The following is a 72089-nucleotide window of genomic DNA, read 5'->3' on the forward strand; positions in this document are numbered from 1 at the left end:
TAACCAAAGCAAAAGTACAAAAGGTGCAAAACGAAAATCAGCAAACCAATAACCAAAACTGCCATACACAATAAATCCAAAACCAATAAAGCAAACCAACTAAAATAAAGCAATGAGCAGAGCTGGACATGCAGCGGCGCGTAACACTAGATTCTATCCCACACATCAAAGTATAAGAGGCAGGGGAACAGCTTGGTTGTGGTGTCAGTTGCTGAGAACTGCAGTTAGTGGCTTCTTCTGTTTACTTGGAAACTTGTAAATTTCATAATGATACATGTCACATATTGACGTATGATGTAGTGCAGTGTCTCTGAACTCGATTCTCAGGGACCCCCAAACAGTCTTTGTTTTTGCCCCCTATCTGGCAGGGAGCTGAGAGGAACCAAAAACATGGACTGTCTACTGAGGGCACCCACAGGAAGCAGTGCATGAGCAAAGCTGTGAAAATAAAGGTTCTATCCGCCCCCCATCAATGATCGTCTGCTTATAGTGATCAGTTTTACCCAGACAGACGTGATCACTATAAGCAGTTTGTACTGTATCTCAAGGTACAGATGTACAGTGTATGTTTGTGTATGTAACATATAGAACTTGAGAACGTGTTACATAAGAGCTATGATTCTTCTCCAGCTTTCCAATGAAATTCTGTTGAACCTCTTAGGGTGTGGGCATAATAAAAAACAGTGAGCACAAATCTTCCCAGAGGGTAGTCAATTTTAAACAAATGTCACGCAACTTCCAGAGATCTAAAGACTGATCTGGAATAAGAGTTTCAACCCTCACTGTAGCAGGAAGCTAAATGGTTGAAGGCATAGGTAGACCACACTGTTGAAAAAGACACAAAAGAACCAGGCTGAACTTGCAGCAGCAAGCCCAGAGCTTCTGGGAAAAACATTCTGAGGACAGAAATGCAAATCAGTTCTTTGTTTACAAATGACAAAAAACCTTCACAGGAAAAAACATTCACTGTGTTGTGTTTAAATTCCACTCGCCTACCATATAGTGAACCAGCCATTTTGTAGTGCTGTTTTAATTCTCAACTGTAGACTCTGATCTGATGACAGTCCTGAGATGTGTACTGTGCTGTATTAGTTATTAAATGGAAGCGAAGGGGATAGTATGCCGAGTATTTCTGTTAGATGCTCATACTGGTTAAAATGCCATTTGTTGCATTCTGGCAAAACAAATTATTGTATTCCATCTACATTGAGGCCAGTTAATAAGTTTCAATGGACTGCACATAACTGAATGGGAGCTGAAGCATGCAATTATTAAGAGTTGGCAAATTTTTACGATGTTTCAGAGGCGGTCAGAAACTCTAACAGTCTGATGAGAAGAGAGTCAGGTATCTAAAGGCTGTGGTACGGTTCCGAAGTTAAGATGGAGCCTCTTTCATCTGGAAGCACCATGACACCCCCATTGGCTGCAATCCCCCCCCCCCCCCCCCCCCCCAGATGCTGCCAGTACCTTTGGATGGGCAGGGTGGGGCAGTAATGAGCTTCCTGTCAGTGAATAGTCAGGTTTGTTCATTTACCTCCACGTGGAAGAAATGGTTAAAAATTACACAGTTTTTTTTTTCTTTTTTTTTGAGGGACTATGAATGGGAGACTAAAAATAAATGGATGAAGTGGGTGGGATGTGTACATCTATGGCTCCATTTCGTAGAAAACAAGTGGGAAGTGGGAAGTGTATGGATTGGGGGGAACTCTGAGTGAGCACATCAATAAACACAGGCTACTCAAGTATATGGAGAAAACACCGATTACAAAATCATATCATTTGTTTGCAAGTATAGGCAGTTCTCTGACTTCTCTGAATGGTTGTAGATATCAGCAAAAAAGCAAGCAGCTTCACTGTCTGCAAACACCATGAACTAATACTAATTTAAATGATTCAGTGATTAACCCATTTAATTTAACATCCAGTTATCCTGATCACGATTGGGATGGGGGGAGGGGGGGTTAGCCTTGCACAGGATGCCAGTCCATCACACACTCACACATAATCAAACTCTGGGTATAATCGGGGCATTGGGGTAAACTATGGAGGGGGTGGGGATTGTAACCACCCTTATAATCAAAGCCAGCCAATATAACCCCCTGGACCTCCTTAAATGGCTGTAGACCACAATCCCCACCCCCACCCCCACCGCTGCCACCCCCAGTGCTGAACCCAAAGTCATGCTCTTAAATGTGTGTAATCTACATATGCTTAAAACTTGTCTTTTGCCTGTCAGCGAGAACCACGGCACCCACACAAACGAAACACAAGACAAGCATGTACAGCTGTAGGTGTGAGGCTTACCCACTGAGTCACTGCAGTGATGCAAGTGACAGTCCTCATCTCCAATAACAATGAGTCTATTATGGTGATAGATTGTGACTACATGTTTTTTAAAATGGCTTCAAGGTGAGAAAATCCTTTAAATTGTTACATTAGGTTCAAAATATAGCATGGATTATACATTTATCTAAAGTCATTTTAGTATACTAATAAAATAAGTGATTATTCATTGACTTTGAGGGGAAGCGCTGCAGACAAAGAGCGCCTTGCTGTCCGGCTTGGGCAGATTGGCGCACCGCCCGCAGTTCTGAGTCGGAAAATTCTGGTCTCGGCGCCCGGGACCTCTCCGGCCCTTCGCCTTGTGGTGCGTGTCTGGTAACGCTACTGAGGGTTTATGACAAAGTAATATTGAAGAATAAAGTTTTTTTTTTTAATAAAAGGAGACAAAAACTGCATTTTTATACGTATAAAGTATCAATGCCGAATGGTCCACCCGTGTTGAAGTAGAAACTGGATGAAGTAGAAACTTTAAAAAGGTTTCCTGACGGATATGGTATTGTTTGGAGAAACCGAGGGAATGTAGTTTCATAATGGCCGAAATGTTTCATATCCGACCTAAAAGGAAAGAAGAAAAACATTCGTCATTGACAGCACTTGGCTTGTTCTGCAGAATTTCTTAGTAAATGTGAGCATGTCGGTGCGCACATTTTCGCAGTGCGGTTCGGAAGTGACTCGGGGCTCCTGCGTGGGTGTCGCCGGCTTTAAAACAGGGCACGTATTATACCGGCTGACTCATTCCGATGGCAGCCTCCCCGGCGTGATTGCGATATTCACTTTGAGGGAATGCTTTCTCCACATAAAATGGCTCCAAACTTTATTTCTTATATTTTGATCGCGATCGTCATTGCGGCTGGAACAAACGCGCAAAAAAGTAAGACATATCCCGTGTTCTGTCCTCCATAGTGTTTCGTTCTTGTCTTTCACGTTTTAATACACTTCGCAAGTTACGTTAGATGTGCCGCTAAAGAAGTTAGTTAGCCAACTAGCGAGCACTTGTATACTGGCTACTTTAATAAAACAATTATTTTTCCTTTTTCAATGGGTAATAATCTGTTGAAAAAGAAAAGATTAATTATATATCTGGCTTTCGTTTGACCTGAAGTTACATCAGCCGGTTCCGCATTCCAGTGTCTTTACTTCATCCACATGAGTTAGTTCGAATAAAGCGGATTGTTTAACTATTGACAGATATTTGGGAAAGTCACAACGGAATTTACCTGCGTGCATAATAATTCATATGTATTTTAAGTTGTTAAAGATTTGTGTTTTATCACGAGATTTATTATGTTTGTCTCTTTGACACCTTTTTTTAATTAAAAATCAAAATCCTGAAACACCACTGATAGCTGAGGAACATCATGAAAAAGTTTTATACTGCCTTGTTTTAAGAAAGTGTCACTCAGGTTCCAAATATACAAAAAGCACCAGAATTCGTAAAGCAGCCATGGAGCAAGATAAAGATTACTGAAGTTGACAGGATTAGAGGACTGGCCATGGGGAGACTCTGATCTGATGACAGTCCTGAGATGTGTACTGTGCTGTATTAGTTATTGAATGGAAGCGAAGGGGATAGTATGCCGAGTATTGCTGTTAGATGCTCATACTGGTTAAAATGCCATTTGTTGCATTCTGGCAAAACAAATTATTGTATTGCATCTACATTGAGGCCAGTTAATAAGTTTCAATGGACTGCACATAACTGAATGGGAGCTGAAGCATGCAATTATTAAGAGTTGGCAAATTTTTACGATGTTTCAGAGGCGGTCAGAAACTCTAACAGTCTGATGAGAAGAGAGTCAGGTATCTAAAGGCGGTGGTACGGTTCCGAAGTTAAGATGGAGCCTCTGTCATCTGGAAGCACCATGACACCCCCATTGGCTGCAATCCCCCCCCCCCCCCAGATGCTGCCAGTACCTTTGGATGGGCAGGGTGGGGCAGTAATGAGCTTCCTGTCAGTGAATAGTCAGGTTTGTTCATTTACCTCCATGTGGAAGAAATGGTTAAAAATTACAGTTTTTTTTCTTCTTTTTTTTTGAGGGACAATGAATGGGAGACTAAAAATAAATGGATGAAGTGGGTGGGATGTGTACATCTATGGCTCCATTTCGTAGAAAACAAGTGGAAGTGGGAAGTGTATGGATTGGGGGGACTCTGAGTGAGCACAGGCCAGAGGTGGATAGTTCAGGTCCAGAAAGTACAAATCCAGGCTATGATTTTGGTTCAGCCAACCAGCTGAGTATATTAAGAGGTACAGTTACAGATTACTCAGCTGGTTGGTTCAATTAAAATCTTTCAGAACCGGAGCTACCCAGCTCCACATATGACCGCACTATGAGCGTTTTTCATTCAAATCACCACATTGGGGGAGTATATTGCCAACATAAAGTGATGGCGGTTTGTGAAAGTGCATCTTTATATAGCCATGATCAAAAGCTTTTTGGGATTTACCACCTGTTAAGCAGAGGTCATCGATAAACACAGGCTACTCAAGTTTATGACGAAAAGACCGATTACAAAATCATACAATTTGTTTGCAAGTATAAGCAGTTCTCTGACTTCTCTGAATGGTTGCAGATCTCAGCAAAAAAGAAGCAGCTTCACTGAAACGCCAGCAGTAACTTCCTGCTCTGCCATATACGTGTTGTACGCAACGCTGTCCCAGTTTCCTGCTCACTCATTTCTGAGCTCGCCTTTACATAAGAACTGTCCACAGGACATGACCTGCATGTTTCATTTTCAAAGTACTTCAGTTGTGTCCGTTATGAATCTCTTGAGTTCCCTCCAAAGCCACAGCGAGGAACCCATCGGCACGATGTGCTGCTCGGAAAACGAGGAGCAGTATGACGGCTTTGTGCATAGAAACTTCTCATTTATACTTTGTTTACTTTAAAATATGTTTAAATTTGGGGTGCTGTTGTGGATTTTCAGTCATTATTCGCATTTTATGTTTCTGAAAGTGAATGGAACTTTCACTACACTGCGTGGAGTCTACAGTACAGCTAAACACTCAGCCAGTAATAATTCACCGTACTTGGTTTCTAGCTTGTAGGCCCAGCAAAAACGTTAAGGTGTATTGTGGCGCATAATGCAGACCTCGGGATGCTTTAGAGCGATACATACTCCGCACTGCAGGCGTATTTTCACTTGCACCTTACGCAGGTTGAGAGACAGTCTGGGGAGCAAGTGTGCATTTCTCGCACTGTCAGCGTCTTAGGTTAGCGGAAATCCCCAACACACTTAAAGAACCAGAAACCCACACTGGGCTCCATAGATTGATTGTCCTATGTTATTTCCTTCCATTTCTCTGAATGTCTCGATACTGATGAAAACTTTCTATCCATTTTCCGTGCTTTTGTTCAGTACGGGGATGCAGTGGTGACTTTGTATTCCAGTCAAAAATGAATTGGCATACAAATTTGCATTTATTCAGTCTTATATTGGTTCAACATATTATTGCCCAATCAAAACTTAATGGAAAGTGAGGAGCCTGAACTGGTTAAATATAATTATATACGCCACATATTATGGAGTAATATGCTGAGTTAGTTTATTTCCAAAACGGCAGTAATATGCTGAGTTAGTTTGGTAAGTTGAATGTTAAAGGGCAGACAAAGTCTTCAGATTTAAGACCCATTTCCTAAGGAGGTCTAGGACAGAGTGTGATTGAAAGGTAGACCAAGAACTTTAACTAGGGCTGCACAGTATCAAACTGTCTTAAATGTCTTAAAGTAATATTGCCATATTAATAAAAGAAAAAAGTAGACAAACTTACCCAAACTAAACTATAGCCAAATAGACTTTGTTATTATCTATCAATAGAGTGTATCAAATAAGTTGGTAGTGTTGCTGTGTTGTGTTAGCAGAGACAGAGGATTACCGACAAATGCGATGTGATTATTGCGCATGCACACATCACAATGATGACATATCGTGCAATCTTACATCCTACAGATGCAAGGTGGGATAAAAAGTATTATGTGTATACATTTTATCATTGGTACATGTCACAGGTTTATACCAGGTGTGAACAGAGCTAATGTTTATATGACGACTTTGTCTAAATTCAGCTAAGCATGATGAAAGTGGATGTAAGGGTCTATAGAGTTGGAGAGCTATTTTACTGGATCATTTATCTTGTGACAGCTTTTCCAAGACTTCAAACTAATAAATCACCAATGAAGAGCTCCTCTATACCAACAGGCATGATTTTGAAATTACAAAGCCTATGATTGCTTTGCAGGGGGTGCAGCCTTGGGTCCGTGGACCCCTATCTGAATGGAACTGAGGACTCGCAATGTAGATTGTGTCAAAAAATACCTACAAATTAAGTAATGTTAAAGGTGATTACGTACAGGAAAGTTTGTGTATGTATTACAGAAAGGTGGTAGATAACTATATAAAATAGTGATACTTCCTTAATTCCTGGGGGGAAATGGGGGAACCCTCACGTATCCCATCCCCTCTCCATAACGCACAGATGCGTTTATGGGTGAGAGTACAAGGTCATCCGCCATCCAGTGCTCCTAGAGTACCTGGGGGGGAGACCTTGCTCTAGCCCTGCTGGGGGCATCACTTCCCCAGAATGACCTTCCGATTACAGGCACAGAGGCCTGAGCCGCAGAGCCACACACCAGCCCACACACAGAAGGTGTTCAAGGTTACTTTATTGTCATCAGCAGCTTCATACATGTACAAAGAGTGATGAAACAGTGTTTCTCCGTGGCCCCGGTGCAACACATAGTAACATATAGTGCACTTACCATCACAGTAACAGGGCGTGCAAGATGCAAACAGGCAGTAAATAAATAATGCAGAGATATATGTATATGGATGTCCTTCCACTTTACTTCGTATATAATTATATTATATATTTAAAACTATATAATAACCAGACTAATGAAAATCCGCACAGGCAATCCATTAATAAAATTCAGGTAAACTGTACTCAGTGATGTTTTTTATGGAGATCTTTGGCTTTCTGTACAATATGCAGTACCGTGAAGTTTTTTAAACAGTTTAAACAGTTTCTGTACCTTAGCATTTAATACATATGATTATTTTTTACTTAATCACTTTGACTAGTTTATCCATCACATTTAATCTAGGAAATAAATTCAAAGCATATGTGCACTAAAATTACTGATTATCAGCCATTATTTGCAAACATGGCATATTATTTCAGATTATCCGCAAACTCTCGCCCAGTTTTTCATAATGCTTATAAAAATGCGCTAGACGGTTCTAATGTTACACAGAAACAGACTTCTGTTTTGAGTAATGTAACATTTAATGGATTTGCGTTATACTTCTGAGACTTAAGGAGCATGTTTTATTGTATCTTTCTTTGCAGATCAGTGCCACAGAGGGTATTTCTGGAATGTGGATGTAGGAAAGTGTGTTTCCTGTTCCATGTGCGAAGAATTTCCTAAAACTCCGTCATGTGAGACATGTAAGTGACACTTGCCAAGACAATATTAGCATGAGAAATTTTGTCATAAAATGTATAATGCATGTGTATCCATTTTAGGAATGACTCCTGTGCCTTACTGTTACACTTACTGCGGAACATTCTTTTTATTTATTTATTTTTTACGTATTGTGTTTAACTGAATATTGGTTATGTATTATCATGATATACACCTACAACCATTGTAATACACAATTATATGTGTAATATAAATGTTTCTCTATTGTTATGTTCTCATTACAAATTTACAATATGCATTCCTTAGTCTCCTTATTGTAGTTGTACAATATATGCAATATGCAGAGTTGTATGGAACGCCATAATACTCAAAATGAAATTAATATATCTATAAATAAATAATAATAATAAACTACTACTACTACTACTACTACTACTACTACTACATTTTAATTATTTGTACACAAAGTTAGTTTTTGTTTGCATTTGTTAACATTTGGTAATTGTAATCTACAATACTTACATAACACTTTAAACATGCAAATAATTAGCATTTAAAAAAAAAAAAGAATGTAAATAGCTAAAACTCACCAAGCTAATTGTATTGTCAAACTAATTAAATGTAAAACTCACCACATTAATTGTATCTGTCTGTCACAAAAACATGGACTGTCTGGGGGTCCCCATGGACCAGATTGAGAAACACTGGTACAAGTTCACCTCTTTGCTTCAGTCAAGAAAGGAATTTATCAAAGGAAATAGAGTGCTATAGTTAGCATGAATCTATGTAAGTATTGACTGCAGTTTTCAGCAAATCAGTCATTTTACCGTTAATGTGATGAGTTACTCCTGTTTTTCCATTCACCTTGGTCAGATGATCCCTAACCCTACCATGAAACTTGATAGTGGCGGCGTCATCGCACAATTTTTTCAATATTATCAAAATAAAATACAAAGAGCGTGGAGCTCAGTACAAGGTCATTTTTAAGGGCATACCTGCTTTGGTCTGCAAGGAACCTGGACTCAAGGCTGGAGGAGAGATTTACGTTTCAGCAAGACAATGAGATAAAACTCACAGCTAAAGCAGATGCATTTTTTCTGACAGTGTGGAAAGTCAATGTCTTGTAGGGGACCAGCCAAAGCTTGGACCTGAATCTGTTTTAGAACCTAAGCAACTTGAAGATTGTCTATCCAAAGTGTAAAATAGGCTGTGTAGACCAGCATGGAGCAGCATATGGGTGCAATATATCAATTCTCCCCATATTGGTTAATTTAGATAACTATTCAGTAATAAAATGTGTTGTGATACTACACATTTTTAATTTTATCCTGTAACTTTTGTTTTAACTAGACCTCATTGTTCATAAGCTACGTCTTGAAGTTATCAAGTGATCAACAATATCGAATGTTTTGAACATCTCAAATGAGTAACATAATATTCTTCATGTGGATTGCCATCTTCTAACAGCTAGTTACCATTATGTTGTGGAACCATTATGGAACCTTTCATCCTGTAATCTGCTTTTGAAGTAATTTTCATTTTCATACTTTAGTCAACATTACTTCTTACTGCCATGATTGGGTGTTAATTTTTCACGAGGTGCACCCTGTTCATGCTTGCTGTTACAATAAATCATTTCAGAGTGGCATTTTGTTTGTGGTGATGTTTAAGGTGTTATTTGCTCTTTTAGAGCTGGTCATGAATTGGACACCTAGAAAGGAAATGTAAAAATTAAAAAGGCATTCATCACACTACCACACATTTTAAATGAGGTCACTGTACAATTACCCTGTACTATTCCAACACATGTTACAAAGTTCATCTAATATCAGATCACTGCATAGCCCCTAGTTTCTCGGATTCTCTTTCACTGTTTTTCATTTACAGGTGAGTCTCCGGATGACTCTTCTGATGTCTGGAAGCTGGCCGCCATTACCAGTGTCTCCACCCTGGCGGTCTTAATGGTCTCAGGGATATTGCTAGTAGGCGTGCTAGTCCACCGTTACAGGTCCAGGCGGAAAGGAACCTTACGTGGTAAGAGTGTATCTGCATGCAAGTTCAGGTTGTAGCTGTATTCTTTTGGCATAAGGACCCAATGATTAAAATATGTACTAATGCTTTATTTAAATTCAAGTGCCTTTATAAATAAAATTTATAGGTCAATTAGGTGGTGAGCTCAAAAAGTTGTGTTTGAGCAGGGAAATCTGTAAACTGTGTCCTGGCCCACAATGACTGGGACTGGGGAACCCTGTTCTAGATTATTATCTACAGTAGTCAATTCCAGTGTGTTTTTAATTATTCATTTAAGAAGTGAAACTTTTAGCATGTTTGGAATCTGTACCGGCACCCAAAAGGTTGCCAGATCAAATCGTGCTCATATCACGATTGGGCCCTTGAGCAAGGCCCTTGACACCAGATAAATAGACAACTCTGCACTCCGAGCCCCAGCTTTGCTCACTTGCATCTCATAGGCGGCTACAGGAATTCTGTGTATCTGTAGTCGTACTTGTACAAATTGCAAAATAAATAATCACAAATCAGAAAAAAAAAATTAGAATCACAAAATCTTGTCTACTCCGTGTGCTCTGTCATCCTGTATTTCATTTTTCTCTCTTGCAGGACCCATTGAAGAGACTGCCGGACCCCTTTATGAAGCATAAGCGGCTGCACAGGTATCTAAATGGAAGCCTTTCATCTGTCTGAACAAAACATGAAGGCGAAGATAGAGGGGGGGGGGGGCTTCAATTCACAGGCTGAAACCCAGGAGCCTCCGCTGCAAAATCACCTAAAATGGTGGGGGGGGGGGGGTTCTGATCATGTTAGTATGCCTTTGCTAATATCCTTAGGTTAGCTTGCAGAAGTATTTCAGGAGCACGTGCAGCAAATTCAGTTCCTGTCTGCGCATTGTTTCAGTATGAAAATTAGGCGCAGCTGAAACCTTTTGTGGAGCAGTACAATGTTGGCAAACGTCATAATCATAGTTATTTGGGTCAATATTGAGTTCATGATTATTTAACACAATTACTCATTGACTTTGGAAATGTATTTGTTTGAACTTAAAAAACATGCGTTTTTAACAGTAAATTCGCTTGAACCCTAAATATAGCTCAACTAATAAACAAATAAAAAGAGACTGGACAGGGGTGCCCCAGATTTATAATGCAGGGTTAAATGGAAACATTAATGATAACTGAAATGTTGCACAATCATTTCATCTTGATTACTATGTTTTGATAATCATTGGAAGCCGAAGATTGTAACTGAAATTAAAAATTTGATTAATGCCCAGCCCTAGTACAATGTCATGAACATACAGCAGTCATGCTCATGCAGTGCTGTAACCTGACCTCTCCCATGTCTCAGGTCTCCAGCACGAGTTAATGTGAATTAAATATTAATACCATTACTATGGCTGAGCCTCATCTATGGTCATTATCCCTCCTCATTTCCTGTGCCGTGGTGCTGAATGTCATTCAGGAGACTGCATTGCTTTTTAATTTTAAATAAAGTAATCGCTGAATATTTTCATGCTAAAATGGCTTGTTTTGAAGGGAACAAAGCTATGTGCAACACAACTCTGTTTAAGCATGAAATAATATTGTTTTGTTGTGGTATTCCATTATTATACACAAAGAATACTTATATGACAGAATGTGAATTTAAATATCTGTAGTCACTAGTTGACCTTTATAATATTATTCTGTTTTGTATTAAAGGAAGTTGAACCGAAGTGAAATATATAGATACATTATAGATGCACTATGCTGTAGTAAGGAAAAAATTTGACTGATTTTTGAAAGAGAATCTCTTTATGAAATACTCTTAAAATTCTTTTTTCTTTTTCTCTTTCAGTGTTTTCAGACCGGCTGGAACAAGACAAAAGACAAATGTACTAGAGTGCAGCACAGTTCCTGTTCCTAACATTGTTAGACTGTTACTGACCCTTAGGACAGCATTTAGAGGTGTTTCTGTAAGTCGGGAGAGTGTCTGATCGCCACCTAAAGCTGGTCGCTTTGCTGAGGCTAGGAAGTGGAGGTGAAAACCCACTGTAATTTGCCTACACTTTACTTTAATAGGGTTTTCCTTCCAGTGCATTGAAAGCAGATACAGTAAGTCCTCACATCAGCATATGCATTTATTTATCTGTATGAAAACAGTGAATTATTTAATAGTAGCTCGCACAGATATTCACAGCCTCCTTTTCACGGAAGTAGCCCATTTGTGAACCTGTTTTTGTCCGTTTGCCACAGATTTACTTGTTAAATTGCCCATAGGTGAAGGGTGGAGGATGTCAGGGGATTAGGCATTAAAACCTGTGTAAAAAAGGAGCTTCCAGCTTATTCTGATACTATATCGAGGTCAGGAAAAGTGAGTGTTTTTTTACAAAAAAATAAATTATATTATCTTAATTATTGAGATTTTTTTTCTATGTTGGTAAATAAAATTGCTTTATAAGTGTGTAAATATAAAGTTTTGGAAACACTTTCTGGTCAAATCGTATGCTACTTCTGACACATTGAATGAACTCTGTTCTGATAGTAAATGCTTTTGTATCATTCGGTTTTGGCAGGAAATGTTTTTATAATTATTTATGTAATTGATTAGCCCAATGAAAGGGGTAACAGAGCTTTCAGGCAAATGTACTGGCATTTTTAATAGTTAAACTTCAAAAAAATGGTGACAGCAAAATTATTATTATTATTATTATTATTATTATTATTTATGTTGTTTTTATCACTAAATATAGAATGATATTTTAGCAAAATGAAAACTCAAAGACACAACACTACTTTGGTAGTTTTTGTAAAGATAAATTGGTTCAATCCAGCTGCTGCTGTTTTTTCAGTTTGTGGAGATTACTGTAAGTGCATATTTAACAAACTGCACATTTAACAATTCCATTTTGATCTTTCAGTTTGTTGTTTTCATTCCAGATGAAGCTAAGAGTACCTTTTCAACTTTTCCTTGGGCTTTTGTACTGAATGTTGAAGCACACTGATATAATTTCCCCATGTTTCTTAATGTCCACAAAAATGTGTGTTTGATCTAATTTCGTTTTTGCTCAAAATTAGTTTTTGTTGTATCAAAAGAACTATCAGAATATGATTGTCTTGATGAAGTCATTACACACGTGAATAAAATACAACTTCTGTCATGGAGAGTGGTGTTGTGGCTTTGCTCCTCCAGGCCTGTGGGTTGACTTTGTGTGTGTAGTAGGCTGTGTGATAGTCTGTGGCTGTGTGAATGTGTTATGTGTCCTGCCATCCGGGATGAGCCCTGCCTGTGCTAACCCTAACCCTAACCCTAACCCTGCCTGTGCTAACACTAACCCTAACCCTGCCTGTGCTAACCCTAACCCTAACCCTAACCCTGCCTGTGCTAACACTAACCCTAACCCTGCCTGTGCTAACCCTAACCCTAACCCTAACCCTGCCTGTGCTAACACTAACCCTAACCCTGCCTGTGCTAACCCTAACCCTAACCCTGCCTGTGCTAACCCTAACCCTAACCCTGCCTGTGCTAACACTAACCCTAACCCTGCCTGTGCTAACCCTAACCCTAACCCTGCCTGTGCTAACCATAACCCTAACCCTAACCCTGCCTGTGCTAACCCTAACCCTAACCCTAACCCTGCCTGTGCTAACACTAACCCTAACCCTGCCTGTGCTAACCCTAACCCTAACCCTGCCTGTGCTAACACTAACCCTAACCCTGCCTGTGCTAACACTAACCCTAACCCTAACCCTGCCTGTGCTAACACTAACCCTAACCCTAACCCTGCCTGTGCTAACACTAACCCTAACCCTGCCTGTGCTAACCCTAACCCTAACCCTAACCCTGCCTGTGCTAACACTAACCCTAACCCTGCCTGTGCTAACACTAACCCTAACCCTAACCCTGCCTGTGCTAACACTAACCCTAACCCTAACCCTGCCTGTGCTAACACTAACCCTAACCCTGCCTGTGCTAACCCTAACCCTAACCCTGCCTGTGCTAACCATAACCCTAACCCTAACCCTGCCTGTGCTAACCCTAACCCTAACCCTGCCTGTGCTAACCCTAACCCTAACCCTGCCTGTGCTAACCCTAACCCTAACCCTGCCTGTGCTAACACTAACCCCCCCCCCCCATTTGGCAACAATGGTTACGAAATGATTACAAAAATACAGGACAGATTCATGCTAAATGGATTTAGAAAAATAACTCTCAGGGGGTGTCAATTGCCTGTGGGCTCCAGACTCACTGTGTGACATATTATAATACATCATAATTTAAACATCTTTAAAGGAAATGAAAAGCAAATACGGATCAAATTTGGAGTAGCTTCAGTGACTGTATTACAAGATCTTTCAGTTCAATTACTGTTCTCAAGTTCAGGAATGAGTTTTCAAACAGAACGGCTGATTCCTTTAACTATTTACAGGTCACATATAAATTGTTACATTTGCACTTTTAAAGCACTCATATGGAAACCTTCACATATGAATCACTCTAATACTTATAATACAATACAATATGGGGCAATTCTGAGTACAAATAAAATTTGTGTCCTATGCTGACTGGGACAGGCTCCAGTGTCCCGCACCCTCCCCTCTATCTGCCCCCGACAGCTCCCCTACCCTCCCCTCTATCTGCCCCCGACAGCTCCCGCAACCTCCCCTCTATCTGCCCCCGACAGCTCCCGCACCCTCCCCTCCATCTGCCCCCGACAGCTCCCCTACCCTCCCCTCCATCTGCCCCCGACAGCTCCGGCACCCTCCCCTCTATCTGCCCCCGACAGCTCCCCTACCCTCCCCTCCATCTGCCCCCGACAGCTCCCGCACCCTCCCCTCTATCTGCCCCCGACAGCTCCCGCACCCTCCCCTCTATCTGCCCCCGACAGCTCCCCTACCCTCCCCTCCATCTGCCCCCCGACAGCTCCCGCACCCTCCCCTCCATCTGCCCCCGACAGCTCCCGCACCCTCCCCTCTATCTGCCCCCGACAGTTCCCCTACCCTCCCCTCTATCTGCCCCCGACAGCTCCCGCACCCTCCCCTCTATCTGCCCCCGACAGCTCCCGCACCCTCCCCTCTATCTGCCCCCGACAGCTCCCGCAACCTCCCCTCTATCTGCCCCCGACAGCTCCCCTACCATCCCCTCTATCTGCCCCCGACAGCTCCCGTACCCTCCCCTCTATCTGCCCCCGACAGCTCCCGTACCCTCCCCTCTATCTGCCCCCGACAGCCCCCTACCCTCCCCTCCATCTGCCCCCGACAGCTCCCCTACCCTCCCCTCCATCTGCCCCCGACAGCTCCCCTACCCTCCCCTCTATCTGCCCCCGACAGCTCCCCTACCCTCCCCTCTATCTGCCCCCGACAGCCCCCGAGAGCCCCCTGCCATCCCCTCTATCTGCCCCTGACAGCTTCTGTCTTCATTCTCCAGGGTATACCACGAGTATTTGGACTTCATCCACTTAATCCACTTATCTCATGGAGACCCTGCATCTTTCCTGGCACACCAGCACTTCAGTGGGTTTTTATACCTAAATATAAGGAAAGCCTAACATCTAGAAACCCTTCTTTCTTCCTTATCAGTTTCTCATTTTGTAGCTTCCCTCTGCCTCACTTTCCAGTAGCACACTGTTGTGCAGAGTGTAAGTGAAAACCAGCCATTTGCTCCTCACTTTCTGTAGCAGATCCTTTCTATCTAAATGAGTTATGGCGTCTCCCACTCAATGTGCGTGCTGCTGTGCAGAAGGAAGCCAAAGAAAATGCTTAACTATTTATCTAGCTAATAAGTGTATATTTGCTTAGAAATAACACACAGTCTAACATTAAGTTAACATAGTAAAAACTAACAAGAAATTCTCCAGAAAAGTTACTGATATCTTGTTCTAGCTAGATGAACACCGCTTTGGTTACCAAACCTCTCCTCAAAGGCACCCTAGCCGTTCCATGTATTAGTTATATTTCACCACCGTATTTATTAGTTAGTAAAATATCTTAATGGAGAATTTTTTTGTCAAACATCTAACGCTCGTGGTTTTGATAGGGTTAGGGTAACACACTTTGACACTTAATATTGTACTTTACAGCAACATGAAGATAATTTTCCTTGACTGCCAAAGAGGCACTGAGGACCAAGAGACAGACCCTACCAGGGATAATGAGCATGTGTGGGGTAACCTATCTGCTATTAGCTCATCATCTAATGGAAAGGACCTGCAGTGTTGAAGGAGCTACTTGCTAAAGGAATGTCCAGGATTTCAGGCATGCACAGCCCAGGGAACACAAGGCAAGGCCACAGGCATGCACAGCCCAGGGAACACAAGGCAAGGCTACAGGCATGCACAGCCCAGGGAACACAAGGTAAGGCCACAAGCATGCACAGCCCAGGGAGCACAAGGTAAGGCCATAGGCATGCACAGCCCAGGGAACACAAGGTAAGGCCACAGGCATGCACAGCCCAGGGAACACAAGGTAAGGCCATAGGCATGCACAGCCCAGGGAACACAAGGTAAGGCCATAGGCATGCACAGCCCAGGGAGCACAAAGTAAGGCCACAGGTGTGCACAGCCAGAAGGAAGAGGGCAGCTGACACATTCAGCAGGGCTGCAGTCAGGGGTCCCCGAGAAGCTAGAACAGGCTGATGAAACCTCGCAGCCATCGCTGCATCAGCCCATATTGCGGCACAGCACTGACAATGCAGAAAAGGGGGAGGAGGGAGGCATGTAATGAAAGCGGGACAGTCACTATATCACACCAAGGACAGCCCTGACAGCCTTTTCAGCTCCTCAGGAGATTTACATTCGAGGGGCTGATAAGACTCCTGGCCAAGCAGGTGCACTGAGGAGGGGACGTCCCCTGGACCACAGCCAGAGCTCAGCTTGGGAAAGGCTCCGATTGCAGCGACTGTCACTGATAGATATGCGTTACAATGGGCAGCACAGGTCCGGCGCTGTGGAGCGGAGCAGGCTGCAGGCGCATGTGACCAGATAACTGAGAAAGCTTGAGGGTGAAGAAGCCAACGGCAGGCAGACCATTGGGGGGCCTCATTCATCCAGCCGTTCTCTGAGAGACCCTGCCTGAGCAAGGCAATCGCTGAATGCAGCATTTCCAATAGTTATATATCCTTCAGAGCCTTTAACCCCCCCTATACACACACACACTGATTAATGTAACCCTCTGCTCATAAATCTTTAAAAGATATTTATGCTTTTATAGTATCAACGAAAATTCAGAATAATGCATTCAATTACAAATAAAAAACTGGAACAATGGCAGCTTAGAAAAGCCAGTATTCTATATAGAGAATGTTGATCTCTGATTTTTCAGTGACCACTGGTCACATTCCAATAAGTTACCCACAAAGGTGAAACATGACCATATTGGTCTTATTTTGGTCAAGTAGACAATTGCTTGGCAAAATGGAAAATACTTCTAATTTAAACATACCAATGGGACAGTGTTAGGCATTTACAAAAAAACAGATGCTGTTTGGCTTAAAATTTCATATCATTGGTAAAGTCTTTGTTGAAAACCATTACAAATCACACTTTCACATATAAACTGTGTATGAAAACCAATTTTCCCAATTTTTCCGTCAGTGTATCTCATAAAACAGTCACCCCAACCCAATGGGGTTTCCAGGATAAAATCCATTAGATATCAAGGCTTTCGGCAAGCTTCGAGTAGAGATTTCACCCCAAAGAAATACTTAAACTGAAAGACATCAGACAAAAACACTCTTGCAGTGTCTTTGGGAAAAAAAAGTATTTTTGCTGAACAATGAGAAATGGCAATAACAAGGGCTTGTGCTTCCCAGATACGAACCGCAGACATACAGACAAACGACTCGAGAATCTCATGTCAGAGCCGGCCTGCACTGCCAGGGTTCTGATTATGCATGTTTCCTACTTTAACAGTCACAACTGGAGCTTAAGTACAGGGTTTGATGATTAAAATTAACTGTTTATTAAATAATAATCATGGGATCGCTGAGTCATCCTGTTTCACAGACCCTTACGGCAGTGATGCATAAAAAGCCATTATTTTAACAACTTGATGAATATGTATCACATCCCCGCAGCTGTCCTTAAATGCGGAGTAGTAGCTCAGTATGTGTTTAATAGCTGGGCTCCCTGGCAGGCTTTGTGCTGAAGGGTTAAGAGTCAGTCTTTGACTGAGACACCCCTCCAACATCCCCTTAAAAACTCCATTATAAAGTACATATTACTTGATGATTGGCATCTTTAAACACACTTTTAGTGATTTACAAACCATGAGTCAGGATTCAGCTGTATTCCCACCCACCGCAAACCAGCTCATGACATTAGTTTCGAATGTCTTCCTTTACCTACAGGTACCTTGGTTAACTAAGATATTTGATCAACATCAGTCTAAAGAGAGCATGGAAATCAGGCATTACCTGCAGTAATAAGAATTCAGTCTGGATAAAGCAAAACTGAAAAGATGGATTGCTTTTAATTTCCCAAGGAAACACTCATGTACCTGCAGAACATTAACCTTAAAGTACAGCTGGGCCAGCCACCGTGCTTCTAACGTAAAAGATGAACAATGAATGATCGGCTGAAGGACGGCACTTAAATACTATACCTTATATTCAGTGGCTTTTGAAGTTTTGAGTTGAAACTCTGGCCTTTGTAAAGCAATAATGAGGTTTGCTTTGCAGTAAAAAGATATGCTCACATAAATAATGTGCCGTAATGACATAATATGTAGTTCATTTGGAGATTAAATGACCAAGAAGCACAAACCAGTAAAAATGCAGCGTGTACCTGAACAGACGGTTTTAATAAGCTGTACCCTCTATCATTGGGGGAGGGGGTCTGCTATTTTAAAACCAGCAAAATAAACAGCGGAACTTTATTTTTCTCAAAAACAAGTAATACAAAAATTCACACATAAAACATTGAGATACTTAGTCCGCTATAGAGAAAAATAGGTTATGTGTGTACACAAAATTAAACTGCCTCTTGGGGTATATGCACTACACATAAACAGAAGCTGTTTAATAAAGAATGATGCTGTAAGAGTTTGAGGGAAAGATGCCTCAGTGCAGCTCGAGGCTGCCTCAGAGGCCCTCGACCTTCTCTATATACACCGTAGCTGGCACTGTCTGGAAGGCTGAAAGGGACACCGACACAGGAACGGCCAGGGAGATGCCCTCGCTTTCTGTGGAGGCTGGCAGACCCGTGTCGGGTGCTGATGTAGACGTCAGGGCCTGTTCGATCTGGGCGCGAGCCTGAGGTGGAGAGGGTAGCGAGTCTTGGTGAGTGTGCAAGTGTTTCCGGAGATAGGCTGCAAATAGGAAGGCCTTGCCGCAGTGCTGGCACACGTGAGGCCGGTTTGTGGAGTGGATACGCTGGTGTTTGCGCAGACCGGCCTTGTTCATGAAGCCCTTCCCACAGCTGTCGCAGATGTGAGGGCGGTGTGTCCGTTCGTGGGCACGCAGCTCGGAGAGCTGGCTGAACTCGGCCTGGCAGAGCGGGCACACGTGCTGACCCATGGGCAGGGAGACAGTTGCGGATGACAGAGGAGGTACGGCGTGGAGGCTCTCATGAGCTTGGACCTCCTCCCACGTGCCAAAGGTGACGTCACAGTGGGAGCAGGAAAACTGGGGCAGGGTGGTGGGAGTTGAGAGCGAGATGGAGAAGGGCTGCACAGTGGCGGGGCTCTGACCAGGCTGCGGCTGCTCCGGGGCACGCTCGGCCAGGTGCGTCCGCTCATGCTTGCGCAGGCTGGACGAGACCACAAATGCCTTGAAGCAGAGGCCGCACTTGAAGGGCCGCTCTCCCGAATGCACCCGCCGGTGCTTGTTCAAGCTGGAGCGCTCAGCGAAGGACTTGCCGCATTCGGAGCAGGAGAATGGCCGCAGCCCCGTGTGCACCAGCATGTGGCGGCGCAGGTCCCAGGACGCAACGAAGGCCTTGTCGCAACTCTGGCACTTGTACGGCCGCTGTCCAGAGTGAACCCTCTGATGCACCGCTAGGTCAGCCGGCTGCCGGAAGCGCTTAGTGCACTTATCACAGGGGTACGGCTTAAAGCCCGAGTGTGCCCTCTGGTGGCGGCGGAAACTGGAGGGATCGGAGAACATCTTTCCGCACTGTGGGCATAGGAACGGCTTCTCGCCGGAGTGTGTGCGCAGATGAGACTGGTAGGATGAGAGCTGTGTGAAGCCCTTGCCGCACTGCTCACACTGGTAGGGCTTACTCTGTGAGTGAATGCGCACGTGGCAGGCCAGCGAGGACGAGCGGGAAAAGGCCTTTCCGCAGTCGGAACACAGGTAGGGCTTCTCGCCTGTGTGCGAGCGCTCGTGGTTCTTCAGATCCTTCAGCTCCGTGTACGTCTTGCCGCACTGGCCACAGGAGTACGGCCGGTGGCCTTGGTGGTTGCGCCGATGCTTACGGTACACAGAGGGGTCGGCGAAACTCTTGCCACACTCGGTACAGAAGTAAGGCTTCTCGCCTGTGTGGGAGCGCTGGTGTACTTTCAGCTTGGACAGCGTGGGGTAGCTCTTGGAGCAGTGGGGGCAGGAGTGCGGCCGCTCCCCGCTGTGCTGCGTCATGTGGATGCGCAGGCAGATGGCCTGCATGAAGGCCTTGCCGCACTCTGTGCATACGAACGGCTTCTCGCCCGTGTGAGAGCGCGAGTGGTTACGCAGCTCCGTGGGCGTCTTGTAAGCCTTGTGGCACTGGTGGCACTGGAAGGGCCGCTGGGAGGAATGAGTGCGCTGGTGTTTGAGCAGCTGCGCCGAGCTGCCAAACGTCTTCTCGCACTTGGTGCATGCATGCAGTCTGCCCTCCTTGCCGTGCGCAGACACCTTGTGACTGCGCAGTGCTGAGGGGCTGGGAAAAGCCTCCTTGCAGGCCGGGCATTTGTAAGAGTACTTGGCCTTCAGGTGGCGCCCCCTACCTCTCCGTTTCCTAGGTTGCTCTTTTGTCTCTTTTTTTGGTTTCTCCCCCCCTTTGGATTCATCGTTTCCAGAAGCTGGAAGGTTATCTTGTCCTGCAAGTGGCAGACTGTCCAGCTGAGAGGAATCCATTTTATTCAATACAATCTCTTTCTCTTGCAGGTCTACAAAATACAAAAAAGGGTGGAAATTAAATGTGACATTTTAAATTACAGTAAGAGACAGAAATCCATTTACAGTAGGATGGATATGAGAGAATGGGACACACATCTCTTATCTGCATCAGTTTCCACTATTTAAAACAAGTTGAAGACAAAACAGGTCATGTTACAACTGCTGTGCAAAAATGAACATAACACTAACTACACCATGAAACTTCGTTATGGTTTTGCCATCTGTAAAAAGCAGTTCCTAATAGTATTTATGGAGCGCTTGACACGTTACTGGACATCTCCAGGCAGATCAGTGTGGTTTAGCCGGTGGCCGTATTGCCTCTTTAAAACTGCTTGGTATTTTTGTGAACGCGCTGTGCACAAATAACAAAATGGCCGGCGTTAGGACCACAGGGGACAATTGAGCAAAATACACCCCACAGCTTTTAAAGTAAAAAAAAACCGCATCGCATTAAATACACCACTCCGATTTATCCTTTATTCGCGGACAAAGGAAATGATACTGATGTTGGAATAAAACCATCCGGCGCCGATGCAGGTAGCAGCCGAGCCCATGACAGCTTCTGCCGGCTGTGCTCAAAATGGCTGGCTTTAGGACCGGCCGAGTCCTGCCGCGGAGGGCACTTTAAGCGCCGGTACGGGCGCAGGGGACGCCCCGGCCCCGCCGCCGCCGACACATCGTCTGCTTACCTCGCAGCGCCCGCGGCCCGGTCTCTATCCTGAGGCTGCCTCCCGGAGAAACTGCGATCTCTGCGGACAGCCCGGCGCTCCCACTGTTGGGTGAAGCAGGCTGCTGCGAGCTGCGGCGGAGGGCCGGAGGGCCGGCTTTAGGACCTGACGGAGAGGGGAAGGGGAGGGGAAACCGATTTTTTCACTGCTGGATTATTGTGGTACAAAGTAACAGACGAGTTCAGGACGGTTCGAATGACACATTTATATGTTTCCTTATTTATAATTTAAACGATTCCGTATCATTTAAAATATTTGGATTTTAGCAAAAAGATAAATTTATTGATGTTAATCAAAGGATGCATTTATGTAATAATAACCGACTGCATATGTGATCCGATTTGGGGTTTCGGCAGGGATGCCGTCCTGGCTGGCTCAGAAACAAGCACGATAACGCGTCCCGGTTTCCTGGCGCTCATAAAGCAGAGCGGGGCCGGTAGCAGCTCAGTCTCGGCCGAAAATGCTTGTAGCCGGTACCGATGATAGGGAGTTGTGGCGTGACAGTGCCGAGGTGCCCTTATATCATCCTTAATAACCAACTTTTATAACTAATGTCGCAGCATATGTGACTTGTTTACAAGGTTTAGTCAGTTGCCAATGGCTACAGATCTATCCCAGTTACCCCCGCCAGCAATGTGACAGGACCGTTTCAAACTGCTCCGCGGTCCAGTGCAGAGTACAGACGGCGCATCCATCCCCTTCATCAGTAGTTATCACCTTCTCTGGTCTGGTTTGTGTTCAACCTGTCCGCCATATGTTTGAAATAAAAGTACCAAACCTGTTGTATTTGTTATGACAACTTTAAGTGCCCGCGACTCCGAACGAGCAGGTGGTTGGAAGATGGGCAGCTGACTTATTTTGTTTAAAAAATAAAAAATAAAGTTATAAAGTCATATAAAACAGTAAGTCATTAAATGAAACTAGGCCTACTTGTGACTCGCAGTATATTCATTCGTCTTCCAAACCTCACATCTTCGTCAAGTGGCGAGGAGGGGAGCTGGAGCCTGCATGGGGCACAAGGCTGGAGATGCCAGTTCACCGCAGAGCACATATACGCACAGTCAGTCACTACAAAAAGATTAGACATCAATTGACCTATTTTCGTGCTTTGTACAGTGGAAAGAAGCCGGAATACACTGAGAAATTTCGCAAAACAGGGGAATTGGATTCGAACCCACCAACCTGCATTTGTGAAGTGACAGAACGTCCTCCACAGCTGGTGTACGAGCGAGCATTACGTTTGTATGACATATATATATTTGCGTAGCGTCAGGGTCGAAATGTATAGAATTATTATACAAATCTATTCTAATCCGGTTTTGGTTCTTTTGTCTAGGTATGACAGATCGAAAAAAATGCACCGGTCGAGTGCACCGCCTTCTTGTAAAATAAGTTCTAGATAGTTCTTTGTTGTTTACTGAGATGTTCTTAGGCTATGAATGGAAAACACTATAATGCACATTTACTGGGAGAAATTTACCTGCAGAAATATATTTTAAAATGATAAACCGTGCCATCTGTAAAGCATTGAAAGGTAGTGGTGGTGACAAATATAGGGTACTGAATGAATACCTAACAAATATAACACAATATAACCTCATATACTGTGACGCCTTGCTGGAGGACTGCATGAGTGCAGTTATTGTTGCTTTATCAAATTTGATCTGAATCCGGCTTTGAGAGCCACAGATAACCCACATTAACACCATTCTGTGGCAAACCAGACGGTCCAGAGTACATGCATATGTCGAACACAGTGAAGACTGCCTTTGTTTAGATATAAATATGATAGTGTCAGATGTCTGAAAGAATACGAAGGTCTGGTTTGTTGCTTTCAAAGGCTCCTTGTAATAAACATCTCATTTTAAAGCTTCATTCCTGTGACTTCCTTCCCACCCATTTTAACTCAAAAAAATTCCTTTCCCAAAACATCATTGAGGAATTATGGGATAGTGGCCAGAGGAGGACATGCATTCCAGAAGGTAGAATCGAATAAGACAGAACACTTCATAATACAATCCTGTTCATCATGAATGGACCTCCAGTCACTCAAACTAATTTTATACTCACTTCAAATACTATTCAAAATTATATCGTTCAGTAAGCAATAAAATTAACCCGCCCATCCATTTTCTGTACTCATGTGTCCTATTCAGGGTCACCAGGGGCTGCAGGCACAAGCCAGGGAACAACCCAGGATGGGGCACCAACGCGTCACAGGGCACAAGCCAGGGAACAACCCAGGATGGGGCACCAACCCATCACAGGGCACACTCACACATGACCACCTGCAGGCAATTTGGTAACTGCTATTAACTTCAGCGTGTTTATGGATTGTGGACTCTCAATATTCAAGTCTAGACTAAAAACACACCTGTTTAGTTTAGCTTATATGGACTCTAGTTCTAGCTCTAGCTAACTCCTCACTCCTAGTTAGACCTATTGTGTGAGGTGTAGAGCTGGGTGGGGATCGGTGCCATTGGCTTTGGATGAACTGAACTGTCAGTGCAATCACTCTAGCTTCACAATCACTTGTGGAACTGGAGTGCTGACATTTCAGGGACTCCCCATGCCTGCATTCCCACCTGCCTCTCCCTCCTACTTATGCTGCCATAGCCATATCTGCCAGAGCTTGCACATTGCACTTCATATTGCACTCACCTAACTGTTAGCACTGCCTACAGTCTCCCCTACTTTGACTAATTGCATATTTTATTTCCCCTACTCCTGTGTGCCCGGCGATCTGAAGGAGCGCCAACACTGGCTTGTCATCACCTCCCTGCTCCCCGGTTGTGACTCAAATCTTATGACTTAGACAGTGTGACTTGGCATTTAGCCATCTCTCCGATTTGACTCTCCCTGCCGGCCCCAGAAGAATGGGCTCCCCCTTTGAGTCTGGTCCCTCTCAAGGTTTCTTCCTTCTTGGGAGTTTTTCCTTGCCACTGGTGCCTCTGGCTTACTCACTGGGGGCTTTGGGTGGGGATGCTGTAAAGCGCTTTGAGACAATGTAATGTTGTGATAATGTGCTATACAAAAATTAATTTGTTTGTGATATGTAAGGAAACCAAAGTACCCCATGACAGTACAGGGGGAGAACATGCAAACTCCACACACACAGAACCACAGTGGAAACTCAAACCCTGGTCCCAGAGGTGGGAGGCAACAGTGCTAACCATTGCACCACCCCTAACCATTTCAGAAACACTGTGTTTAAGAGTTAGGTTACCACCATTAAAAATAAAATGTAGCTCACATGTAATGAGCATTAAGGTACCGGGGTTAGACAAAGAAACTGAACCACCTGGTTTTAGACCACAATAATTTATTAGTATGATGTAGGGCCTCTTTTTGCAATACATCATTAGTTCATCTTGGGATTGACAGATAAAGTCTTGCAGTGGCCAGGGGGATTTTGAGCGATTCCTCTTGCAGAGCCGTGGCCTGGTCACTACGTTATGCTGGTGGAAGAAAATGTTTCCTGACTCGTGCCTCCAAACATCCCAAAGTGGCTCAATAAAATTCAGTTCCGTTAAGTTTGCTGGCCGTGGGAGATGCTGAGCTTCCCTTTCATGTTCATCAAACCACTCTATCACCAGTCTTGCTGAGAGCATTGGTTCATTATCATTGCAATATATGGCACCACCTTCAGGATACAATGTTTCAACCACTGGGTGAACATGGTCCCCCAGAATGGTTCAGTAGTCCTTGGCAGTGACATCCCCATCTAGAACAAGTAGTGGGCCTAGGGAATGCCGTGACATTGCAGCCCAAAGCTTCACTGATCCAGCTCTGTGGTGCATGGTAAGCCATGGAAAGACCATGAAGGTGGACTCAGAGAACAAAACATGTTTCACATTGTCCACGGCCCAAGATTTGCGCTGCTGGCACCATTGAAACAGACATTTGGAATTGGCATGAGTGTCCAAAGGTTTGGTATAGCAGCCTGACCATGAATACGGACCCTGTGGAGCTCCCAGTGAAGAGTTTTGGTAGAAACAGGAGAGTTGAGGTGCACATATGATTCTGCAGTGAGTAGGGCAGGTGCAATTTTATGTTTTTTGGATATAATCCGGGTTAGTACTCGAACATTCCTTTGACAGCTTCCTCTTGCATCCACAGTAACTCCTGTTGGATGTGGTCCGTCCTTCGTGGTGGTATGCTGACATTAGCCTTTATACCATGGCTCTCGATACACCACAAAGACTTACTGCCCTGGTCACAAATGCACCAGCGAGCCGCACACTAACAATTTGTCCTCTTTTGAGCTCTGATATATGTCCCATTATGTTGTGTGCTGTGCTATTGCTCTGCTAATCCAACTTTCATACTCCATTATTAATGATGGAATCAGTGAAGATTAACCACCAGGCTGCAAGTATACAGGCGTGAAACCTCAAACACTATTAGCCCATTTCAGTTTCATTGTCCAATGTTGTTAATGTTGTACAATAGGACATATTAAGGATTAAAGGTACACACACACACACACCCAGTACAATGCCACTTCCAGACATCCATTATTGTCTTCCCTCTCTGGTGTTTAAAGATCAGACAATCCACCTGCCTTGACCTATAACTGCATACATACACAGATAATAAAAGTAGCTGGATATATAGTTGCTAAAAATAGAGGAGCAGATTTAATAAGTCTCTGTAAATTTCAAATAGTTACTTGTTTATCCTGCATCAGAAGTGAAAACTTTATGCAGTTTATCCAACACTGCCATCTTCTGGTCCCTCATCCTTTGACAATTAAATGGGTCACGATTGTGTTAGGAAGTGTCCTGTTGTATAATGATTAATGAACTATTAAAAAAAATCACTCACAGTCCACACTATTAAAAAGCTAGTACTTCATATATTTTATAATAGATGTTGAATGGATGGATGCAAGGTTTTTAGTACATTTTTTAGTTTTAGTACTAAGTAATTCTTTGGGCAAAAGGGGGGTAAAGTATCAGTGGATTGTGTCTTGATGTTTACGGATGTCACGAGCATAAATATCACCTGCCAAAGTAATTCAGAATTAAATATTTGAAAATATAATATACCATAAAATATTAAAATTTTTAAAACAAGTGCCATGTTCCAATGTATCAATATTTTGAGACAGATGCAGTGACAGATGTGTGATTTACTGTTAGCTGAATACTCAGTATAACAGATTCCTGTTAAAAAAATAAAATTATAACGACAATTTAAAAAAGTACTTTTTAACTGGGCCTCAAAACAGAACCACTGGTTTCTGAAGTATAGAGTTTGACCACAGCCACCAAAGTGCTTTTGTACTTGATTATCTTATGAACTTTCTGGTGCATCTTTCCATATGTGGTTACAGGCACACTGCTAAAAACTGACAGATGTCACATGGTCAGGAAGCAATTCAACCCAAATTATGAATATCAAACTACTATTCTGAATCCTAAAGCAGGACTTGAGACACAGGTTATACCCTATAACAATGAGACAGCGCCCCCCCCCCCAAACTCTCACTGGCATTTCAGTGGAGGGCCAGAAAAAAACTGAAAATGGTAAAAATTGGCAATCCATATTACAATCATGTCACACCAAGAAGATTAATATGCATTTAATTTATAAGGGGGGCTTTTAATATTCAAATGTGGGTTAAATTTCATAAATGAAGTTTAACATGTTTAACACCTCTGAACACTGTGGTTGTGCAGGTTCATAAATATCAATAAAAATGATTACCATCAAATTAAGGTACTTACATCAGTGTTTTTTTTTTTATTTCAAACAAAAGTAGTATGATACTGAAAAGGGGGAAAAATGGATTACCACTAATTCTCAGGACTGTTGGAATAAAAACAAGGACCTAAGACACAACACACAACATTTATATTAAAAAAAATATATAATAATTAAACTGACTTTAAAAAGGTATCGGGCCTTTCTTTTAAATAATATCTCATCTAAATATTTTATGTCAAACCCCAGCCAAGGGTCTGGACAGCCCCATGAAGTTCTGTCACAATAATTCTCAGTGGGCTCCAACAATTTTACAGTAGCTATTAAAAACTGAAAATGTGAAGGGGAACTTCAATTAAATTCAGAAAAACATACAGGAACCCCCAAGAAATGCAAAACACCAGAGGAGTCTGGTTCATATTCTTTCCTTCTAAGGCACAACACATCTTTAACTTTTTAAAAACCAGCTATTGCTGAAAATATAAAATGTATTATTACAGCAATGAAGCGGTCTAGAGGTTGTATGTTTCAAATGCATAAAACCTGGCAAGGCAAATTCTAAAGCATTATGCGTAATATATCATTTATAAAACTAACCAAGGAACAACTGATAAAATTTGGATGATTTTACAGAAGTTCTTTGTCCTCCTTATAAAAAAAAAAAAAATGCAGCCAGCCAACCACTGACACAAAGTCAATTCCTAACAGTGTCCACAGGGGTAACAGAGCCTGACTGCAAAAACCATTCATTATTAACAAATGAATTCTACTTTTGTTCCTGAGGACAGCCTACTATAAAGTGTCAGTGGGCTCAATTTTTTTTACAAGCATGTCTAAGAGTATCAGTGCGAGTCTTAGGTTGAAAGGCATGTGAAAGAAAAGACTGTACAGGTCCTGTGCCCAGAAATACGTAGAAGAAAACTTGTGCAAACGGGTCAGTATTGTGTCAGTATGACTGGACCTGTTTCTCTCCAGTCACGTCAAGGTTCAGTAATTGGAGGTACTATGAAGACACTGCAAAAAGAAAAAGGCAGAGATAAATACAGGGAACACCCAGGATGAATCATTAAAAAAACACCACAGGACCACAGGAGAGGCTGTGTGAAACCGGGATGTTCGCAAACTGTTACAAGAAGTTTTTACATAAATATATTTTAGCTTGGAAAAACTAATTCCTTTTTCCAGAATGCAAACAATATTTAATAATAAAAAAAAATCAAATGAGAAAATGAACACTAAGTATATCCATTAATCTTTCAACATAAAGGCAAAAAAATAATAAAAAATTAGCATCATGCAATAATTGTGATGCGCAATAAATGCATGTGTGATGTTTCTTCAGTTCAACTTGGGGGAGGGGGACACTCACGTCTCAACCGGCAAGAGACAACGCTAATATTATCCCCACTATAACCAGCAGAATAAGAAGGCACAGTGCGATCCAAATCTTCTTCTGCAAAAAAACACAAAAAGCACAGGTCAGTCAAAGGTGAGTGGGCTGCTCTGTCGTTTCCTCCAGGGCATCGATTTCCTCCGAGTTCGCATGACCTTCACCCATAACCACGCACCTTGCGGGCTTTCCGCTGGTTGGTGACCGCTTGCTCCGTATCCGCTACAGCGTTCTCCACGTAGTTGGTGGACTGCACAATGTTGGCCTCGATGCGGTCTACCATCTCTCCCTACACATGGCAGAGACACACCCTCTTAGTTCATGCTGCTGAAATGGCTTTTCTTACAAAGAGTGATTAATAATTTGTCGTGTCAGAATCCTCCAGTACATTCTCTCTCTCACTCTCACCTGGGCTTCAACTTCCAGTGCCAGGTACTGGAACATGTCGTGCAGGTCCCGGATGCTCCTCTCCAGTTTAAGGATTTCATCATGCCGAGTCTCAATCTCGTTTAAGGCCTGCTTGGTGGCTTTGGCATCATTCAGAAGCTAAAGGAACCAGACGCATCACAGACACATCAGACACACAGACACTGCTACAGATTTTGGATTTTAGACATATTAGAACTAACTGAACAAGTAAAAGAAGCTTTTTTATTAAACCTCCCTGACTGCCTGTCACAGAATCCCTCTAATATACAAGAAAACATCTTGCTGCCATGATGAACTTCTTGGTTGAGGGATGCCATTTTTTGTAATTGGAAAAAAAATGAATTCTCTGTATGGGGGTTGACAGACAAATTCTGCAGACATTGGCAGTCCTTAATCACTTACGTCAATAATCTAACACACTGTTTACAGGGTCGTCCTCGGGTTACCACACAGTTCTGTTCCTATAACAGTGACGTAACCCGAATTTGGGTGTAAGTCGAAACACAGCCTTTTTCCGATCTCTTTTCAATGGCTAATTTCTCTTCGATCGTGATGGCTTTCCTCTTCACAAACGTAACACTCGCGCTTTTAACAGTCCAAAATGGCGTAGGTAAGCATACTGGGAGACACCAACTCCCGCACTCATACGTCGCGATACCGTGTATTCTTTTGCCGCGCACAACCAAAGTAGTTCGGCCATGTAATCAGTAAGTACGACGCTAATGGCGTAAGCTGAAACACTCATGTCTCCATTTTAAAAAAGTATGTGGGAGTGAGCGTCAAACTAGAAACATTGTATGTCGAGACGACGTAACCTGAAGACCCCCAGTACTTTGAATTTGTTAATTTGCTATCATGACAGGTCGGCAGAGTGTGTTTAATAAAAAAAATCACACTTTCCATATAAACTTCTTACATATAGCATATAAGGACAAGTATTCAGACTACAACCGAAGCTTTGAAGATAATAAAATACTAAATAAATAAATAAAAAATATAGGCTGTTATTTTTTATAATTAGGCTGTTAATTTCACATGATGTTAACATTAGAGTGCAATCCATGTCGTGGCGCACAATCACACCAGTAATGACACTGGTGTACCACCCACCCCTACATTACAACATAATTTATTTTTTATTAAATACATTCAAATAGCTTTTTCATCTGACCAGTAGGGGACGCAATTGCACCCCCTAATGTACATTTGAGGGTTTATGTATAGCTTATGGTTTAATACAACTGCTCATGCTTAAAAAATGAACAAAACGCATGCAGGTGCCAGATAATATTGGTATATGGTTTTTCCACCGCACCAGGTACCATACATTTGATATGGGGAAGTACCAAATGTACTTCAAGAAAGTATGAAAAGTTTGGTACTTCAAGGTGTTGGTTTTCCACTGGCGTACAAATTAGTACCGGCACTGAATGACAGCAGGGTATTTTGCATTAAATTTGAAAAATGCCTGTAGTATATTATACGGCTTGGCGATGTGCAGTATTAATACCACCATCACATGTTATGCACATACAATTCTTACATCAACAAAACAAAACACTTAGCAAGCTTTGAAATTTTTATTATAAAAGGAAAAATGGATTCTTATGTTTAAAAACCAGTTTAAAGTTTACCCCCCCTGCCTTTGCATGAGCGCTGCATGTGTTCTCCGAGACAATCATAATCATTTTCATCCTTGTTCAAAGCATTCCTAGATGGGTTTGTGAGAAATTTATGAACTCCTTTTATGTTTTATAAATAGCCCAATATTTATTACATCATCAACAGCACGCTCTATGCCTTCTGTATTGGTATATTCAACAAAATACCTTTTAATTTCTTGTCATACCATCCGGATCTTTTTGTTGTATATGTTCTTACGATCAAAGCGGATTAATTTATTCTTTTTACTTTGTTTATCATTATTTTCTGTTGTTTTCAAGGCAGCGTTTGTATTGTGTTTCAGCGGCAGGCTATTTGCCTAACCAATTGAGCAAAGAAAGCGTTTGAAGTCCCACCCTAAAGTACCGAGCTACGAAAGAAGTACCCCAGCTGGTCTGGCACTTTCAGTACTGGAACCTATGGTACTGGTATTCGACCAGTAGTCAGTGGAAACACGAAAGTACTGTACCAAAGGTACAGTACTTGGTGGGGTGGAAAAACAACCTTAGTGGGCAAATAAACACTCACGTTCTGTGTAAAGACATCTGTCTGTCCGCTCTCCAGCATTCTGTCCAGCTCCTCATCTTCTACGTTGCTGCCCGCTGAGAGGGGAACACAGTGGAAAACTGAAGTTTTGGTCACAGGCCATAAAATCGTCACTGGTAGTGTTGGGGACTTCACAGCTTGCTGCATCAGGACCGGGATCATTTGCTAAATCGCACACCCCTTAAACATCTAAAGAATATCACTCCATTGCACCAGAATTGAGCACTACTGAGAGGTGACATGACCGAATCTGCAGGTGCATGAAACTGCACAAAAACGACAGCAACCAGAAGTGTTTCTTGTAATAGCTGATGGAAATTCCAGCAAGTCCTACAGAGCTCATATGGCATGAAAACAACACGCGGTACGACAGCAACTTTTATGAATATGCAACTTAATTTGACTGTCCAAGACCCCCCCCCCCATTTAAATCTGGCCCTCGATTCCAAATCCAGGCCTTGTTTTCAGTTTAATTACCAATTCTGACTGACCAGAGGCTTCACACGAGGCTCACAGGTAAAGGAAAGCAGGACAGCTGGCAGTGTTCGGCCCTTGAGGGCCATGATTTGAATAGCCCTGGTCTAAGACTTGCATAGAGAGCTACTGATTTCCATTCACAACACACCATTTCATCAGTGTAGATTTTTAAAAAAGAAAAAAAAAAAAACAGCTTCATCCTTCAACGTAGCTATCAGTCCAACACAGAAGATCAAATAATGACTCAATCACATCCAAAAATTGGGGAAGCCTGTGGCTCTGTCAGTTAGCACTCAATGTCCGTCATCAGAAGTTTATCAGTTCAAATCTCATGGTCGGCCTACCCACCTTGCAACCAATTATTTTGGTTAGTGTCACATTGGGTTAGGGTAGGGGGTTAGGAACATAAACCAAGGGGGCAGAGGGTGGGGGAGATTGGGACAGAAGATGGTTTCCAGCCAAGTGAGGTACAAGCTCTATCAGACTGACAGCCTTTTTAATCTTCTTTAATCCAAACCAAATAAAGCCAAAGAACCTAACACAGGAGAGACCCTGCCTTGCTCACCACCACGTCCATCATAAACATCAGTTTTCTGCTAGTGAGGCAGAAAACTGTAGGGGCACCAACCAATAGAAAGGCTGGAAAGTACTGGGAAAAATCAAACATTGGTTTCTGCCCTTGCTGCCCACTCTATGCATGTAGCAATAGATCAGTGCATCATCTAATACGACATGTGCTTTACTCATCATCTTATACACCTTCTCCAAGCTCACAGAAAGGGTGAACATGTGTTTAAAAATCCCACTAGGTGGATCGCATGCTTGGATCATCATTGGGCTGGTCCCATCTGGGTCCACCCGATTTGCTTGTATTAAATTGTATTCATACTTGAGATGACCTGGACTGGCTCATAGCCACTGAATCTCATGAAGAACAGGTTTAACTCCGTTCTTGTGGACCTGAGCACCCTCACCGTCACTTGGCAGCTGTAAAAATAGCCTTGTTTTAAACCTGGAACTGATAAAGACTTTCATGAAAAATGTAGACACAGACAAAAACAGGTTCACAGAGCTGCTGTACCAGACAGCTGTTTAGGGCAATGCTGGAACATGTTAGAACATCAACCTGAGAGTTAAAGCACAACAGACCAGGCAGATATAGGCCTGTGCAGTGGTCACCAATAAGGAATTAGCTTCCCTCAAAATGCAAACTTGAAAACACAGAAGAAATGAGAAGAAGCCATTTGCAAAAATTTTCATTTAGTTCCATTAGGAAGTTTTCATTCACTCTGGACCCAAACTAGTTTCCCTTTGTGTTCTTGCGATACAAACATGCCTATATTCACGAAGATTTAAAAACATGAATGGCCCAAATTTATACTCCAAGACAACCTAAAATCAATCTGCAGGATTATTAAGTCACATTTATGTACAAGTTAGAGAAAATGGATGGATAGTGAAGCTCATCACATGCCTCTTGGTGAGGCTTGTTTGGTTATTTCAAACAATATTCCACTTTAAGGAGCTCAGCTCTGGAATCAATATTTCTGAAATGTGACTGAGATGTTCCAGAAGGACACTCACACATACTTGGTGTGTTTCTCATAGGTGTGCTGAAGCAGAACCCGAAGCAGCATGTTAAGGATACCAGGTCCTTAATGGAAAAATCAACCTGACAGTAACGATCCGCAGGAGTCCCTCCCAGATCACTGAAGCACAGTGGATAACCATGGCTTACAGAGGAAGCACAGAACATCAGACACACGGACTCACTTATTTTGAGTTGTCGCTGTATCCTCTCCACGTTCCGATCTCGGTACTGAGCCTGTATGGTGTTACATCGGCCCATCACCTCGACAAACTCCCGGGAAAGGACTCCGTGCTGGGGGGAGAGAGACAAGCATGAGAACTACGACAAGCAGGGATGATAGAGTCATGGAAGCTTGTGAAAATGCAGACAAGGACATTACAATGGTTTAAGCAGTTACCTGTGTTTTCTGCATCCTTAAATTAATAGGTACATATTTCCCATCCTCAGTATCCTCTTTTTTTGGTTCAATAACTGCAACACAAATGTTAACATACGTTTACAATTATCCTGTTTTTGGTGAATGAACAAGCAACATTCACACAGTTGGACCATATAAAAAAAACAAAAAAAAAACTAAATTGATATAGCCAGCCTCACTGCTTGGACCCCCAAGAACTTTCATGCCATAGTTACAATCAAATTCACAAACATCCATAAAGTTGTTTAACCAGCACTCAGTTCAGCACTAATTCAAGCTGACGCTCCACCGCAGCCTGACGCGCATTATTCTGTGTGCAGTGCTCAGCACTAATGCAAGCTAACGCTCCACTGCAGCCTGACACGCATTATTCTGTGTGCAGTGCTCAGCACTAATGCAAGCTAACGCTCCACTGCAGCCTGACACGCATTATTCTGTGTGCAGTGCTCAGTTCAGCACTAATGCAAGCAGCCTGATGCGCATTATTCTGCGTGCAGTGCTTAGCTCAGCACTAATGCAAGCTAACGCTCCACTGCAGCCTGACACGCATTATTCTGTGTGCATTGCTCAGCACTAATGCAAGCTAACGATCCACTGCAGCCTGACACGCATTATTCTGTGTGCAGTTCTCAGCACTAATGCAAGCTAACGCTCCACTGCAGCCTGACACGCATTATTCTGTGTGCAGTGCTCAGTTCAGCACTAATGCAAGCAGCCTGATGCGCATTATTCTGCGTGCAGTGCTTAGCTCAGCACTAATGCAAGCTGACGCTCCACCGCAGCCTGACACGCATTATTCTGCGTGCAGTGCTCAGCACTAATGCAAGCTAACGCTCCACTGCAGCCTGACACGCATTATTCTGTGTGCAGTGCTCAGCACTAATGCAAGCTAACGCTCCACTGCAGCCTGACACGCATTATTCTGTGTGCAGTGCTCAGCACTAATGCAAGCTAACGCTCCACTGCAGCCTGACACGCATTATTCTGTGTGCAGTGCTCAGCACTAATGCAAGCTAACGCTCCACTGCAGCCTGACACGTATTATTCTGTGTGCAGTGCTCAGTTCAGCACTAATGCAAGCAGCCTGATGCGCATTATTCTGCGTGCAGTGCTTAGCTCAGCACTAATGCAAGCTGACGCTCCACCGCAGCCTGACACGCATTATTCTGTGTGCATTGCTCAGCACTAATGCAAGCTAACGCTCCACTGCAGCCTGACACGCATTATTCTGTGTGCAGTGCTCAGTTCAGCACTAATGCAAGCAGCCTGATGCGCATTATTCTGCGTGCAGTGCTTAGCTCAGCACTAATGCAAGCTAACGCTCCACTGCAGCCTGACATGCATTATTCTGTGTGCATTGCTCAGCACTAATGCAAGCTAACGATCCACTGCAGCCTGACACGCATTATTCTGTGTGCAGTGCTCAGTTCAGCACTAATGCAAGCAGCCTGATGCGCATTATTCTGCGTGCAGTGCTTAGCTCCGCACTAATGCAAGCTGACGCTCCACCGCAGCCTGACACGCATTATTCTGCGTGCAGTGCTCAGTTCAGCACTAATGCAAGCAGATGCTCCACTGCAGCCTGATGCACATTATTCTGTGTGCAGTGCTCAGTTCAGTACTAATGCAAGCTGATGCTCCACTGCACATGGAAGTGCAACACAGGGACAAATGAAAGTAGTGATTAAGCAGAGCTGTGCAGCTGCGATGGGAAACTCACGCTTCAGCTTCTTCTGGATCTGGGAGGCTGTCGTTTTGATTTCATCTCTGATGGTCTGCAGTTCCTTCTTCATACCTTAATGACAAACACCGTGTGTAATATTAATGCCAAAGGAAGACAGTGTACATTACAGTGCCATTACTACTGAGCAGAAATAATAGAATATGCTCTCTCTCTCTCTCTCTCTCAAATTCTAAGCTGAGCTTTAAGTGCAGTAGTTAACGGTTTCATCCCATGCAGAGCAGGATTTAATGCCCCTTGTAGAAAGAATGCCTTGAATTTTCTCTGCTGTTATAACAGCTAGAGGAGGTTACTTTTACAAATAAAATATGAGATTTTCTTGCTAATGAAGGTACTCAAATGGTGAACACACTTTAAATGTATGTTAGCAAAAAATATTGAGTGCATTTTTGATAAATGTTAAATGAGCAACATGCAAATGTAGAAAATCTCTGTGTGCAAAAACTTTTGACTGGTAGCATGCATGCATGCATGCATACATGCATGCATACATGCATACATGCATACATGCATACATGCATACATGCATACATACATACATACACACACACACACACACACACACACAGACACACACACACACACACAGACACATATTACAAATGTGACTGAACACCATTTTAAAGCATTCTTTACACTCATCAAGCTATTGACACTCACTGAAACAAATCATGAAAAAAAGGAATTTAAAATTTACCAAGACATCTCGTGATATGACATTAATTAACCCCTCCCCAACACTGACTCAGCCTTGAGTACCTCCTATATGTTTTGCCAACAAAGGGACCAATTTATTTTCATCTTCAAAAATCTGATGTTGGATCATATGTGGATAAGCTGCACATAGTCCAATATCCAAAAAAAAGCTTAAAAGGGAACAAATGATTGTCAGATTACAGCAGTGGTGACTCTATTTGAAGGGCAGGGGTGAAAAAATAAGAGCACCACCCACTGAGTGACTGTCCACTCCCACCCTCCCCCGGTAGAATGCTGTGCTATGTATGGTGAAGTCATCTTAATACCCGATTAAGATTAATCAACTAATGTTTTGTCAACAACAGAGACAACCTAGATTCACATTAACCTACATATAGGAGCACCTAGCTGGTACATTATTTCATTGCCTGTCAAAGTGGGGCACCGTGTTTCATTTGCGTCACTGGAAGGACACCGATCAGAGACATGTTTCTCTCTGTTACAAGAGCACTTCATCATCTTTGCTCACTTCCAAGGCCACTTCATGAGGTTTATCCACTGGAAAGGCACCCATATGGTACCTTATATAGCACTACTTTGCATTTACAGCTCCTCACATTCTCACACGTGAACGGACAACCTGAACAGCACTGGATCACATTTTATCCACTGGAAGGGCACCTGTTTGGGCACTTCATGTTCTCGCCACTTGAGTTCCTTTTACAGCACTGCAGCCTATTTTCTCCACTGGAAAGGGCAACCTTTGGGACACTTCATGAAGGGGTGGCATAGTGGACAATTCATATTGGCTCCCTTTTCCACTGGAAGGGCACCCATAGGGGCTGCTTAGACCACTGGAAGGGCATAGGCACTCTCCACAAGGAGGACGTTCATTAAAACCTCTCATCACATTCTCTTGCTCTGTAGGACACATCATCTCACATGAAGGGGACACCATAGATGGCACTAAACATGTGAAAGTGGCAGCAAATAGCATCCTCCAGGTCTGCACTGTACATACAGTGCTCACAGAACGTCTTGGGAAGCTTGCTTAATTCAGTAATAATGTTGCAAATATATTGGTTTCATAACAAAAATCACTCCTTTATTAAATTTTATTGTTCACAAATAATATAATCACATTAGAAACAACCAATAGTTTTAACTAAAACATTTATTTCAAGTCGTAAGAAACTGAAAACCAAATACTGTGTTGACCCAAATATAACACAGGGTGTTTTTTCCCCTCAAAACCAAAAAACTGGTGTCGTCTTATATTGGGGGTCTAAGGAAAAAAAAGGTAAAAGATGGCGCCAAATACGATATTTTGTAAGGAGTGTTTCGACTTTCGACTTACTGTAACAGAGATTTGCTGTAAGATTTCCTGCGTCAGAGTGAGTGTTAAAAAGCATGAGACACCAGATGCGTGAGAGCTGGCAGCTCCAGCAGTGCATCTTTAGTGAGGATCCCTGAGTCTCCTGGAAATTGTTGGCTTCCCTGGCTGTGCTGCTGATAGCAACATCCATTTGAAAAGAACTGTCACATAATTCATTAAAATGGCTCAACCTTTCTCCGCAATAGGTTTTTTTTACCCTCTTCATGTGGTTCTGCTCCACAAAAAAGATTCCGTGCCCTCAAGGGCTATGGAGTTTGCAATATTTATTATCTAACCGCACCCCCCCCCCCCCCAAAAAAAAAAACCCATTACATTTGTTATTTGGAATGTTTGCCGTTTTATATGCTTATTGTAATCTGATTGGCTGTTGTTGCTGGCTAACGTATATGTTCTTGTCAAATACATTTCTTTTCCTTTATAAAAGGTAAAAATTGGTATTCCAGAAACTTTTCTTCTAAAGATAGTTGCCAAAAAGTAGGGGGGGGGGGGGGGGTCGTTTTATATGCGGAACACTTAAATCAGCTCATGAAGAAGTGGTGGAACACAGCTCTTTTGAGCTGAAAAGTTAATTAATCATTGGGTGCTTTTCAATTAGTAACACCTTTACAAACACCAAACATTAGTGTCTAGTATGTGTTTGGGAGCCAATGACTAACACTGCAATACATAGCAAAATCGCAAAAACCAAACTGAATCCATCTACCCACCCACCCACAAATCAATCCCCTGTAACCGCTTAAGCAATTCAGGTCAAGGGATGTGGCACCTTCCCTCGAGGCTACAGGCACAAGACAAGAAACAACCCAGCATGGGGCACCAACCCACCACAGGGCAGAACTGAATCCAGTCAGTTAAAAAAACGTTTTGACACAAATGTCTGTGTGGAACATTGCCATTCCAAAGTCAAGGGTTCATAATGTCCTGAAGCACCGAAAAGAAAGAGGAACTTATTTAATCCTACCAAGGTTGGGTTGTCCGAAAAAAGAAAATAATTCACATGCTTAAAAAAGAAAGAAAAAAAAAAACCAGCCATACAAATTCATCAAGAACTGATGTGACATTTTTTGTAAAAAATTTAATGAAGTGATTATTTTTATTATAAAACCAATAAACTTGCCACATTTTTACTGAATTAAGTAAACACCAAGACTATCAGTGAGTACTGTATATTTTATGCATTTATGAGTTACTAAACTTTTTATGCTGTCTGATGGTTTTTGCCAAAAAATTCCCATTTAATATGTTATACCAACCCCACAATAAACATTACATTTTGTTTGGTTTTATTTCGTGTTTGTTGTTTATGTTAAGTGTAATGTCTGTCTTATGTTAGCTGTAGTGTTAGTTAGGAATAAATGCATGTCTTTTACACAACTACAGCCTCCGTTCATTGAGTGCTCACAGTAATCTCTGCCTCTGTGCGAACTGGCTACTATGCTCAAACCTCAAACTCGCCTGAAATATCACGACACTCTCTCTCATCGGCCGTGAGGGGAGCTTCGCTACCAGTCATTTACATTACCTGGTGATGCAGCTCGCTGGATGAGCCTACTAACCCAGGTTACTAAGCGATACTGGTAATTAGTGAATCCCATTTAAGTCTCACATTAACGGACCCACAGGGATTCCGCAGCAGAGTTTGGAGGAACCAACCATTCGGCATAACAATTAGTTAATAATCATCATTAAATAATAATTAAAACTTAATTTCCCTATACATTGGTGGAGATATTAAAATTTACCTAAGCTAATATTCCTACATCTGCAACAGAAGAACCTTTTTATAATGTGACAGAGAGGGAAAAAAAATTAACACATTAAATCCATAGTTATCACACGTAAGGTCCTAATGTGAGGTTATCAACTGTGGCTCCAGACAGAATCCTGTTAGCTAAATAACAAGAAAGTTATTAATAAAAATTGGAGAATTAAAGTTACAGGATAAAGCTTGTACTCAGTGAACAGACTATAAAACTGAAGCAAAGAATTGGACCCATAACTGAAAGAAGCCTAATTAAAAACAGGATAATAACCAATAATCAACTAATCATTAAGGCTGGAAAAAGATGAAAAAGATTCTGTTCTTTTGTTTATGTTTTACCTGGAGGCTGGAAAGATCCTGTAATGTAACTGCATTATCTGGCTGACCAAAGAATCTGAAGAAGATTTTAACTCTACCAAAGTTACTCCCTGACTGAAACGTGAATGATACTGGTATATTCCGCAAAGTACTGCAGAGCTGACGTCAGAAAACACAAATACAGGAACACTGTTACCTAAAAAAGCTTGCTACGTAGAGACATGACCTTGCCAAAGAATCACACCTTTATATGTTCTTGTTGGGAACCCTTGTGGTATAACATTAAAAATAGAATTACCAGAAGTACAGCACAGTCATTTCCATAATGGGGGTTTTTAAGATCAATAATACACTCAGCCTCATTCATCTATATTTAGATATATTATCAATAGTGCCTGGGCAATTACTGAAGTCGATAGGAAGGAACAGTCATTTATGCACTTAGCTAGTGAACTAAATAGTGATTTATACTATTGTGTTTCAACTGCACAAAGTGTAATATACACCCGTCACTCAGGTGAATCCCAGACTGCACCCATTACAAGGCGTGACACACTGAAGCCTAACTGGGAGCCGGCTGGATTGAAAGGCAGCTCACATAGTGGCTGGAAATCCCAGTTAACAGAACGAGGTTAAAAGGACAAGGTCACTGCTGCATCAAACGAGGCAGGGTACTATATGAACTACATACAACACTATAGAAAACTTTCTAAATTACATCTTTGATACATTTAACCAGAACCATCCAATATTCTACCACCCCGCAGTCAGGCCTTCTATTTTAATTTATTTGTTTTTTTTCCTTTTTCTTTGGGGGGGGGGGGGCATTTTTAAATGAAATTGATTGTAGTCATTTACTACCGAAAATCTGTTTCTGTCATGCTTGAGAATGATCCCAGTGCTCTCAAACCCTACACAAAGAACTGCACGCGACAAGTAACGCGGATTCATAGAAGTAAAGATAGACGAAGTGCAAAGTGCTTTGACATTTCTGGTGTGCGTACAAACCATCTTCAGGCAGCGCGACTCCCAGCACAGTCTTCTGCTTGTTCTCCAGGTCAGACACCTTCTTTCTCAAGGACTCCAACCCCTCCTGAATTTCTCGTACCTAAAACAAGTAAAGGGGTGTGGCGTTAATTATCACCTTAGGTTTGTAACAGTCACACGCAGAGAGCGTTGGCCTGACCTTCAGCGTGCTAACGGCACTGTGTAAGCCAACATACTCAGTTTTCAATGAATACGACGCGTTTCAGCCCACAGTATCCACAAGTTCCTTAAAATAAAAAAATATTAAAGGCCTACATGTAAAGCCATGCAAGGCAGAGGGCATCTGCACTGAAGATTCTGCAAAACATTGCTGAAAGTTCTATGCTGGACTTACAAACGACTAACATTAATCACAAAAATGTATCAGCAATTCAGGAAGATCACTGCAATAGTTTTTCAGTAATAATCCACATTTAAACAAAAGTCTCTAATAAATTGTGTAGCTGTTTAGGAAATAATGCATCATCAACCGGCATCTTTATTACACAGCAGACAGACCGAAAGACCGATTTAACTGCAGGCACAAATGATTCACAAGTCATGCATTTTAATTAATTCAACTTCATCAACAGTCAGGATCATTACACAGTAATAACTGTGAAAGGAAATGTGATTTTTCTTCTTTCCTTCATAGAATCAAATTGGAAACAGCACTGTTCAGTAAAGAAACTTTCGCTTAAAAATGTACCATAAATTCTTTAGTGATGGGGCCATCGATAAGAAATAGCCAATATCCATTCACGTGACGTGAGCATTTTGTTTAAATAGAAATAAAATAAACAGGAAAAAAATATAGGTTAATGCGAGTAGCTCAGCCAGTTGGAGATCTGTGACCAGGTCCTAAAGTTTGTGGGTTCGAATCCCACAAAGCTAGAGTATTGATATCACTGTGGCGTCCTGCTCTGGGAAAGCTGGTTGAGTCCTCCTGACCTCAAGCTTTCCTCACTTGTTTGTTGCTTTGAAGAAAAGCAACTGTAAATGAATAAAAATCCATCCGTCCGGCTTGTCCTAAACAGGGTGGCAGGGATCGGGAGCCTATTCCCAGAACATGGCAGCAACCCATCGCAGGGTAAACGTGAATGTAAAGCAGATTTCATGCCTACACTGATGTGGAGTGAACACTCTGCTGTGCTGCAAAGTTGACTGCTCCTTGGCCGTTTGTCCATTATGCAAAACATCCTAGCTCTGAATCAGTTAACAGAGTGACAAACCCCTAAAACTAAGTAAGCACGACAGGGTCAGCTCAGCACAAAATATATTTGTATGGGAACAGCAACAAATGGTGGGACCATTTAAAAATGTAAAGAAAACATCAGAAGGTGGTTATTTTAAAAGGAGCTATTGATGGTACCATTAGTAATGCAAGTGTGAATTGAGACAAGTCACAATACAGAAACTTTTTTTTTTTTTTTAAATAAAAGAAAAACAAACAGTAAATCTCCAAATTCAAAAATTTTAAAAGTTGCGAAAGAATTCCGAATATTGGACAGGGTCTGATACATCTGTATCAAACTGGAAGGGAATGTTCCTCTAATTGGTCACTGAGGGGGAGGCAGGAAGCCTGCATGTTCACACGAAGCAGGAATCAGAAAGATGCGGCGCACATACCCTCTGGAAGAACAGCTCTTTTTCCTCCTTTCCTTCTTTACCTGCATCCGAGCCCTTCATGAGGGCTTTGCCCTCCTCGTCCTCATCGGAGCTCTCAGCAGTCTAAAAGGAGAAGAGCAACAGTGTAAGCACTGGAGTTAGCGGGATACTGCAGCGATCGGGCAGCATGAGGTATTAAGATGGACCAAGCAGGTGGGACGAAGACAGCCTGCGTTTGTGTACAGAAATACATGCTCCTACTAACACAGAACAACAAGAAGGAAACAAGCTTTGCTGTTGTAGAAGTCTGATGGAACAATGCATTTACAGTAAGACTTACATCCTCCCCACCAAAAAACCCACCAATTGTAATGTTTACATGGGGGGGGGGGTGTTGGGGTGGGACTGTACACTTCATTTGTCATCCCACCCATCCAAATGAAAGATGACAGAGGCAGAGAGGCAGAGACAGAGAGAGAGGCAGAGACAGAGAGAGAGGCAGAGACAGAGGCAGGCCACACAGCCATCGATTTTCATTTACCAATAAGAGCCTGTATGCAAAGCCCTAATGTTCAAAATCATGTCTGCAATTACGCAGCGGCTTCTTTTTTTGACAAAAACTGCAAACACAGTGTTCATATCAGGTTTATAGTGGGGAAATGATGGGAAGCCTTAAGTATTAATACTGAGCAAGTACAGAGTGCTCAAGAGCAGTGAGGCAATGACCAGAACAAAGATGGTACAGGAGGAAGACGGACGAAACCCAAGACACTGAAGCTGTGAGCCAGAGTAACTGACAGCAACCACAAGGTGTATGCAGAGCCAAACCTCCAAAACGCGAGTAAGACTACGTATAGCATAGCGAATGACCTCGCCCTCAGTCAACAGGCGAGCAGGCGCATTCGACAGACACAGAAGGCTGAGAGTTTAATGATGGCTTAGATAAAGAGCCTTGATGGCAAACCTATCTATCTATATCTATCTATCACTAAAGAAGGTTTCTTATAGTATTATTTCACATCCATCTCTCAGAAAGGGTAAACATACCTATTAAGCTCACCAAAAACTCAGGCATCCTAACAATATACCATGTGTAGGATTATTAGGCAAGTACTATTCCCAGAGATAATTTATAGCAAAAGCTGGGCAGACATATAAAAGTGAAATTTAGAGAGAAAATGTTACATTAGTCTGTCACAAACAAAAATAATAAAACAAACGCTTATCGGTGTGCACAATTATTAGGGAATAAGAAACTAAGTGGATTCTTCTCTCTTCACCATCAACAGAAATAAACTTATTCAGTCTATATAAAGGAATAACAAACTATTGGCTGTTCTATACAGTCTGTTGTCCATTGAGTCAGTCAAGTTTTTGATTTGATCACGTCCTATATTAACTGAAGCAGTTGGACCACCTCCCAGACACTGCTGCCACCTTGGAAAATCTGTTGACTAAGGCCCTTGTAGTTGATTTTTACACCATCTGCACGTTTGAAAGGTCCAACAAGTTTATCGCCAATAATAGCAGCTAACGCCATCACTCCTCCACCACCCTGGCGGTGCTTGAAGGAGGCGCCCATCCATCGGCTCCATCAAGTCTCATTTGTCCACAAAACCTTTCTAAAGTCAACAGTCTTGAGACATGTTCATGCCCATTTTTGACATTTTTGCTTGTGTCTTATCGAGTTACTCAGCTCATGTTTCAGCCTTTGTAACCTTAGCATTGTCACGTAGGGCACTGCACCTAGTACTTATAGAGATTCTGTTAAGATTGCAGTTTTGATGCCAAAGAGTTTCTGGAAGTCTCCCCTTTAACTTGAAGCACATTTTTTGGCAGTTAAGTTGGGTCGTCTTTTCTCCAGATGCGTCTTCAGTCTTCTTTAGCGATTTGCCACAAAACATTGGATTGTATGGTGATGTTTGAATAGTTTGCCAGCTTTGACTGCTTTGCATCCCTCTGACTGGCACTTGGCTATTTTTTTCCCAGTTCTCAATGGTGCTTTTTTGGCCATTTCAATAGTAGTAATAAATTTATTTAAATAATCCTGCAAAGGGAAGTATCTGCTTGCAAATCCGCTTCGCCCGCCCTCACCTTCCTGCCAGTCCTCAGCTTTATGTCAGTTCTGGCTTTTTTCGGGTGGCTTGACCCTCTGTACTGCAAGACTTCCCTGGCTCTTGGGAACTTGAACTCCTCGTCCAAGGACTTGAGTGGCAGTTGCTGATTATTTTGATGGCCATATAAAAGAATACTGCTCAGGCTGCTTGCAATCTCTGGAGGTGGCTACTTCCCTCTCCAAGGTCTCAACTGTCAAAACTGGTATTTTGTAAACCAGGAGTGGCTACAGGATTCTTTGAATAATGTTGTGTTGGTACAGCTGGTCCACTGATCTCAGCCAGCCATCCAACTCAATAGGTATCCAAGGTTGTGCGCCCTTCAGGGTGTTCGAACACTTTGCATAAGCTCTTAACAGACTTCTCTGATGGTTGGTAGTACCTGCTACACTGAAATGGAACTGGTCATCCACATTCCCCCTCCACAGCACTCCTAATCTAGATTTGGCTGGTTTGAATTGCATCCACACCCACCCCCATTAACTTTTCAAACCCCTGTAGGATCCAGTAACATCCTGGGACTGACTCTGTGGTGACTTTCATGTCATACATAAATAGTCTGATGGGTGGCTGACATTGGGCAATTTTCGTTTTAGGCTGTCTGAGTCTAAGGGGTATATGATGCTTCATCAAAGTCAGCTATACCAGAGTGTGTGGAATTGAGCCATATGCATTGTCCTGGTCAAGCTACAGAACTGACAGATCTCCCTGTTCTCCCTGTTCAGCTGTGTCATCATACCTGTCTGCTCATGGCAACGTGGAATTCCTGAAATGCCCCCTTTATGGACTTAAGTACCAATTTAACTGTTCTGTGCAAGAAAGGCAGAATAAATTTTGCCGAACAATGACATTTTTAATGACGCGTTCAAATAGTAACCCACGTAGAGTGAGAGGCGCGCGCTTTATGCAGCAAACATGTCAGCAGTGTGGAAGCACTTTAAAGTGTCAGAGAAAGAGGCAAAAACGGCCGTTTGCAGACACTGTTCTGCTGAATTGTCCAGAGGGGGTGCATTTGCAAAAACGTACAGCACTTCAAGCTTAATTTATCACTTAAAATCAAGACACCCCGAACATCATGCAGAGTACGAGAAAGACACGGCGGCGGCTACGGCAACAGCAGCAGCGAAAAGGAAAGTAGCTCCTCCCAGTCCTAGGACACCCACTCCATCTGTGGCTGACTTCTTAGAAAAGGCAAAAAAGTTTGCCAATGACAGTGCCAAAGCTAAAGGTATTACTAAAAGGATAATGGAATTCATCGCATTGGATGATTATATTGTGCTTTGTTTGTATAATATCTGCTGGAATGTTAAAAAAAAAAAATGTTCAGTGTTAAATAAATATTTTGAAATTGTATTTTTGTTATTTGATTTGTTTCTCTGAAAAGCAACACAAAATAGTAAAAAGCAAATTTTGGCAAAAAAAAAATTGGCAAAATAAATGGAAAAAAATGCGAAACACCGCGTTCGGTATTCGGCCTTCGGCCAAGCATTTCATTATTATTCGGCTTCGGCCAAGAATTTCATTTCGGTGCATCCCTAGTAACAATCTTGGCTGATATTTAAACTGTTAACATCCAAAGTTACTAGCACCAGCGCTAAAGACACAACTGCTTTAAAAAATGGAGATGATTGAACTGAACGATCAGCTATTTGCCATAGTGGAGGACAAGTGATTTTGTGAGCTCATTCACTGCTCAGGTATTTATACTTCATTATAATACCTGCCTCGTGACCCAATCTTTCGTTTTCCATAGGATAATACATACACAGGTGGAAAATTTCCACACAAGTGCACCATTACATACATGTAAAAGGTCACTTGGTATTTTAATGGCGAGTTTGAATATGTCCTGGTCATGAAATCAACAGAGCAAAAAGTACCATTGCACTTGAAAACTCCCCTGGCAGACATTTTTGCAAGAAGCAGACAGAGCAGCTGAGCAGATTGACCTTTCAGGTAAGTCACATTCTCCTGGAAAGCATGTGGGGTGACAATTAGCAGAATAAGCAGAGCAGGGCAGCCATCGCACAGATCAATCAGGACAGGCCAAGAGCTCTACTGAAGCACACCGCAAACAGGACGAAGCAAGAGCCAGTCGGCGATGTAGCTGCTGCTGACGCTGCTTCTCCACACTCCGCCTTTGGGGAGATCTGCTCATCACTCAAACACCAGGCAATTGTTTAAAGGAATCTCATACACCCAAAGCTAACAAAGTAATTGTCTATAACTAGAGGTGGGCGATAAATCGATTTTATCGATTAATTCGAATTTACAGTTCAGGACGATGTGTTTTTATGAAAATCGATTTTATTATTTTACACGCGAGCACCAAAAGCAGCACGACAAATTTATTCCAGCACCTAAAGCAGAGGCACGCAGCGGAGTGGGAGAAGTGCAGCTCCCAGCGAAATGAAAATACACACAGCACCAGCACAACATCCAAAGTTAAGCAAGAAACCATCCCTGACACGTTTTCGAACTGTGTGCCATATGATAAGAATGGGGCACGGTGGGAGGCGATAAACGCGGTCGCCATGTATACTGCGAAAGACATGGTGCCCATACATACAGTGGAAAAGCCGGGATTTATTAACATGCTAAAAGTTTTTACAAGTTTCTAAAAGTGTTTACAATGGCGTGGTCTGCCATCTCACAAGCATCTGTTTTGGCTTGTCAGATTGCACTTTAACTCTAAAGTAAAAAAAAATAAAATAAAGTTAAATCTTGTTTTGAACCATTTATTTGTCATCTGTAGTTTGATTTTGAGTAAGGGAGGGAAAATCGATTAAAATCGAAAATCGGATTTACTGTGAAAAAAAATCTGAGATTTTATTTTTAGGACATATCGCCCAGCTCTATCTATAACTGAAAATCCCATGTAAGGTACAAGAAACTATTTTCCTCTGCATATTATGGAAAGGAGTTTTGTTGGGCACCTGTATGTCTTCTTGCAATTCAGCAATGATTAAAACATCTAAGTCAATAAAGCAACACTAATGAAGGATTCCTTTCTGATTGTTCTTATAATTTCAGTAAACAGCCGCTCCCTTGGTTGATAGCAGTCAGACTTGTTATACATGCTGCCCCATGGCAATATTATTTTTAACCTCGGTGTTAATCACCATATTTAAGTTTCCTTAAAAAGTGTACGACAGACCTGAGGAGTGGGATGACCGAGAATTTCCATGCGTGTGCAGAAATATGTGTTAATAACAATGAAATTACTGAAAATTTAAGGTTAATCCCTGTGCACACATCAGTAAAAGACCCTAGCAGCTGATTCTTACATTAGAAACACGGGCAGATCGGCTCTCTTCCATCTGCGGAATACAGTCAGGGTGAGAAAAAGCAGCCTATGAATGCCGACGGCTGGCAGGTCAGTGCACTCATCAGTCTAGTCTTGCATGAATAGCATAATGCTCAGCAGTCAGGCTGTGTAAATGCTTGTCTAAAGCGTCTTCAGATTACGCAGACTGCAGCTGCAGGAGATTTTACCCTGACCATCAGTCCTGTATCTGGCTCATCACACACACCCCTGCAGCCCCATTAACAAGATGCCAACAAGACTTAACACAAAAACAGCTCAACACTGTCATATGGATGACTGCAGATAAGAAGGTGGAACCCAGCTTCTGTTCATTTTATAACACTATCAGCCTAGAGTTAACCAAATCATAGCTAAATAAGACATATACACCTTATGAAGAATTTAATGTTGAATACTGGAACACACACACACACACACACAAAAATTGTATAGGGCAGATATGACATTAACAAATAAGTTTAAAATCTTGGTGTCGTCACTACCTGATCAATTTTACCTCACGTCTGCATCGCCCGATCCATTCATCCAGCCATTTTAGGGCAAAGCTTATTGTCTACATTCACAGCAATCTAATTACTTTCTAGGTTCTTTCTACTACTGGCATAATATACTGAATTTGCTGCAGCATAATAGTGACAACTGTTAGGGACATTTATATAATAGTGCACATAAGTGCAGTATCATTAAAAGTGATGGGCGCTGCAATTCCTTGTTGTAGCAATGCAATTTTGAATGTACATTATGTGCATTTGCACTGGTATGACAAATTACCGTGCATTTGAACTGTTGTGTGGCTAATTTGCACTTCTTTCGCAGTATAAAGGCTAAAAATTACTGTGATTTCTTGTCATAGTGCAAATGCACATAATGTAAATACCAATTTGTGTTGCTGCAACAGGAAATTGCTGCACGTATCGCTTTATATGGGGAATGCATACTTGTGTACCAGTTATGTGACCACCTGTATATACAGTCATCTCACCGCAACAAGACCGATTAACAGTGCAGGGACTATGCAGAACTTTTATTAAACAGTCAGAGAACATAAAGAATCCAGAATCGTAATATCTGGCTAAATATCCCATTCTGGGCTGGTGGAAATCGCTCACAAGCAGCCCGAACAGGGAACCTGATGTAGTGGCAAGAAATTTGAATGGGATCAGGTTGGGTCGTGAAAATGTTGTGAAACAAAGTGGTACAAATCGGGCACAATCATAAAATTCGCCGTGAAGTGTAATGCTGAGCATGTACAGACGTGCGAGGTAAATAGCGCAGGTAGCACAGATCGGTTCAGAAGCACAACAAGATGATTTCATTAAAGAGCACCAGTCACATTACACGACATGGAAATAGTGATAGAAATGGCAGTTCTGTCTCATCCAGCTATTTTTTTACAGATGAATGCAGATGATTCAAGCGATTATGCAAAATAACCGTGGTCATCTGAAATTATTGCAATCAGGCGATTATTTAATAATTGTGACAGGCGTAGAACCAAGCAGTCAATACCAATCCCCTTTGGTCAATAAACATTCAGTGCTCACTGCCTTATTTTGGTACTGATGCGCAGATCTCCCTTATGGACATTTTATAAATCCAGCCTCATCTTTTTATTTGCTATTATCCTGCATTACATCTGACTGATTACTCCCTTATCTCTTGCTGAGGAACATCTGGACTCAGCTCATCCTGTTCCAAGCAGCCAGACAGCTGCAATAAAGGCAGATCCAGTCCTAAGCAAGCTGTCTGCACCCTGCCTGACTCTGCTGGATGACTAGATAGGGTGCTTATCCACTGCACCAGGTACCGTACTTTTGCTTTTCCATTGACTTCTGAGTACCAGTACCAAAAGTGCCAAACCAGCTGGGGTACTATTTTGGTACTTCAGTACTTTGGGGAGGGACTGGAAATGTTCTCTTTGTCAACTGGTTATGCAAATAGCCTGCCGCTGAAACACAAATCAAACGCCACCTTGAAAACAGTTGCGAACTCAGAAAATAATGATAAATGAAGTAAAGAATTTTTTTTTTATTTGTTCATAAGATCAGATACAACAAAAAGATCCGGATGGTATGACACGAAATTAAAAAGCATTTTGTTCAATATACTAATACAGCAGGCATAGAGCATGCTGTCCTAGGGATGTGATTTTGTTGAAATAAATATTAGCGTATTTATAAAACAAAAAAGGAGTTCATAAATTTCTCACAAACCAGTCTTCGAGTGATTTAAACGGTGAGGATGAAAATGATTACGATTGTCTCGGAAAATATACTCAGCACTCATGCAAAACAGACGGAGGTAAACTTTAAACTGATTTTTAAACACTTTATTAAAAGGAATAATTTAAATTGCAAAGCTTGCTAAGATTTTTTTTCCTATGATAAAGTAACAGTAAAAATATTTGCAAAGCAAAAGTTTAACAATACAGAACTGATTGTAAGAAAAAGCCTTATTTTAATATAGCTGACTAGTAATGCAAGAATTGCATGTACATAACATGCAATGTTTGTACTAATATTGTACATCATCCAGCCCTACAGTATACTACAGCCATTTTTCGATTTCACTACAAAAAACCCCACCTCATGCCATGATGTCATTTGGCGCTGGTACCAGTTTTTACATCAGTGGAAAACCAACACCTTGAAGTACCGTACTTTCGGTTATTTCTCGAAGTACCAAAAGTTCGGTACCTGGTGCGGTGGAAAAACACCCATAGTGACCACTCCCTCCATTACTTTAATCAAAGCCATCTTAACATTGTTTCAGCTGCATTCATAATCTGAAGCTTTTACAGAAGGTTTCTCAGGAACACTACTAGATCATTTTTGAATGGGGTCATAGCAACATCCGTGTTTATGTAGCAACATTCACAAGCTCCACATTGCCTAACAGGCAGACCTGACATTTAGCAGAAGCCTTCAGAGTTAACCTATGATGGCATAGCCAAACCAGATCAAAGGCTGGTTTCAAAAATTCACAGAATGAGCAGCTCAGGCAAAAAGGAAACTGCAGAAGAAAAAGGGTGGTGGTAAAGTTGTTTTTCATGTGCTAAAATGTTCTTTACTGCAAACACTGACTATTGCATTTGTAAACAATATTACACAGCTATGCAGTTGTGACCTGCAGCTGTGGTTGGAAGATGCATAGAAGGATATCGTTTTGCTGGTTTTGCCAAGATGTTTGCAGTTCTTGCACTGAAAGGTGGTATTGTGGTCTGCTAGCTAATCTGTACACAGACACCAAGTCTGACCTGTTTACACTGTAAAAGGGACACATTTAAGTGCTAATCTGACAGTAACACATTCAACCACACACAAGTTTCTATATTTACAGGTATCAAAAAGGTGGTAAAATCTTTCTACAGTTGCGTACAAACAGGTGATTACAATTACAATTTATTTATTTAGTTCTCCACAGCAACGCACAATTCAAAATACATGATCAGACAATTCCTGGAGTAACTGAGGACCTTGCTCAAGGGTGCAATGGTGAAGCCACTCTGCCAATCTTGTTATTTGAACTGGTGATCTTATTATTATAGGCACGGCATCTTAACCCACTGAAACACACACAGCCCCACAATAAAAAGCTGCCACTTTTAAAAGTAAAAAAAAATATGATCTGAGCTCAATAACTATGACTGATACCCTGACATGTCTGGAAGACATGTCTTGCAATAAATATGTTGGTTTATAAGGAGTTTATTAATGGCGAGTGCATTAAGTAAAAAGCCTCTACTAAGTGTCCAATGATGGCAGGGACCAGCATAGATTTATATGGTGTAAAGATACCAGCTGAAAATATATGAACGCATAATAGATCACCCGTTGCCATTTAGAATAATTGCACACAAATGTACACATGTAAAACATGACATTTACTCCGAGGGACACGCATTCTGCCTGATACCCCCGTTTCAACTTGAGCTTGCACTTACTGACTTAATATGCCAATCAGACGGACGCGATATGTAACCAATTGACTGTCGCTGACAGTTTAATTCAAGTTTAAACTGGTCTGAAAGCACAAGATATATGTAATTGCGGTATCAGAAGTAATTCCCAAAAACGAAACAGAAAAAATAAAAACTAATACGTAAAGCAGAAGTTAGACACACTGTTCCATACCTAGTTTCATATCCAAAACTTTTACAACGTTACTCATCGGAATTACAACGACATTTATAACTGGTTTGCTACCAATAGATGCGATGCGCTAAATCGCTCCAGCAAAGCCAACGTTGCTTCTCGGCTGGGGTTATCTGACATCAGGCGCTTCAATGTGCATGCCCATCCCTGCCATACCATACCCGGGTGATTAAACAGGGACCGATCAAGGCGTTTCCTCCGGACCGAGTGGAAAACACGGGGCTGATCTGGCCCACTCACACCCACGACGGCGGTTCAGCACCGACTACACTGCAAACTGACCCGCAGCTTAGTTTGGACCGTAACCGCACTTTAGTAACCCAGTGATATTTATACGGGAGATCCCCGGGATCGCCGCGTCCCAGAACTGTGAGTTCAATTAATTTTTAAGTAGCAGGTAATCATACAAGCAACGTAGGACGCTATGCCAAAATTAATGGTAGAGGATACAAATTAAACAGGCGGCTAATTACTAACGATCGTTTGGTTAGTTAGTTAGTCAGTCAGTCAGTTAACATTATAATGATACACTAGAAACTTACATTGCCCAGCTCTTTGGTACGATCCCGCATTTTCAGTTAATTTGCCCTTTTTGCTGAAAACGGGATGACCCTTTCTGAACAATAAGAGAAGTCCAAAGGTTCTTCCTAGCCAATTTTAATTAGCTAAAACTTTACTTTTTCAAGTACGGTTGAAATCCTCCTCCTCACAGCTACATGCTGAAGTCACTCTTCTTCGCCTCTTTTACTGGTTCCGTTCGGTCAAAAGATATAAAGCCCAGACCGTCTCACAAGCGCCACCTGCTGCTCGGAGGGTTTAAAAATAGTCAATTCGGGTTAACAGAGGGTTCCCGACCAGCAACAGGAACTGTCATACTCTCAGAATACCGTTAAAGAATAGTGAAAATGTGGGTAAACATCTTGTAATAAATTATGCTATCATGCATGATAAACTATGCTATATTGCATGATAAATAAAAATACCATTTACATTTCTCACACCTTAGTCTTAATATATGTGATTAATTAGGGGTGTTGAAATTAATCGTTACGAAGATACACTCACCTAAAGGATTATTAGGAACACCATACTAATACGGTGTTTGACCCCCTTTCACCTTCAGAACTGCCTTAATTCTATGTGGCATTGATTCAACAAGGTGCTGAAAACATTCTTTAGAAATGTTGGCCCATATTGACAGGATAGCATCTTGCAGTTGATGGAGATTTGTGGGATGCACTTCCAGGGCACGAAGCTCCCGTTCCACCACATCCCAAAGATGCTCTATTGGGTTGAGATCTGGTGACTGTGGGGGCCATTTTAGTACAGTGAACTCATTGTCATGTTCAAGAAACCAATTTGAAATGATTCGAGCTTTGTGACATGGTGCATTATCCTGCTGGAAGTAGCCATCAGAGGATGGGTACATGGTGGTCATAAAGGGATGGACATGGTCAGAAACAATGCTCAGGTAGGCCGTGGCATTTAAACGATGCCCAATTGGCACTAAGGGGCCTAAAGTGTGCCAAGAAAACATCCCCCACACCATTACACCACCACCAGCAGCCTGCACAGTGGTAACAAGGCATGATGGATCCATGTTCTCATTCTGTTTACGCCAAATTCTGACTCTACCATTTCAATGTCTCAACAGAAATCGAGACTCATCAGACCAGGCAACATTTTTCCAGTCTTCAACTGTCCAAATTTGGTGAGCTCGTGCAAATTTTTTCCTATTTGTAGTGGAGATGAGTGGTACCCGGTGGGGTCTTCTGCTGTTGTAGCCCATCCGCCTCAAGGTTGTGCGTGTTGTGGCTTCACAAATGCTTTGCTGCATACCTCGCTTGTAACGAGTGGTTATTTCAGTCAAAGTTGCTCTTCTATCAGCTGGAATCAGTCGGCCCATTCTCCTCTGACCTCTAGCATCAACAAGGCATTTTCGCCCACAGGACTGCCGCATACTGGATGTTTTTCCCTTTGCACACCATTCTTTGTAAACCCAATAAATGGCTGTGCGTGAAAATCCCAGTAACTGAGCAGATTGTAAAATACTCAGACCGGCCCGTCTGGCACCAACAACCATGCCACGCTCAAAATTGCTTAAATCACCTTTCTTTCCCATTCTGACATTCAGTTTGGAGTTCAGGAGATTGTCTTGACCAGGACCACACCCCTAAATGCATTGAAGCAACTGCCATGTGATAGGTTGATTAGATAATTGCATTAATGAGAAATTGAACACGTGTTCCTAATAATCCTTTAGGTGAGTGTATATCGCTATGCGGACGTGGACGATTCTGCATCGATGCGTGTTACAGCACATAATCGATTATAGCTACGTATCATTGCTTGTTGATTTTTCGGCTGCGGCTGAACAATAAAGTTCTACAGTTCAAAAGAACGTCATTGTAGCAAACTTTATTGTCTATGGGCGCTTTTCCACCGCACCAGGTACCTTACTAAAACTACCAAAAGTACGGTATTTCAAGGTGTTGGTTGTCCACTGGCGTAAAACCTGGCACCGGCACCGAATGACATCACAACACGAGGTGGGGCATTTTGTGCTGAATTCAAAATCATGTGCTGAATTCACTAAAACATTTTTACTCTTGGAAAATAAAACTTAGCAAGCTTTGCATTTGTAATGATTATTTCAAAGCTCTCAACTCACTGCCACCAAAGGAATGTTAACCCCACAACACAGAAACACTACAAACTGGACTTTCACATTATGCTTATTTGCACACCTCAGTTGAATATTTACTCAAACATGTCTACCTCATGCCAAATTTGCACTTGTTGTAACTGGCACGTCTTTGTCTTTTTCACTTGAATGATTTATTACTTATGTGAAATTTCTGTTTTATATTTTTTGGTATATTTTATATCTTTATAATGCACCATGGAGGACCTGTGTGGAATGACATTTCATTACACTGTATACTGTGTATATTGTTGTATTGACAATAAACCAACCTTGAATCTTGATTATCTAGTATATGTTTAAAAATCAGTATACCTCTGCTGCTTCTGCATGAGGGCTTAATACAATCATAATCATTGTCATCCTTGCTGTTTAAATCACTCCTAGACGGGTTTTTGAGAAATTTATGTTGAAGACAGCTTATATAAACTTAGAATCCAAAAATAGTTTAAAATAAATTCAAAACACGGAATACATCTGAACCTATACTTTACTCTCCCTTCCACTTACGTTCATTTTTGAAACCAGGTTCTCAAAAGGCACCAAAGGAGAATCAGCAGAGCACCAGTTCCGTGTTGGTGGAAATGAGGCATATGTGACATATATTACAAACAGCTGCAGAGTGATACAGCTGATGTGAAATGTCCGAGTGCAGTTATACTCTAACCACACTCATAAAATGCCTCTTGTCCAATCAGATTTTTTGGTCAGAACTAACTGTTTTATAAAGTAGAATACATATAAAAATCAGCACAAATAAAAATGGAATATTTGTATATGTGGGCAGTTCCAAAGTGTCAAAGGCAAGACTGTTATTGTGATATCTCCATCCTTCCACCCATTCATCTTCCACACAATTTTTCCTGGTAAGACTCGGGGCTTTGCTCTGATTTGTGTTAAAGTCTACAGATGTGTGAGTGGGATGCAGTGGGGTGGGTAAGCCTTGTGACTGACTCCTCTTAAGTCTGTGTTTATGAAATATATCAATATATTAAAGATTTTGAAGATAGATAGATAGATAGATAGATAGATAGATAGATAGATAGATAGATAGATAGATTTCAAGTCGTGACTGATTTTGACCAAAGTAACTGTAAGTATATCAAAATCAGTTGTTCCTGTAGGATTTCCCCCAGTGTTTCAGGCATGATGCATGTCAATGTGCAGAAATAACAATGGTCAACAAGCCGCGAACAAAAGGTTTCATTGTTGAACGGTAAGCTGAGGCTTTTATTCATAAAGATATATTTCTGTTTTTTTGGTGTCACCATGTGTCAGTGGGTAGCACTCTCGCTTCTCAGTGTTCACATCTCATTGTCAAATGAGAAGATTTGTTCCCTTGTGTTTCATTTGTATTAGTTTTTCTAGTTCCTGAGTTTTGTGGTTTGCATTCTGTTTTGTTTTTTGTTTTTTGTTTTGCTTTGTGCCCTTGGTTTTGTTTTACTTGTCTTTGTTATTTCCTTCCTTGATTTTCATTATTATTAGTTTCACCTTTTGCCCGTTTTCTTGTGCCAGTCCTTGTTGATTGTTCTCACCTGTCCTGTGTTTTCTTGTTAACTGTCTGTTTCTCCTTGTAGGTCTTTTTGTTTCTGTTAGTTTACTTCGTTCCCCTGTTTAGTTTTGACCCATCGTGGTCCTTTGTTTGTAGTGCTCCTAGTGTCTTCAATTTCTGTAATAAACCCCTGTTTTTCTCCACCTGCACCATGTCCCGAGTCCATGAATTGAACCCCCGCACCTGTAACAACACTTAGATCACATTTTTTCTCCATTCTGATGTGTCATCTGACCATTTATTGAAGCTGCTGTGAAATGATTGACTGATTAGATATTTCTGAGTCAGTGAGTATGCAGAGTACAGAATATATTTGTTTAAAATATTATCATAGTATATCACATTATGCAGATTTTAGGTTGAAAGATGGGTGGATAGACAGGAGGATTATTTGAGATTACTTAAAATTGTGGGTAATCTAATAGTCTTTTAGGGTAAGAAAACAAAAAAACTGACTCACCACTAGGTGGTACAAAAACATCACAATATACTGCAGAATGCCAATCACTGTTATATATCAACGTCTTTGAGACTTTCCGATGCATCTTCCATGCTGAATCTGGTGAGATGTTATATATCAACATATCCAGGGTTTTATTTGCCACATGAAAGGTATACAGTTGGATTATAACCTGCCGTGAAAGTCAACTCCATAATGAAAACAGTGAAAGCAGTTAGACAATAGCAGTAAGATATAAAAAGTAACAATATACAAAATATGTAATAAATAAGGAATAGAAAGTTATATGAAGACCAGGGATGTGCAACACAGTTCAAATAATGTGAGGTGCATAAATAAGGAGTGAATGTAAAATCATGATTGTCAATGAAGTGTAGAAACTCCTTCTGAGCCCCTCAGTTCTCACTGAGAGATTGTAGAAGCGCTTTCCAGACCCTGGAGCACCTCTCGATTCACACATACACCCTTGTATGATACATTAGAAAAACACAACGGAACAGTGCAGTACTTAGCCTTGTAGCCACACTCTGAATTAGGCTTCTGTGTTATTCGCTGAACCTGAAATCAATAGAGGTGCAGTGTCTGGTGTAATCCTGCAGGGAGAGCTAATGTGGCATGGACGCAATTTTCATGGTGGCGGTTAGCATGTTTCCTGCCTGAATAAATCGTCTTGTTGGTCTCTAGTGTTGAGTATTGATTCTGGTTCGGTGGACTCCTATCACTGCGGGTGTGGTACCTTCTGATTGGAAGCATGCTAATATAACACCCATATTCAAAAAAGGGGATAGAAGTAATCCAGCAAACTATAGGCCAATCAGTTTAACTAGCATTACTGGTAAAATAATGGAAGCTATAATCAAGTGAAAATGGTAGATTACCTGGATGCAAATAACATTCTGAGGGATAGCCAACTTGGATTTAGGAGAGGTAGATCCTGTTTAACGAATCTACTTGAGTTCTTTGAGGAAGCTACAAGTGAAATTGATTACAAAAAGGCCTACGAGGTGATCTACTTAGATTTCCAGAAGGCCTTTGATGTTGTCCCCCACAAACGGCTCTTGCTAAAGCTCAAAGCTGCAGGGATTTTAGGAACTGTGGCAGCTTGGATCAAAAACTGGTTAACTGACAGGAAGCAGCGAGTAGTTATTAGAGGCACAATGTCACAGTGGGCCTACGTTCATAGTGGGGTACCGCAGGGTTCAGTTTAAGGACCACTACTGTTCCTAATTTACATTAATGATATTGGCACCAATACATACAGTAAACTGGTTAAATTTGCAGAAGACACCAAGGTGGGTGGTGTAGCAGATACTGATCTAGCAGCACAGAGGCTACAACGGGATCTTGATTTAATTAGTGACTGTGCTGATTCCTGGCAGAATAAATTTAACATAGATAAATGTAAGGTATTCCATGCAGGGAGCAGAAATATAAAGTACAGGTATTTTATGGGTTCCACTGAAATAAAGGTAGCTGATTACGAGAAAGATCTCTGTGTGTATGTTGATGCTTCCATGTCCCACTCTCGCCAGTGTGGAGAAGCAATAAAAAAGGCTAATAGAATGTTGGGTTATACTCTAGGTGTGTGGAGTTTAAGTCAAGGGAGGTGATGTTACATTTATATAATTTCTTGGTAAGACCCCACCTAGAATATTGTGTGCAGGTTTGGTCACCATACCTTAAGAAGGACATTGCTGCCTTAGAAAAGGTGAAACGGAGAGCTACGATAATGATTCCTGGTCTTAGAGGAATGCCTTATGAGGAGAGGTTAGCTGAGCTGAATCTGTTTAGCCTTGAGCAAAGGATACTAAGGGGGGACATGATCCAGGTCTATAAGATTATAACAGATCTGGATGCTGTTCAGCCGAATAGCTACTTCAATATTAGTTTAAATACTAGAATTCGTGGCCATAAGTGGAAATTAGCGGGAGAACATTTTAAAATGAATTTGAGGAAGCACTTCTTTACACAGCGTGTAGTTAGAGTATGGAATAGTCTTCCTGCTAGTGTAGCACAAGCTAAAACCATGGGTTCCTTTAAATCAGAGCTAGATAAGATTTTAACAACTCTGAGCTATTAGTTAAGTTCTCCCCAAACGAGCTTGATCGGCCGAATGGCCCCCTCTCGTTTGTAAATTTCTTATGTTCTTATGTTCACTCTTCTCAGCCCTGTATCTTGTTGTTTTCTGTTGCTGCCCTTCTGGGGTGCCCTGTGCCAATCGATTAGTGATTTTTAAAAAGTATTAAAAACTGGAGATATAAACAAATACATTTCAGAATTCCATTAAAAAGTTACAGAACAACTGCTGTTAAACACTGCTACCATTTAATGTTTCTTTTTGGAAGAATACAGCCAAAATTCAATACATGCTACAGATGGGTTAGAAGGGATTAGAAGTAGTGAAATTTCAAGTATTCTTGGCAGGGAGAAGGGCTGAGATTCGCATCTGCATAGCTAGAAATATGTGGCAAGAGAGGGCTGACTGGATCAATAAGAATTTGTACATAAAGCTTACCGTAAACAAAGCTGTGTTTGAAACCAACAACAGCCACAATAATAAATAAATGCACTAATGAATCCAGTAGAATAACAAAACAAAATACTGGTATCTCATCCAAGCTTGTGGCCTGTACAACCTGAGATAAAACTTATGGATGGATGGATGGAAAAAACTTTCACCAACAAGACAAGCCTGTACACACAGGAGAAAGCACACCTCCAAATCTGCCCCAATGACCCTATTTACCAAGCACTTAGACTGGCTAGAGCAGTGGGGTTTCATTAGAAGTGTTAGCTTTGCTATTTCAAAACCTCTCTTCAAGTCACCCCAGTGTATATATCCACACGTACATACAAACACACCAATACATACAGTCATGTAACAAAGTAATTACATCCCATGAAAAATGTGGTCTTTTTCAACATATTTGGACAAAAAAATATTGTATCTTCATGTGAAGAGTTTTGATCAATGGAGGAGATCTAATCTAACAAAATCAACACATTTCTGAAATCATTTATTCAACAAAAATGTAACCTTTCTTTTTGGGGGAAAAGTAAATAGACCCTTACATTTAGTACCTGGTACCTACGGCAGATACAACCTCTTTCATATGACTATCACTTCTTTACATTTACCAGGAGAAATTGTTGCCCATTCCTCCATGTAAGATGCTGTGTGATGTTGGAGGGGCTTTTCAAGCTCCATTCTTTGTATGGCCTTTTTCAAGTCCCCCCCGCCCCCCATTTCAGTCTTTTAGATTTGCATGTGTGTTTGGGGACATCATCATGTTAAGAGACCCACTTCTGGTCCAGCTTAAGCTTTACGGCAGATTTTCTACTGTTCTCCCCAAGCGCTCTCTGGTATGACGTTGAACTCATTGTAGGCAGTATGGTGGCAAGTTGGCCAGACTCTGATGCAGCAAAGCAGTCCAATCTTGAGTCGATGCTCTTTTTTGAGAGCAGAGGCTTCTCTCTTGTTGACCACCCATGTAGGATAAATAAGTGCAGCCTCTTTCTCATGGTTGACATCAGCACTTCCATATGGCAAGAGCTGCCTGTAGATCCCTTGATGACATGCTTGGAGTCTTTGAGACTTTCCGATGCATCTTCCATGCTGAATCTGGTGAGATGGCTTGGCCTGGGCAGATATCCAGTTGTCTGAAACATACTCCATTTCTAGATTATTTTACAAAGAGTGAAATGTATGATTTCATTAAGCTTGAAAATATTTTAAAATCCCTTTCCAGACTTAAAAGCACCAACGACATTCATTGTGAGAGCCTTGTACAGCTATGTTCATCTTGGCATGATGTTACCATGTACCTCAATAGCTATGACCAAACAAGACCTGTTGTTTATATAAGATGTGACTTTAAAACTTCAGACCTAATCTTTTACACCTTATTTGGTGCATCTGATTTTATTTTTTAGGTTTAATGTAACAATAAATTTAGGGGTGCAGTAACCACACAAGAAATTCAGATTTTTGTTCATTTTAATTGTATACAGGTGTAAATGATACCTAAATGTACATTTTCATTGTAACTTTTTCAATTTAATCATATTTATCTGTCATTATTGTCAGATTGACATCAAGATATCTGCCTGTCTAAATAAGATTTTTTTTCATGGGATGAACTTTTTCACATTACTGTATACAGTTAGTTCAATAAAAAGTAACAAGAATTTCTATTGTTCTGATATCTTGTTGGAACACTGCATCAGTTCCTAAACCTCTCCTCAGGGACTCAAGAAATCAGGTATGATGAAGACAAGTAGGAAAAAGTGAAAAGTATTACAATAGCAAATAAGCACATCTAATGGTGGAAGATGAAGGAAGCTTTTTATGCATAATGAGGATGAGACACAGAACAGGCTTGTGCAGTGTCATTAAAAAACTGAACGCTTCCTCTTTTTCAGAGTGTGAGGGTTTGATTACTCATGCCTGCTGAAACATTGTTTCTGGCTGGAGGTGGACGATTGCAGAATGTACTGCATGCCAAATGACTTCCTAAATTACAAGCAGGTCCGGAGAGAGCCCCACCAGAGACACCCTAATTAGTTGTGATGGAGTAAATGGCCGTGGAGAAAGATGAGCTTCTAGGAGGGCAAATCGGGACAGAGTAGCTTATGTACAGTATGTATATATATTTATTTGTGTTTGTTATATCATATGACAGTGGTTCCTAATCCATTCCTCAGAGACCCAGAGACAATCTGCGCTTTTGCTGCAAATGTGGACTGTCTGGCAGGGAGCTCAGAGGGAGCAAAAACATGGACTGACTGTTGGTCCCTGAGGACCGGATTGGGAAACACAGTCATATGATGTGAAATGCTATCCAAAGGCTTATAGTGAAGAAAATGTTTGCTTTTCAGGGATTCATTATATCGGCTAAATCAGGGGTGGCCAATCTTACCCAGAAGGAGCCATTGTGTATGCAGGTTTTCGCTGCAACTCCCTAATTAGATTACTAATTAGACTGCTGATTGGCTGAAGAGATCTTGCACCTGGGTTTGAAGAGCTGACCTAAAGGTTATCCGAAAAACCTGCATACACACTGGCCCTTTGCGGATAAGATTGGTCACCCCGGGAATAAATATATAAAAGTGCATGTCTTAAGGAGAAAAGCCCTACCACAAGAAACATCCGAATTTATCATCTATGCTGCTACTGACCATGGAAGTCATTCAGCCAGTATACCTTTACTCAGCTTGCTTAATCACCTGCTTTGTCATTGACTAGGAATCCTATATATAACTACACAAAAAGTCTGAATCATCATATATAATTCCAGATATGCCGCAAACAATATGACCTACAGGATTCCTTCAGTTCTGCCTTGGGTCTATAAAGGAAATATATTTTTTATTTGGATCTTTGTAAACATGTATTGTCCATCTATCCTCAAAATAAAAGGGCACAAGGCAGGGACAGCCCTGGATAGGATGGCAGACCATCTCAGTACAGAAAATCACTAAGAGCCATTTAGAGACATCGCTTCATATAAACACTGTGGGGAGAAACCCACGTTGAGACATTTCAAACCATGCATGCAGGAGACCAAGGGCATGAACTGGCCGCGGATCAGTTGTTCACCTGATGCCGTTCCTGTATCTCTTTACGGATGGTAATGGTCAGAAACCGTACTAAATGAGAGGAAACCCATGCAAGAAAAACAAAGAAGACGACATATAAGGGGAAACCCCTGAGGAGATGGTAACGGCGCTGCCTAGAAAGCAATCTCTGCCCATTGGATCAGTTCCTCCTTTATTGAGTTTCTGTGTGTCTTGTGTGTGTCAAAGCAGACTTACTCATTATTTGTATAGTCATTTTCTGCACAGTAAACAATTTAGCACCCAGCTTGTTATGAAGCATCTGACCTCCAAGATGCACGGTGTGGTGGGACAAAGAGCACCAGCCCTGTGTACCACTTGTGTCAGGACAGGGATATCAGTCTCCTCTCCTCAATGTCCGTAGGTCAGTTGGCTTCTGATATTTTAATTAGTACCTCATTCACTCCACAGACATCAGATATTGTGACTTATTAGGAAGGTGAGTTCAGGTTTAAGTAAAACTAGCACATCTTGCTGTGTTAAAACACCATAGAAGTATGTTTATGTGAATGTTAAAATCAAACATGTTCAATAAAACATAAACTTTCATATCATTCTCTTTTGAAAGGGTTTAAGAAAAGCATAAGAGGATGTATTGGCTGAATCGTAGGCTGTTCCACACTTTAGCTCCCCTAGTTTTTATCTCAGTCTCCCTGAAAAACAGTTTTTATTCAGCAATATGTCCCAGATTTTTGTGTACATTTCATACCCCTGGCTCAGCAAACTTTACTATGGGGATCTCCCCTCCTCTCTGCAAACTTAGTCATGGGTGGGGGGGGTATCTTGTATTTCTTCAGGGGTCAGAGCCCCCCCAAGGATCAAATCCTAGAATGACCAATAGGCTGAAGGTTGAAGCTTCCATGCTATGGGGATTGATATCACACCAGTAATTTCAGTGTCTCAGTAGCACGTTGGCTCAGTAAATACTAATCTTCTGCATGTTCTCCCCATCCTGGTGAACCCCAAGCATGTGCTTGAGTTAAACTGCTGTCTCTAGAATTGCCCTTAGTGTGTGACTATACACTCACCTAAAGGATTATTAGGAACACCATACTAATACGGTGTTTGACCCCCTTTCGCCTTCAGAACTGCCTTAATTCTACGTGGCATTGATTCAACAAGGTGCTGAAAGCATTCTTTAGAAATGTTGGCCCATATTGATAGGATAGCATCTTGCAGTTGATGGAGATTTGTGGGATGCACATCCAGGGCACGAAGCTCCTGTTCCACCACATCCCAAAGATGCTCTATTGGGTTGAGATCTGGTGACTGTGGGGGCCATTGTAGTACAGTGAACTCATTGTCATGTTCAAGAAACCAATTTGAAATGATTCAAGCTTTGTGACATGGTGCATTATCCTGCTGGAAGTAGCCATCAGAGGATGGGTACATGGTGGTCATAAAGGGATGGACATGGTCAGAAACAATGCTCAAGTAGGCCGTGGCATTTAAACGATGCCCAATTGGCACTAAGGGGCCTAAAGTGTGCCAAGAAAACATCCCCCATACCATTACACCACCACCAGCAGCCTGCACAGTGGTAACAAGGCATGATGGATCCATGTTCTCATTCTGTTTACGCCAAATTCTGACTCTACCATTTCAATGTCTCAACAGAAATCGAGACTCATCAGACCAGGCAACATTTTTCCAGTCTTCAACTGTCCAATTTTGGTGAGCTCGTGCAAATTGTAGCCTCTTTTTCCTATTTGTAGTGGAGATGAGTGGTACCCGGTGGGGTCTTCTGCTGTTGTAGCCCATCCGCCTCAAGGTTGTGCGTGTTGTGGCTTCACAAATGCTTTGCTGCATACCTCGGTTGTAACGAGTGGTTATTTCAGTCAAAGTTGCTCTTCTATCAGCTTGAATCAGTCGGCCCATTCTCCTCTGACCTCTAGCATCAACAAGGCATTTTCACCCACAGGACTGCCGCATACTGGATGTTTTTCCCTTTGCACACCATTCTTTGTAAACCCTAGAAATGGTTGTACATCAAAATCCCAGTAACTGAGCAGATTGTGAAATACTCAGACCGGCCCATCTGGCACCAACATCCATGTCACGCTCAAAATTGCTTAAATCACCTTTCTTTCCCATTTTCACATTCAGTTTGGAGTTCAGGAGATTGTCTTGACCAGGACCACACCCCTAAATGCATTGAAGCAACTGCCATGTGATTGGTTGATTAGATAATTGCATTAAGGAGAAATTGAACAGGTGTTCCTAATAATCCTTTAGGTGAGTGTATATGTACAGTTACTGCTTCCACCTGTTTCTCGTTGTTCCTGCACCTCCCTCAACTAGTTAATTGATTTTGAGTTACATCTGTCCCTTGTTTTCTCTGGTTTTCTGAGTGAATTTAAGGGCTTAAGTGATGTTATTATTTTATGGTGTCTTTAGTTGGTTCTTATTTTTCCCCGTTTTGACCCCTCGTGGTCACTTTAATTTCTGCCTTTACCTAGTGTGTTCTGTTTGATTTAATAAACCCTCGTTGGTCTTGGAACCACAAGTGGATTGTCACTTTTTTCCTGTGTGCATCATGGCAATTACTACTTGAGATTAATGTTTTACTTCAAATTACTGGATGCTTCTAATTTAATTTTTTTTGTAAACAAAGGCATAAAGTAATGATTTTTGCTATAAAACCAATAAATTCAGTATTACTGAATTAAGCAAGTGTCCCAAGACTTCCTGTGAATTATCAGTTAATTGATGATTGGTCTTGTTTCTTGTACAGTGTAACAGTTAAGCTCCTCTATCTCCTTCTGAAACAGCATTATAACCTTCTCCCACTGAGTGTATGGCACAACTAACAAGACATAACTGTACCTGTCCAAATGTCAAAGGTTACATACACATGACACCACTGAGGTCCTGTATGTTGTATTATTGCTAGTTAGGTCAATTTCAATCATCTGCATTTGTAATTCTAACATTAATACTTTTAACTTACAAGGACATTTTTTATTGTTCATTGAGATTACAAAACTGCTGGCTTTGCAGACTCAGTATGGCTACAATGTGTGTCGTGCTGAAGCTTGCTCTCTGTGATTTAGTTCGCTGTTTATCCATCCCATCTGAGACACGAAGAAAGCCTGCATTTATATAGCAGACTCTGCTTTCCCTGACGTCAGTATAAGACATCGAAATCCTTCCTCTACTAACTTACTCTTGGTTTACAAAAGCAAACAAAAATATGTTTTTCAAAGGCATTATCCAAAAGGTGATTATTATACATAAAAGTAGAAAAATATTTACAATAAAACAAGCTTCCTGCATTTTATGAAACTTGAGTAGCAATGTTGGTTATTTAAACAATTTAATTAAATACTGAGCATTCTGTAATCTGATTGGTTGTAATGACGTGTAGACAGGCTGCTCTGTTATGACTGTGTTGTGCTGTGTGCCCATAATGATACACTGAGTACATTACTGAATACAACATCCGTACCAGACTTTAAACACAGATGTATTCATATTGTTAGCAGTAAAGCAGTAATAAGAAGGGAAGACGTGCAGAAGAGACTTTTGCTCCTGTATCTTCTTCTTTATCTGCTTACTGAGTTCTTGCTTCTTCTTACATGGAAGGCTAAAATAAAAAATATATATTCATATATTTTTAATCTGTTTGATGCTCATTGATTGATCTGCTGTCTAACAGTGTATTTTAGTCCAGTTTATTGTATCAGACTAATGAAGAAGTTTACTTAAACTATGCTCAAAAATCGATAAATGTACTATTTAATTATTGAAATAATCACTTTCCCAGTTTGAGTTTTTTTACTCTTCAGTACTTCCTGTTGGTAAATAATAGACCATTTGCCTAATAGGTTGTATTAAGCTACCATGCATATTATGTCACAGTTTGTGCATAGGGGCATTTTATCTGGAAAAGTTGAAGATGTACTTTGCTCAGATACAGAAAGTTCTATGCTTCTTTTCAATTTTACAGAAAGTTTCATAAAACAAAATTCATAGCAATTGCTGAGGACCATAAAAAGCTTTATTTTTTTCAGGCAAAAGGAGCTGTGTGTGAGTAAAGGAAATAATCTACCACCACAGTTGACCATATAGTCTAAATACACGCGTAATGAGACACAATAATGCTTTCTTAAATTAATTAATCAGAATGTGTGAATTTCCTGCTTTGACTTACAGTAGTTGCCGGTGTTTTGGGTATTTGCAGCGTGCCTGTGAATGTGCAGCGCTTTTGTAAAATGTGGTTCGCATGTGTTGTCATTTTGAAATGTTTTCAGAATTTGTGTAACATCTACGAATTTGCAGTGTGTTTGCAGGTTCGTTATAAACTTGAATAATATCCTTTGTTGCTTTGTGTGTTAGGCGTGCATTTCTTTATTTTGAATTGCATTGGGCTTTCTCGGCCACCATACAGTAGGGTGCCGAACATGCGCAAACTCTAAGAAACTGTTTTTTAGATACACGCTCAAAAAATAAAACGGGAAAACGGGCTGTGACGCATGATATACAATGTGAAGTTCATCAGTCTCGCTTTTACACAGGTTCAGTAGTTATATGAACTCATGATAAATCAGGCTATATGAACTAGCCTGATTTAAGGCTAATGAAGTCTTCCATATATGACAAACTACAAGATTCCACTGACTGAGCGTGCCTATTGAAATTACCTAGAATGCCACTACTATAGCAGACTAGCAAGTTAATTAACAAGTCCTAGAGCACAGCGCTGCAGTTTACTGATCGCTGTATTTTTCCTGTCCTATACTGAGCAATGTCTGATAAAATATTTAACTACATACTTTACCTTACACACTTTGCACTGATAATCAGAACAGCTTCTTTCCTTGGATTACTGCCAAAGACGGTGATAGGCTATATTTAAAAGTCTGTAATCCTGGTGATGAACGTTCTTTAATAATTAACAAAATAAATATATAAAACATTATAAGTATTTTATTTAAATTTGAAGTGCATAAAATACAATCTGTGAAAGTCTTTTATTACACATTACGTTAGATTTTTTTTCCATTTAGCAAAATACAAATTACAAAATACTCTAAATAAATACATATTTTAAATACAATTAATTGGAATAGTGGCCATCTCTGCCTGTAAGGAAGTGCTCAGAACACACAATGAGCCACTTCTTGACAGTACCGTTGTTCAAGTTCTTTTGATCGATGGCTTTTAGCCAAACTTTCCTTCGCCTTTCTGTTAGATCTTTGGTTTCATTGCCTTGATTTTTACGAACCTAAGGTATACAAATGATTTGGGTTTTTCTTGCTGCTGTTACTACAACCAAACACACAACAGTCTATAGTCATGATCCTCTAACTCATTCCCTGGTAAAATGGCCACAGCCTCGTTTTCATTTATGCATGAATGAATGAATTGTATCTTTGCTTGTCACTGGTGCTATACCCTCAAAGGTCTGTCAACTGTACCCTTAGCTGTAGGTAATTGTACCTTTTAAGATACAGAAATTGACTCTGAGGAACATTTCTGTACCATTGATGGTGCATTAATGCTGTGTGTACCTTTGGGATGTTCCTCCGAGTCCATTTCCAAAGGTACGAATATTTAGTAATTTTTCTGAGCATGTAGTTTGACTATAATGTCAGCATAATAATACTTATTGCATGTTCTCAGACAGCGAGAGGAACCTCGTGCAAACACCAGAAAACCCTCAAACTCCACATAGAACCAGGAGCAGGATTTCAGCCACCAGCCCTGAAAGAATTAGAAGAAGAAGAATGCCTTTTAGTGTCACTATACACATGTATAATGAGATTAAGAGCAGCTCCTCCAGTGCAAACATGTAGAACACAACAAACAATAAACAAAGCAAAAAGTTCTGCAGCGCTATATACATATGGAAGAATAAATAACTAAATAGGGTTTTTGAAATATATGAATATGCAGTGTGATATGCAGTGTGGGTTATTGCACATTATTTAGGTAATGATGACCATGTGCAGTGAGTAGTGGATGTTGGACACAGAGCAATGATATTGCACAGTATACAGATATTGCACAGTTATTATCAATACCATTAATACAGTGTAACACTGTAGTGTTAACCATCAAGCCCTGTTACCATTCTGTTGAAACATGTCCTTAGCAGTGAACGCACACCTTTGTGGCATATCATGTGGCCAAAGGAGGCCTCATTTGCTTACAAAGATTTCATAAAATGTTCCTGTTTGGAGTTATTCTACAGAAACGCACCAACGCTTGTTAACTTGTTCTCTCATTGGCACTATAGGGCAATTGTAGCAGATAAATATCTGATTTTCAAAATGTGCCACAACACACAAAGAATGCCATTGGTGATGGGCAAGATAAATTATTTCAAAAGAAGCTTGAGTCTGACCTGGATGCAAATAATCATCATGCATTAATCTGAAATGTTATGAACGATTCTAAATTTCTCCATACCGAATGACTCAGAATGAATCCTTCCACAGGGAACTGTGATACCTTCTTATTCCATTGAAATAAGAAAAGAATTTCCTGGATGCAGGCTTCTTCATCGGGCTTCTGTTCTAAATCATTACCCTCAATTATGGGACCATATTCCCTGGGGTTTGTGTATAATTCATTTAATTTTTCTTCTAATCACATTAGTGGCATAATCAAGCTCAGAATGACCACTGATTGGACATGAAATAGCTTTGAACGTGAGGCTGAGGCATTACTTCTGAATGGTGCATGCCTTAAAGTTTGAAAAGTTGAAGCCAGTGCAAATTACACACATATTGGATAATGGATGGCTGCAAATTGATTCTTTTAGATGCGTGATACTGTCTTCTAATGAGTTACTGGAGTCACTTTAGTATTTCTGCTGCCCTGGTTAATTCTTAATTAGGATTATTAACTTTTGCAAAGTTTTTAAATTTCTGTACACATACACATACTTTTACAGCAGTAGTCCCTAATCCTGGTCTTGACGCACAGGTGGGAGTCTCTGCAAGCACTATAAACACATTATTTGAACAATGCTTTCAACTGGACTGAATCTGTCATCATATTTTAAGTAGCTGGATACCTCCTGAATCTTACAGCCTCTTTTCCAATATACAGTCAGACCTCGAACATTCGCGAGGTTAGGTTCCAGAACCCGTCGCGAATGAGGAGGATTCGAGGATGTTTGGTAGAGTCACTAAAAATGGTAATATGTGCTGATTTCTATAGTTTAAACCATAAATATGACCCCAGTCATGCTCCCAAAACAATTTCATTTAAAAGTTAGCTTAATACATTACCTTTTAAAAAAACAATTGTTTGATGTAAAAATAGAGTACAGTATCACCTAACGGATATTTGTTACACTAGCACATTTACAGTACAGTATACTAATGTTACCCCTACTAATTCATAGAACACGGCATTGGCTGCAGTTTTCTTTTGCATTCAAAGTAAGGTAAAATGAGTAAACGAACGGGACTGTAAACTTATTGACAGAAGCCAAGGTACAATTCAATAAAATACGTAAAGGAAACATGTATTGTGCGTACAGAGTACAGGTATTCAATCAATTAAAAATTACTTAAAGACGTACAGAAATAATAAGTTGTAAAAATACTATGTGTGCATTAACCACGAAAAAGAGCGAGAACAAAAATACATACATGCATTAAAAATATTTAATAGAAAATAGTAGAATGAAATTTTCACGGATCTGTGAATTTGCGAATGCATGAGGGCTGACTGTAGTGCCACAAGATGCATACCATATATTCAGTGAGCGCTTTACAACATTAAGTTCAATGGATAGTGGCGCGACCACTATTAAAATCATAATGATACTCGAATGTGGACAATTTTTGAAATGATAGTCAAATTAATGCGTATACATAGTTGCATACCTGTAAATTTAGCTGCACAAAGCCATGACAAACGAATTGTGGTTAAAGAAATGTCACACAGGAAACAGACATTCATACAGAGAGAAAAATTATTCTGCATTACGGTGGAATTTGAGATCAGGGAAGGAAATCAGGCATTATCTTTTTTTTAAAGATTCACTCCATTGAGTTCCTGTCAGCTGAGGACCTGGTCTTATCCTAGCCTTTTGTAATGTAATGTTAATATAACTTATACCATAATTTATAATGCAATTCTAGCAAGGAACACAAAACACATTTTTGTTTGTAAGAATAGTCACCCACTATTCAATACTGTGAACCAGTGCTCTGTGTGTGTCACAGATTGAGGGTCTCAGTCTGACACCGATCTAGAGATGTGTCACATAGGAAAATGTGATAGCTTGACTTTGACTCTACCTTTTAGAAAAAGACACCTGTGGTAGGAATGTTGGTCCCAGCCTTCATCTTTAGTTCACCAGAGGATGCCATCCCCTTCAGCAGTAGATATAACTCATTTATCCCCATGTCAGTGATAAAGACAGCCAAGAACTTTGCTCACCAAAGCTGCTGAGGGGTAATTCAATAGCACTTCATGAATCAGGGGAATTCTAAGTCATGTAATAAAGCCCTAATTCATGGCAAATATTGATAGAACAATGTGAACTGAACACTTGTATTTTCTCTTCTAGCTTAGTTGGTTGATATCTAATGCAGGGTAATGCCTCTGCATTAGCCTAACTTTTAATCAAGTGTTTGCTAATCTGAGTCAATTGTAATGCGGGTAATCGAAAGTCAGCTCAAGAGTCTCCTCATCTTCTGTATTTCAGTGGGCAATACCACTGATTTTTTTTCGAACGGTATCTAGGTTGGTATTGGTATCGGCGACACCAATCTTGAAACATCACTATTCACCCTGAATGATTGTTCCATTTCCCGGGTGTCTGAGTTCCTTCCGCTTTGTCCCCCTTACAGGTGACCCTGTCTGGAAATAGTTAATTTCATGTCCCGTCCCCTATAATATGAACATTTAAATTACCAGACATGAAAACATTCATATCAAAAAGAATCATCATTCTGTTATTAATCTGCACATCACTGATCCCTACCATCATATCTGTAGCTGCCTAATAATCCCTCCATCTTTACCATAGTAACAACGCAGTAACATCTCCTGTTATCCATCCAGCCATCAGGCCTGGGTAACCTCTAGCCTGTCCCAGGCAGAATAAGATACAATGCTGGGCTAAATCACTGGGCACATAATCACTATGGGCTAAATATAGATGCGGAAATGAATGAATGAATGAACAGATGGATAAATGTGTGAAAAAGACATATAAAATAATCTTTTTTTTTTTCAAATCTACAACAGTACCATTCAAATGAATAGGAAGATTATGAGTGACTGACCAAGCAAATTTACATGTAGAACATGACAGCCTAAAACCAACCTTTGAACTTGGCTCTCGTAGGTAAAGAAATGCTAATAATGCTAATTAGCTTTACTGTAAGATCAGCGTATGACAGAACTGAAACATGTCATTGTTACATTTGCTCCAGCTCACACAGGGTTTTAGATTTCAATGATTCTGTAATTTTAGTGAATCCTTGTGGATTTCTGTCTGGATAAAGTTTGAGTTGCTTATCATGTTTAAGTTATTCTGATATTTAAAAGTTACAAGAACAAGCTGACAATCCTCTTCTTCTGTAAAGATATTTTCTTGAATTTACAAAGTACAAAACACATATCCCTTTAAATATGTAGTGTTTTGCACTGTTCTTTCCAATCGCATTTTGGACCTTAAAAAGGACTACATTCCTCAGTTCTCGAATGTGTGAATCAGTGGCTTATCTATTAAGAAAAAAAAGCCATTCCTGTCTGAAAAAAAGTACCAAATTGTACCTTTGAAGATACAAGTTACATCTCAATAGGGCTGTACTCTCAAGGGTCTGCCAATTGTACCT

General features: G+C 41.2%; 2 protein-coding genes across 2 annotated transcripts; both read right to left on the reverse strand.

Annotated features, from left to right (window-relative positions):
* Positions 1-18213: 18213 nt before the first annotated feature.
* Positions 18214-21833, reverse strand: znf668 (zinc finger protein 668). The gene is made up of 2 exons (XM_023828255.2): positions 21545-21833; positions 18214-20845 (listed from the first exon to the last, which is right to left on the reverse strand). Exon 2 carries the CDS (start codon positions 20811-20813, stop codon positions 18843-18845), a length of 1971 nt encoding a protein of 656 aa, XP_023684023.1. The 5' UTR covers positions 20814-20845; positions 21545-21833; the 3' UTR covers positions 18214-18842.
* A 5469-nt stretch (positions 21834-27302) lies between these two features.
* stx4 (syntaxin 4) lies at positions 27303-52709 on the reverse strand. Its single transcript, XM_023828268.2, has 11 exons — positions 52491-52709; positions 42374-42475; positions 40727-40826; positions 35526-35600; positions 33785-33858; positions 33570-33678; positions 31302-31375; positions 29091-29228; positions 28861-28971; positions 28662-28745; positions 27303-28306 (listed from the first exon to the last, which is right to left on the reverse strand). Exons 1-10 carry the CDS (start codon positions 52518-52520, stop codon positions 28665-28667), a joined length of 894 nt encoding a protein of 297 aa, XP_023684036.1. The 5' UTR covers positions 52521-52709; the 3' UTR covers positions 27303-28306; positions 28662-28664.
* Positions 52710-72089: the final 19380 nt, after the last annotated feature.

This window comes from Paramormyrops kingsleyae, chromosome 20, assembly GCF_048594095.1.
Source record: "Paramormyrops kingsleyae isolate MSU_618 chromosome 20, PKINGS_0.4, whole genome shotgun sequence".
NCBI classification, from domain to species: domain Eukaryota; kingdom Metazoa; phylum Chordata; class Actinopteri; order Osteoglossiformes; family Mormyridae; genus Paramormyrops; species Paramormyrops kingsleyae.

What these genes read in the sequence shown, in the direction of transcription:
- znf668 (XM_023828255.2), bottom strand. Translation starts at nt 20,813, where the DNA reads ATGGATTCCTCTCAGCTGGACAGTCTGCCACTTGCAGGACAAGATAAC.
- stx4 (XM_023828268.2), bottom strand. Translation starts at nt 52,520, where the DNA reads ATGCGGGATCGTACCAAAGAGCTGGGCAAT. An exon ending in AGTCGCGCTGCCTGAAGATG is followed by an intron (nt 35,601 to 40,726) that starts GTTTGTACGCAC and finishes TTTGTCATTAAG; the next exon opens with GTATGAAGAAGGAACTGCAG. An exon ending in CACTGGAAGTTGAAGCCCAG is followed by an intron (nt 28,972 to 29,090) that starts GTGAGAGTGAGA and finishes TGCCATGTGTAG; the next exon opens with GGAGAGATGGTAGACCGCAT.